This window comes from Notolepis coatsorum (assembly GCF_963971535.1).
Source record: "Notolepis coatsorum genome assembly, contig: SCAFFOLD_461, whole genome shotgun sequence".
In the NCBI taxonomy this organism is placed as follows: Eukaryota; Metazoa; Chordata; class Actinopteri; order Aulopiformes; family Paralepididae; genus Notolepis; species Notolepis coatsorum.
The window spans coordinates 1-72089 of NW_028174081.1; the positions used below are offsets into that span (position 1 = coordinate 1).

Here is a 72089-nt window from a genome sequence, read left to right on the forward strand (position 1 = left end):
TATACATCACGCAAACCCACGATAATGTTGCCGTCTCTCTCTGCCAAATTTCTCAGTTCTTCGCTTGATATAATTAATACAAATGTCCAATATAACGGAATTCGTTAGCTCATAAAAATGTGATTATAACAGACTGCTGTTTATTAAGGTCGGGCAGACTGCCCACCGACACCTCAAGTCGGCAGCAGCACGAAGTCTCGAGGGACTTATTTTATTTGGAATATATTAATGACTGTATATACGCAAAAGTAGCCTAGTTTTAAGTTAAAATATTATAAATGCCTTGATGATGTCATTCTTTATATAGTCCTATCAATTGTTTTTAAGCTCAATAAACTCTGACCGGAATTTATCCCATTTGTCCGGTAGATTGAAATCTACCGGACACTCAGACCTGCAAAAAAAAATTCTAACGGAAACCCTGTGGCGCACATGTCACATGACCAGAAACGTGCGTGGCCAATCAGAGAGACCTTCCCTTCCTGCGTAAGCTGTCAACTACTAGACAGCTGCATAGAAGCAGCTCGAGATGCGTTGTTGTTACAGAGCTGGTCCACGCTGCTATTATGAAATTACCCAAAAAGTATGTAAGCTTTTTTTTTTTCTTTATCTGAGAGAATGTCCGCGAATGTCCTCCTCATGCAGGAGAAAGTTGGGGGGTGCGCGCGGCGCGAGTCTATAGAGAGAGAGGAAGAGAGAGACTGCGTCTAGAGAGGAGAGAGAGAGAGGGAGGAAGAGAGAGACTGTCCGCGTGCGGCGCCAGTCTAGAGAGGAGTACGCTACTTTGCTTCCTGGATTAGGTACTATAGTTCGATTGAAACGAACCGAGTCCCAACTTTTCAAGAGGACCATGGTTCGGTTGTTTGGTCCTCATTATAGTTCGGTTTGCGTTCACACCTGTACAAACCAAACGGACTATCGATCTAAAGGGACCATGGTCCACTTAAAGGGACCATGGTCCACTTAAAGTGGACCAAACAGAGTAGGTGTGAACGCGCCCTAAGAGCACACTCTGGTCTGCATGTTGTTCCCCCCACCTCTCATTGTCATGACGGAGTGAGACGTCTCGCTCCTTCCTCATCTGTTGGACATGATTCCCTGCAATAAGGTGAAATGGTATTGACCTACAGTATCTCAAGCCCGCCCTCTTTTATTGATCCTCCAATAATAACTGTTGCTTCCCTCAGACAAGGTAGTGATAGTTATGATTGGAGGATCATTAAAAGAGGCTTGGGATAGGTCTATCACTCAATCCATCTATCCATCCACTCACTTACAACAAGTCTTTCTATTCAAGTCTAGGGAAAGCATAGCTGCCAACAATGCTTACCGCCAGAGGGAGGTTGAGCTGTCCGCCAAACGCCTTCCTGTACAGGAAGTCCCGCCCCCCATGACAAACGTTAGTGTGTCGGACTTCTCTAGCATTTCAAACAGGAGCGTCCACAACCTTATCGACAAACTACAGAATGGCATGGAGGTTGGTTTGTTTTGTGATGATGCATATTTGAAATATCTGATTATTTTCCTTCAGTATTTTTATACTATATATTGGTATTTGAATATAATCTATAATATGTTTATGTTGCTGTTCCCATGTTGTATGTAGTTGCAGGAACAGATTAAGGACTTGCGTGTATCTGAGATCATCGATGTCTATGAGCAAAAGCTCTCTACATTAGCGGTGAGTGAGCAGTACTACTATATGTCTACTACGTGAGTGGTTACCGTTACAGCTAAAGGTGAGAGCATACTGAAAACGAAGGTTGACCATGCTAGTAAACTCCATGCCACTAGTTCAGCTAGCAAGCCGGTGGGGCACTTTTTTTCCCTGCAAATGTAATTTTGTTCTTAAGAACCTGCCAAAGATTGTTTCCACAGCTAGTATACTTTCGCCTTAAAGGTGTCAATGTTGGCAAGCATGTGATATAATTAAGTACAATGGAAAATTAGCTGAAATAGCCAACAAAAAGTAAGTAGTACCGGTACATTGTAATAAAAAAAAATATATTGTTTAACCTTGATACAAACTTTTGCTTTTGGACCTCTGCACAATGGCTTGCTACTGTATAACAAACTGTTAGTAGGTACATAGGGGCCCGCTAATGGGATTTCTTTCTCTCTCTCAGTGTAAAGAGGGTCGTTTGCAAGACCTTTTGGATGCCAAGGCCCTGGCTCTCTCTCAGGCAGACCGTCTCATCGCTCAGCACCGCTTCCAACGAGCACAGGCTGAGGCTGAGGTAACATACACTCACTTTATATCTATTAATTGGCCGATATTCAACGCCGTCTGGTTTTTGCCCTAATTCTGCATGTGACAAATTCTTGCATAAACTATCCTGACTGTAAAGAGGAGTCTTGCGTGGTTCCATCGAGCCCATTTTCATTCAAATATCTTGAGGTGAGAAGTCAAGGGACCCCTTTTGAAAATGTCCCATCAAATTTAAGATAGCTTAGCTTTGGAGCTAAAACTACCACCTTTGCCAGTAAGCTAGCATGGCTGGTACCCTTTTTGCATTCCTCAAGATCTCCAGTCTCATATGATGCCATAATATATCTTCACGGTAGCTTGTATTAAATGAACCCGCTCCTCCCAGGCTCGTAAGCTGGGCTCCCTGCTGAAGGAGGCGGAGCGTCGCCGCGAGGACCTGCAGGGCGAGCTGGGGGCCCAGGTGCTGGAGGTGGAGCGCTCCAAGGCCGACACGGAGGAGCTGCTCCAGCACAACAGCAGGCTGCAGCAGGACTCCCAGGAGCACCAGGCACTGAAGGGAGCCTACAACACACTGCTCAACAGGTCACACACACTGGCACCACACTGCTCAACAGGTCACACACACTGGCACCACACTGCTCTACAGGTCACACACACTGGCACCACACTGCTCAACAGGTCACACACACTGGCACCACACTGCTCTACAGGTCACACACACTGGCAGCAAGTAGGGGGAGGAGGCGCACAAGCAGACACACTAGGAATGGGACTTTTAAGTAATTTCGTTTTCAGGTGCTGACAGAAATGCATCAACACACTTCGCTCTTTCTCTCTCTTTCTAACAAAACACACACACACACACACACACACTACACCCCCCTCTCTCTCTGTCTCTCTTTCTATCCCACATACACATAGCCTTCACTCATATCTCTGTCATTCCCAGTCATGTCTATCTACACACACAACCCCCCCTCTCTTTCTATTACACACAAATGCACACACATAGCCTTCTATCTATGTTATTCCCTTTTAAGGCCTCTACATGCTACAGCAACTTCAAAGCAACTTCAACACAACATCAGCACGATTTCAGCGCGGTTGTTGTTTAGGGTCTTGTAGACTGTGTTGCGAGGATGCTGCGTACATGTCTCCAAAATCTAACCTAAACAACCGTTGCGTTGATATTGCGTAGCAGTGATTGGTTGGTTAGCGAATGGGGGCGGGGCTGTCATAGAATAATATTGGTCTCGCAGAGAATACCATCCGCCATTGTTGTAGCCAGCCAGCGTTGATGCTAAATAATTAGCGTCACATAGCTGGCCTTTTTCTGAAAACCCAAGCACATATTGTTCCATAGCATACGCCTTCAGTTGATCATGACAAATCCTCTCTTACCTTGACGATTAAAAAGCCTCCATAATTTAGTAAATAAAGCTGTAGCCAGCCAGCTAGCATTGGTGCTATTTAAAATGCTATCCACATTAGCTACATAGCTAACCAACTAAATACAATGGTATCCTGAGGTAACTTTAACGTTAAATACAACGTTTGCTAGTCGAAATGACTGGACACACACAGGGACAAGTTAAACATCAATCAATTAATTTATTCCAATAGGTAGTTTGAGCTGCATGTGAGCCGAGGTCCTCTCCATTGGAAACTAATGACGTTACGGTAACGTTAGCTCGAAAAGCACAGAAAGTTAAGCTGCTAGCAACAGACACTATAACACTTCCGGTCGGGGGATTTCAAAATAAAAGAGCGACGTCTAAAATCACCGGAAATACATTTATTTTGTACATTATCTAACGTTAACACGAACCTAAACTAACTTTGCGCGTCGATGTTGCAGAAGCATAAAGGCATAGTGTCTAAAACACTGTTGCTTTGTCGCAGTTGCTTTGAAGTTTCTGTAGCATGCAGAGGCCTTTAGTCTGTATCATATCTATAACTCATATTATGGATGTCAATACTTATTTGATCTACTATCATATATCTGTTTAACCCCTTAAGCCTGATCGTCCCGGTACCGGGCCAATATTTATTTCACGTCATAGATCAATACAGTCCGTATTAAGTAATGTTTAAGGCTGAGACCACTTATCAATTTTCTTGCATGTGTAAAAAAAATTGTAATACTTTTTTTTCTGACTCATTCAGTGCCAGCTATTAGTCTTGGCCTTGTAGCTAACGTGGCAGGGCCCTCATTTATCAATGGTGCGTACGCAGAGATATGTGCGTAACCCGTGCGTACGATAATTTCTACGATAATATCTACGCTCAGCTCAGACCGTGCGTACCTGGTGCCCAGCAGTAGAATATGGAGACTGCAGACGGACGGCATATGCTTTCATCAGTTTCATGTAGTGATGCACGATATATCGGCGGGCCGATATGGAATTTTTTTACACATCGGTATCGGTCCGATATCATGGGCCGATATATGGGCCGATATAAAAAAATTATATATATTTTTACATCTTTTGGCCTTAAATAGTTTCAAAATATGTCATTTCTGAAAATAAGTTACAAAAGTAAAAAAAAATTAAAAATGCGTTTTGGAAAATAGCTCTTTATTTGATTATCATAAAAAAGTGTTTTCTATACAGAGATATCGACATCGGTAAATATCGGTATCGGCCAGAACAGCAATATTAATATCGGTTATCAGTATCAGCCACAATTTTTCACATCGGTGCATCACTAGTTTCATGCATTCGTTTCAACGCGGAAATAAGCTAGTTAGTTTGACTGACGTGTTCTGTATGACCCCCCGTAATTCATTATAGTTAATTGTAATATAGCGACAGTAGTGTAATTATGGTCAAAACCCTATAAATAGCATTTGGAATAATAGGTCTTTCTGAATGAATGAATGCAGCATGGTTTATATATAGCGTTATCGGAATATACGGGGTGTACTGACTGCGCTCCGCGTAACTCAACTCAAATTATTTTGCGCATAGATTGCAGAAATACGGGAATGTTTTGATTTATATTTAAAAGGGTTTGCCATTGTTAAACGAAATAAGTGGAATTTCGAAGTTGTACGCAGAATACAAGTCATATGAACACCCACGATATAGTGTTCTTCCCCCTTCCTACTGTATAAGAAAGAAGTAAAAACGCATTGCAACGAGAACAGAGGTTATTTGTTGAGTTTGTGTATTACAAAACCCTTGCAATAAATGTGTCTTAAATGAATGAAAAGCATACATGCTCTGGATATACAGGTAGCATATATCGTGTGGGTGATATGACTTGTATTCTGCTTACATAACTTCGAAATTCCACTTATTTCGTTTTACAATGTCAAAGCTTTTAAAATATAAATCAAAACGTTCCCGTATTTCTGCAATCTATGCGCAAAATAATAACGAGTTGAGTTCTAACAAAGAACGTATTACATATTGGGTAGGCTGATAGAGTAAACTGTAAATAAAATAAAAAAACCTGATATTTATTGATAATTTTGTCCCGATTTATCGATTCTTCCAAATGGCATATCGTCTCAGCCTTAGTAATGTTGCGTTTCCTTTTCAAATGTAGCCAAGAGTAAAGACCCTAACCCTATCAAAACAGCAGTCAAAGTGTATATTTTCAGCACTACGTTTGTTTACCAATGGTTTTAAATGTTATGGACATAGACATTTCATAAAACTACACTACCCAGCACACAGCAGCCGCTGTCAAAGCTGCAGCCGTCTGACATGAAAGGAAAATATTGATGTGATTTCCATGATTATATCTCACAGGTCGAACAAACCTGAACGCTATTTCCATAAAATACAACGTATATTGTTTCTTTACCTTTCTGTGAACGTCTAGAAAATAAAAACATGTCACAATCCGGTCAAAAATGGTGGAGCTATGGACTTATACAAAAGTAGCTCTACTTACAGTAGATTTCATTCACTGTCTTTGCTGCCCTGTAACGGGCGCCTGGTAATACTAAATCCAGATTCAACTCTGCCATTGAAAAGAGGAGATTTGGCCCGATCCATAGATGTATGACTTGACCATAATAAGGTAATATATATTAGGCCTGATATTCTATATTCATATTTCAAATAGCATGTGTCCGGAATGCACAATTCAGTACTGTATCTACAAAAAAAAGTCAATGGCATGGTGTTATTCACCGTCAAAGATGAAAACAAATTGTAACAGGCACATTCCCTGAGGTCCATAGATGTTCCTAGATACCAAGGACATGCAAATAGTCATAGACATAGTCTTATATTTCTCTACTTGACCCTTAACCCCAATAAAGGAATATCTTATCTTATTTTAACCCTTGCCCTAAATCTAACCGTAATCCATAACTCTGAAATGGCTTGTACTCAAAGTGAGGACTGAACAGAATCTTTTTGGTCCTCACAAGGATAGAAGAACACGGACTTCCATGAGCATGTAAATAGACGCCCTTGCCTTGGCCTCTAGACCTGGGGAGTGTAGCCACCCATTGAAGATCAAAAAAGTATTGCAGCCAGACTATATTGTAGTGTAGGTTCATGATTTTTGATGGAGGTATAGATTATAAAATGTTTATACTGTTGCAACCAATAAAGGTAAATGTATTTAACTTAATCTTTGAGAATAGAATAAAATAAAATGGAAGTACTTTATTAATCCTGAGGGAAATTCAGCACCACAGATCGCTCACAATAAACATTTAAACAATAAACAAAATAAGAATACACAGTCAAAGATATACATTCTAAAATATCCAGTCCAAAAATATCCAGTAAACGATACAATAAAATGTACAGGAAGATATACAAGGATTTATACAGTTTGGTGCAAAAAAAAAACAGAAAACTGCAGTGCAAAAGAATCGCATTGATGAATATATTTCAAGTATTTCAATTATTTCTATTAAAAGTTTGCTTCTGATATAGTTAAATATAGAAATAGAAAATGTATATGTTTTATATATCGTAATCTTTACTTGTTTCCATGGTAACTACTACAGTACCCATATCCTTCTGCAATCTTCGACCAATCACAAGAGAGAAACTACTTTGACGTTAGTGTCATTCTTGTTACAAATCAAAGGTATATGATATGTATATATATACCATCACAAAATCATCAAGGGGGGGGTCGTTTTAACTCAAAACTATGATCGCGTTTGCCGAGCATGTTTTTCGTCCGGTGAAACACAGAACTGTGATCGTTAGAAAGACGCGTTTCAGATTCGGTAAAATAGACATAGAATATACCTTACCTTAGCCAGAAAGTATTCCAAGAAGAATAATTCCAAGTGATCGCAACGCCATTGCGGTTACCACTGCCAGTGTATATGTCTATACATGTTTCGATGGTCAAATACGCTTAGGCGACGGAATTTCTAGGCGATCAATGTGAATCAATGTCCCAACAGGAGGAGTGGCCACTGGCCAAGCAGAAAATGAAAGTTAGTGTGATTTAACCCAAGCCATCGCAGTTCAGACACGGACGATACCGCCACCTGGTGATAGTCGATCGGCAATGCAGTTCTAATGTGTGGGGATGGTCGAAAATGATGCAGATCGCTCTGGGCAAGTCTGTAGAGCGGGGATCAAAGTAAAAAGATCAAACGATCCAAAAACGACTTTTTATGTTTTTGGCACTCAACCGTCGGTGCCCAATAATGACTTTTTACGTTTATGGCACAGCATGTGTTAAGTTCCAATAGTCTATTTTATGATTTGACTATATTGGTTTTCCTCAAATGTAAAAACGCAGATCTCATTTAACTCTACTCAACTCTGCTCCCGTCAAATATCAGACAGATTGAATAAGTGGAACCATATAAACCCGCTACTTTGAGAAACTCTTATGACCACGGGGGGCAACCCTAACCCTAACCCTAACCTATGCTTGTTGTCTTGTGTTCAGGTTCAACGAGAGCGAGCGGCTGCTGATGGAACTGCAGTCGGCTCATATCTCCCTCACCAAACACAACGACGCGCTGAAGAAGAACCACGAGGCACTGAGACTGCAGCACGACAAGTACTGTACCAACAAAACACTTACAATGAAAGTCTGAATCAAACAAACAAAACGTCATCTCTGTGCCCTGTTTTAATGATCCTTTTTGCCAACCTCTCTTGTAACCCCCCCCCCTCAATTATCCTCTCTCTCTCTCTCTCTCTCTCTCTCTCTCTCTCTCTCTCTCTCTCTCTCTCTCTCTCTCTCTCTCTCTCTCTCTCTCTCTCTCTCTCTCTCTCCTCTCTCCTCTCTCCTCTCTCCTCTCTCTCTCAGAGTGGTGTCAGTGGTTGAAGAGAGGGAGGGGCAGATCAAATCCCTCCAATCAGAGCTGCACAAGAGGAATAGCGACATCACAGGTCGGTCCGACGCTGACATTAGCTAGTGTGTTAACATCACTGCTGTTCCTTTTTATAGTGAATTAATCGCTAGGATCTTAGTCAGTCAAGATTTCTTCTCTTCTTTAATGATTTTTTATCAAGTTTGATTGATCTAACTCTAGGTCCAAGGGATCATTTAGCATTTTCTTTATTCATTTTTCAGGAGACTACAATTTAACATTTTATTTTATAGACTATTTGCTTAGTCAGTGAAAACCTATGACTATTACTCTGTAGTTGGGGGACAGCGCTAGTTGTATTTTCAAATGGAGTTAGGTTTCAACATACTGTCTGAAGTTAGTCATTAAACTGCAGTGCAAAATGTTCTGGTGGGGTAGGGTTGATAGTATTATTGTCTTTTTACTGGTGGCGTAGGTAGGGTTGATAGTATTATTGTCTTTTTACTGGTGGGGTAGGGTTGATAGTATTGTTGTCTTTTTACTGGTGGGGTAGGGTTGATAGTATTGTTGTCTTTTTACTGGTGGGGTAGTGTTGATAGTAATGTTGTCTTTACTGGTGGGGTAGGATTGATAGTATTGTTGTCTTTTTACTGGTGGGGTAGTGTTGATAGTAATGTTGTCTTTACTGGTGGGGTAGGATTGATACTATTGTTGTCTTTTTACTGGTGGGGTAGGATTGATTGATACTATTGTTGTCTTTTTACTGGTGGGGTAGGATTGATAGTAATGTTGTCTTTTTACTGGTGGGGTAGGGTTTATAGTATTGTTGTCTTTTTACTGGTGGGGTAGGGTTTATAGTATTGTCTTTTTACTGGTGGGGTAGGTAGGGTTGATAGTATTATTGTCTTTTTACTGGTGGTGTAGGGTTGATACTATTGTTGTCTGTTTACTGGTGGGGTAGGTATAGGGTTGATAGTAAGTTTAAGTTTAAGTTTATTTGGATCCCCATTAGCCACAGCAGTGCTGGGGCTATTCTAGTAATGTTGTCTTTTTACTGGTGGGGTAGGGTTTATAGTATTGTTGTCTTTTTACTGGTGGGGTAGTGTTGCTAGTAATTAGTGATGCACGATATATCGGCCGCCGATATAATATCGGCCGATATGGCCGTTTTTTTACACATCGGTATCGGTCCGATATCAAGATAGGGCCGATATTATAATTTTTTTTTTTTTTTTTTTTTTTTTAATCTTTTTTTTCTTCTTTTTACATGTTTTGGCCTTAAATAGTTTCAAAATATCAGTCATTTCTGAAAATAAGTTACAAAAGTAAAGAAAATTATGCGTTTTGGAAAATAGCTCTTTATTTGATTATCATAAAAAGTGTTTTCTATACAGAGATATCGACATCGGTAAATATCGGTATCGGCCAGAACAGCAATATTAATATCGGTATCGGCCACAATTTTCACATCGGTGCATCACTACTAGTAATGTTGTCTTTACTGGTGGGGTAGGATTGATTGATGCTATTGTTGTCTTTTTACTGGTGGGGTAGGATTGATAGTAATGTTGTCTTTTTACTGGTGGGGTAGGGTTTATAGTATTGTTGTCTTTTTACTGGTGGGGTAGGATTGATACTATTGTTGTCTTTTTACTGGTGGGGTAGTGTTGCTAGTAATGTTGTCTTTACTGGTGGGGTAGGATTGATTGATAGTATTGTTGTCTTTTTACTGGTGGGGTAGGGTTGATAGTATTGTTGTCTTTTTACTGGTGGGGTAGGATTGATAGTGTTGAAGGGCCAGGTGGTCGTCGTGGTCTCATTAAAGCCCCTGGGTGTCTCTCAGGTCTGCGTGGTGAACTGCGGGCTGCGGAGGAGATGGGGAAAGAGAGGGACGGAGAGAAGAGAGAGCTGGAGGAGACTGTAGACGCTCTGAGGAAGGAACTCCACAAGACCGAGCAAGCCAGAAAGGATGCTAGCATCAAGGTAACACACAAACACACTAGGAATGTGCACAACCTAACCTTTTCATGGTCGGTTGGTTAGTGGGTGGTCTGAATGGATATGTGCTGACATTCACAAATGCTAGAACAGATGACTGGTAAAAAAGAAAATTATTCTTGCCAGCATCTGGCACTCTTCCATGGAACTCATGCTCTTAATGCTAGGCTAATTTGACTAGCTAGGTCCGTCGTCCTCGCATGTTGCATAAACAGATTTTCCTTTTTACGAGTCAGCCTTGTGGACATGGTGCCACAGTAGGACAACTCTGGTTCACATATCCCACACTAGACAGGAGCTTCATAACATTTTCATTCAAAGTTTGCTGTGGGTAGTATTCCGACTCTAGACCTCACGTCTTCACTAGCATCCGTATTCTGTATGTATTCGATAATCTTGTCGATTTCTATCTTGGTCCTTAGTTCATTCATTATTTCATCAACATAATAGTCTGAAATTCTTTGGCGTAGACCCCAAGGTAGAAGAATACATTTATAGGGAATAAATATAACGGATGCTGAAGATTTCAACTTAAAGGTATCCAACACAGTTTTTCTTGTCAATGACTCTTTTGTTTATATTCACATTTCGACCCAAATAGACAAAAAATGTCTTCTATTGTTGTTCAATTATATATATATTAGTGCTGTCAATAGATTTAAAAAAATTAACTAATTAATCTCACAATTTTCTGTAATTAATCTAGATTATAAATAGTATTTTTCTACTTAAGACCGAAGCTTGTAACAGATATTTACTTGAGTACAATCATGGAATTAATGTAAAATCAACACAAAGAAAGTATATTTAGATTCAAAGACTATTTTAATAGCTTTCTTTGAATACAGTTTCTCTCCTGTGAAATACAAATGTTCAACAAAACCATCAACATTGACTCAGTTAGACCTCTTTCTTATATCCGCGGCGCTAAGATTGAAGATGTTTCACTCCATAGATTAATCTAGATTAATGTATTTTAATGCTTTAAATAATTTAAATTAATCTCAAGTTAAAGCATTAATTTTGACAGCCTTATATATATACAAATACATTCCCTACCTCATAGAAATGTCTCCATAATTGTTGTGTACTAACAGGATTTACCCCCCCCTCCGGACAGGCCTCATCTCTGGAGCTGCAGAAGGGCCAGGTGGAGACCAAACTGAGGCAGAAGGAAGAGGAGCTGAACAAGCATTCTTCTATGATCGCCATGATCCACAGCCTGAGCAGTGGCAAGTTGAAGAATGACGTCAACCTGTCACTCTGAGACACAAACAACTAATTCACAACTAATCGATTATAAAAATAGTTGGCAACTATTTTTATAATTGATTACCGGTAGTTGGGTCTCTGTTATGCTGCACCTCCATGGTCTGTTGTTGAAGTCATTTGATGTAAAGCAAAGCTTGTCAACACTTGTGTTTTATGTTTTTCTTAGTGCTGTCAGGCGATTAAAAGAATTAATCTAATTAATTACAGGATTTGTAATGAATTAATCTAATTAATCACATTTTAATCGCATAACCATTTTAGGCCTGATATTCTATATTCTATAATCATATTTCAAATTGCATGTGTCCGGATGGCAGAATTCAGTACTGTATCTACAAAACCTTCTGTTTAATCTTCCCTTTATTCATTTGCTTAGATTTTTCAGGTCTGGTCAATTTTAGCATGGTGTTATTCACAGTCAAAGATAATAAAAAAAAAAAAATTGAATTGATATTCTCATTTGGTTCATTACAATTTACTCAAGCCTAGTAACAGACACAGTATTTCTGACACTGGGAATACATTCCCTGAGATCCATAGATGTCCCTAGAATCAGATACCAAGAACATGCAAATGGGCAATTAAAAAAAAAAGGCAGTAAATGTTTATTCTACGTTATTATGGAATGAATGATATTTAAAAATAAATTATAATTTTTTTTAAATACATTTTGAGTTAATTTTCATAACGAGATAATTTGCTGTGTAATTAATTAATCAATCTAATTAACGCGATAAACTGACAGCCCTTTTTTCTTTATTATTATTTAAACTATTCAGCTCCTTTCAAACTGAAGACTTAAACAGGTTTTTATTTCAAATAAAACAAAACTATATTTTTTGCACTCTTGATGTATAGCATAGATTTACACTTGCATACATTTACAGTTATACAACGTTTTATAACCGCCAATTGTTTTTTTTGTTTTTATCCGATTAATCTTTTCAATAATCGTCGTTAGTTGCAGCCCTAATAGCAGACATCTCTATGGATGAAATCTGTTAACCTTGGCAAATCACACCAAAACTGTCTGGATGGATAGATGGCACTTTCTGTAATACATTTTAATGTAATACTGGTATTTTAATGTTAAATGGTCATAATACCATCTCTCTGACTGTATTTAATTTGTGTCTGTCCTCGTCTGTCTTCTTTTAACTTTTTTAGTTTGATTTAATAAACACATGATGAATCCTGTTGAGTTTGGCCATGTGTTTTCTTTGCGCATCAGCCAGGCAGTCTTGGCGAAACCATCCCAGGCAGCTCTAGGTTTTCTCTGTCCCCTTAACCCCCTGTGGTGCACCTCTCGGTCCAGCCCCTCTCCTGAGTCACGGGCGGAAGTAGTGGCTCGTGTGTCTATTTTCTGCCCCGACTGTTGCTTCACCTGTCGCTGCCAGTCCAGGCATGCCACAGGGGCCCGCGGCGGTGGGGGGGCGGGTCATGTGCGCAAGGACTCCGGACGGGAAGGAATACATCTCGCACTCCAGAACCAGTTTGGGTGGCCAAGGAAGCATGAACGTTCGATTCCTCGTACCGTGCACAGTGCTTCTACTGCTCCTGTCATCTGGTAAGTACATGATTCTTACTCTGCTCTTTCTTGTTTATCAAATTGCTGCTTATTCAGCACATAATGAATTTGTCGATCCATATCCCTATTTTGTATAAATCCGAATTTGAATAGAAGTTGTGATTGGTCATCAATGCTTCTGCTTTTCATGTTCCATTATTAAAATGCCTTGTATATATATATTAAAATGCCTTGTAATTAATAATTAATTAATAATTGAAACAAGTGGCTTCTTTGAACTAGAACAAGCCATTTGTTTAAGAGTTGTTAAGCCTATAGGCTTCATCTGTGATTATGGAGCCATTCTAAAGGCATTATAACCCCCTCCCCCCAAACAAAAACAGGGTTGGTTTGAGTTTACAAATAAACAATGCTGTTGTTTATACTGTGAATTGTAACTGTGAAACAGTTGCTGGGGAAGGGGGTGGGGGGCTTACTTTTATCAGCTGTAGTAACCTACTACACCCCCTCTCTCCCAGCAGCCTACTGTATAACCAGTGTATCATAGTGCTAGTGCATGTTCAGCATACTTTGTGTGTGTGTGTGTGTGTGTGTGTGTGTGTGTGTGTGTGTGTGTGTGTGTGTGTGTGTGTGTGTGTGTGTGTGTGTGTGTGTGTGTGTGTGTGTGTGTGTGTGTCAGAGTGCTGGGGCAGGAATGAAGAGGAGCGTCTGATCAACCACCTGTTTAAAGAACGAGGCTACAACAAGGAGCTTCGGCCTGTCCATAGACAAAGTGAGGCTGTACCGGTCAACATTGCTCTCACTCTCTCCAATCTCATCTCTCTGGTACGTGCTGTGTGTGAGAGAGAGAGAGAGAGATATTTAGTTATGCTTACCCTACACTAGGTCACGGCCCTCTGCCTATAGAGATCACTGAGAATCAGACTGGGGTATTAATAGCGCACACACACATGCGTGTTCCGTAGCCTACACATACCAGTGAAAATATTCATAACAAAACACAACGGGGAGAGAGAGACTGCATTTCTGTTGAGAGTGCATTGGCTTAGAGTGGCCTACATGCAGGCAGGGTTTGGAAAGTGGAGCCATCAAATGTCAAGCTGAGTTCTCTCACCAAAACAAGGTTTATATTCCAGTATTAACAGGTCTGAATATGATTTTAAACCTAATTTGAGTGTAAGAGCTCACACATAAATCCAGGCTACATCACAAATTTGAGGGTTCTCTGATTTCTAGCTTTAGGGGAGAGTGGTTCGTGTCCATAGATATTGAACTGTCCTGGGGAGCAGGATGAACATACAATAATACTGTATGTGGCTTCTAAAAATGAGTGTTGTTCCAATTGAGAGCCTGTTTATCCACAAACCTGTAGTGGGTGTAGAGCAACAAGTGATTAATCTGTCATCTCTAAATACTGAGGTCTAATTTGACATGGCAGATGGCTACAGGCGCAATCATTCAAATGCAAACATGTTGATGTCCTCTTAACTAATTCAGCTGCCTCCATTTTATTGGTTCCCTCCATCCCTAGAAAGAGGTTGATGAGACGCTGCTTACCAATGTATGGATGGAGCATGTGAGTACTATGGGAATCTCTATGAAGCTGTTCAGAGGAAGGACTTGTTCATACAGTATTTACAGAAATATTCTCCTAATGTGGCCAATTTAGTGTATGTGTGCATTTTATAGGGCTGGACTGACTTCAGACTGGCATGGAACGTGTCGGAGTTTGATGACATCCAAGAACTTCGCCTCCCATCCAAAATGGTGTGGCTGCCAGAGATTGTTCTGGAGAATAAGTGAGATACTGTCTAATCCCTGTTACACTGCATGTATTAGAGAGAGAGCCTCTCTCGCTCCCTCCCTCGCTCTCTCTGAAGTCACAGCTAGTTACAGATAGATGTGTAATAATCAGGGTCTTAAAAAGCCTTACATTTTATAATCAGAATTTTAGGCCTTAAAAAGGTCTTGAATATGATTTTGGTAGGTCTTAAAAATGTATTGGATTAGGAAGTTACGTCTATGTTGTGATAACTTCTTTCTATCGTGTTTAAATGTGTTTGGGGGAAATGTCCGGGCTGCAAAGTAAGCAGTAATAGCCTATCAGTTCCCCCCCAACAATTCGTATGGAATTACTTCTTCATAGTAATTTTCCTTCATACAATGCTACTGACGATACTAATATTAAGGAAAATTACTATGAAAGAAATAATTCCATGCGAATAGGTATTCAATTATATTCAAATCTTAAAAAGTCTTAAATCTTAATCTGCAGGAACCCTGTATGAGAGAGAGCCTCTTGCTCTCTTTCTTTCTCTCTCTCTCTCTCTCTCTCTCTCTCTCTCTCTCTCTCTCGCCCCCTCCCTCTCTCTGAAGCTAGTTACAGATGTGTAATAATACACATGTGTGGCCATGAGGTTTCATGGTCGTGTTTTAATTGAAATGTTAACATGATACATCACCTAAAAGTACTCAACCTCTACTGTCCTTAACTATAAATTAACATAACAATCCAACTCAACACCTTGAGACGATTAGTTGGGAAAACATTGTTCATCTGAAAACTTAAAATGGACTTGGTGCGTTTATAGTTCAAAAGGGTTGAATCGAATGAGAACAATGTTAGATGGAATCGCAATACCCATGGATTCTGTGCATATAGTAATTCCATCTGTATATCTAAATTGCTCTTGAGGCAGTTTTAGGTTTGCGTTGCCTAACATGAAGACTGCGTATGAAAGAAAGGGGCAGCCGTTCACACTTAATAAGGAAGAAACGGCACCAACACATAATTTTGTCATTCATTTGTTCAGTGTTTTAATGATGGAGAGTAAAGCCGTCGTCACTGACAATGGCTTCACGATAGAGAAAATGTGTGCATTATCTTCATAATGGACATGAAATAGACTGCTATGTATGCTCAGTGTAGCCTATAGATATTGAATAGGTTACATTCAAAAATTGTCCCTTTTTTGTTAATGTCAACAATGCTGCTGTCGAGACCAAAAGGTTTAGCTAGTTATCAACTGTCAAACCAGTGCAAGGGTTGTATCCGAATGTACTATTACATGTTTATCTCTGTATATAATATATATACCGTAATTCCTCTAATAGTAACCGGGTCTCAAATACAAGCCGGGTCTCTATTAATGGCCGGGTGCGCTCTTGAGCTAAGCAATTATAAGCCGGCCTCCTAATACAAGCCGGGTTACTAATATACTGAGCTGCATACTGAGCTAGTTACTTGATTTCACTTTGAAAACGTTGAAATGACCAGTGACCACCTGTAATTGCACTGTTTACTATTTCATACAGTACTTTAACAATAAATGAACCCAGTACATTTTACTGGGTTCAAACTGACACAAAATGTTTTATTCATTATGATCCGTTTGAAAATTTGAAATATAGGCCTCCCTCTTATACAGGCCTCCTCCTAATACAAGCCTGGTACCCGCTACAGTTGAAACAAATACAAGCCGGGGTTACTATTAGAGGAATTACGGTAATACAATAATACAATTCAAACTGTGCACAAGACTTTTCTAATATGTGTAGATTTCTGCTGGCTCTAGTAGATGTGCCAGTAAACCGTAAGACAACCTGTTCTTACTTCTTTTAGTGGAGGCTATACATTTATAATTACCCTTTTTCCAATGGCTGCTATGTGCAAAACAACAAAATGTAATTTATCTGTGTTATTGTGATAATGATGCAAACATTTTCCGAATAGACTTTAGATTTTGATTCTTGAATTTTCAAATGTATGAGCACAAATGATAGATTCTATATCAAATATGTATTTAAGTCGTAAACAATGTGAAATAAGCCTTAAACATTATGCTAATAGCAGTAGCCACACCACCAGTTAAACTGAGAGAAGAGAGACCTCAGGATGAGAATGAGTGAAGGAGTATCACCGATACGGTTTAGAATTTTGATACACTGTACTGAACATACATTATCCTTTTCCTTCTTCTAATTCTTCGATTCTGTAATTGAGATCATAATAATTCTTTGTTGTTGCCCCACAGTAACGATGCCCAGTTCCAGGTGGCTTACTACTGTAATGTGTTGGTATATCCTAACGGCTACATCTACTGGCTGCCTCCTGCCATCTTCCGCTCCTCCTGCTCCATAAATGTCAACTACTTCCCCTTCGACTGGCAGAACTGCACCCTCAAATTCACGTGAGAATTCCTCTGCTTGGACAAGGAGGCTCTTGGGGCGAGGGGGGGGTGTCTGCCTCACACTCCTATGCAGAGCTGTCTCTACACCTGTACGTCACAGCCTCTGAAATACCAACCAAATCGGGACATCCACGACCAAATTAGTTTGAAAGAAAATATTGAATTGGCTGTATGCGGAGTATCACTAATAATAACCAAATATTAATAAGATTACTAAGTATAGGTAGCACCGTTTAGTTTACTTCCTGTTTCGTCCAAATCTCTGTGTAGCAGTCTGTCTCTGTCTTTGACAATCAGTGTTGTTGGTGGTGGAAAGACAATGGCAACAATACATGCTGCAAAACACTCACTCACTCACTCAATCACAGTTGTCCCTAAACGGCCAAGCTGCAAAGTAAAATAAATAAATACAAATATTTATTTATAAAAAAATAAAGTGTACATCTTCGAAAATCGATGATCACAAAAATCGTTGTTTTCCTATTTTAGGTTATGGTGAGACGTGAGGTCTCCACTGAGGTTAAAGGAAAACTCCAACATTTTGGGAAATTAGCTTATTTAACATCTTCCCTGGAGTTAGACAAGAAGATACATACCTTTTTTGTCTCTGTGCATTTAGCTTTGGGAACAGTCGCTCCGTTAGCATAGCTTAGCTTCATCACTGGAAGTGAGGGAGGACAGTAGCCTGACGTTCCCTACAGGTTTGTTGATATTCTCATTCCTTCAAAGGCTCCGAACCGATTGAAGTTTCTGGATACCATGACTTAAAATCCTCTTACCTTGACGATTAAAAGCCTCCCCAATTTAGAAAACAGTAATCCAATGGCTGGTATTGATAATATACTACTAACTACTGGACGCTCGGAGCTAACCGGAGCTGACACAGAACAGGATGGTAAAGCAAATATAATGACTTCCTTTCTGGGGTTTTCAAAATAAAAGTGCAACGTTTATAGCAGCGGAAAACGTTTATTTTGTACATTATCTAACATTAACACGAACCTAAACTAACGTTACAACTAACCTAAAGTTAGTTTAGGTTTGTGTTAACGTTAGATAATGTACAAAATAAAAATGTTCCGCTGCTATAAACATCACACTTTTATTTTGAAAACCCCAGAAAGGAAGTCATTATATTTGCTTTACCATCCTGTTCTGTGTTAGCTCCGGTTAGCTCCGAGCGTGCAACAGTTAGTATTATATTATCAATACCAGCCATTGGATTACTGTTTTCTAAATTGGGGAGGTTTTTAATCGTCAAGGTAAGAGGATTTTAAGTCATGGTATCCATAAACTTCAATCGGTTCGGATCCTTTTAAGGAATGAGAATATCAACAAACCTGTAGGGAACGTCAGGCTACTGGCCTCCCTCACTTCCAGTGATGAAGCTAAGCTACGCTAACGGAGCGACTGTTCCCAAAGCTAAATGCACGCACAGAGACAAAAAAGGTATGTATCTTCTTGTCTAACTCCAGGGAAGATGTTAAATAAGCTAATTTCCCAAAATGTTGGAGTTTTCCTTTAAGGCTTAGGTTTGGAAAATGATGAGTTCTGGCATTGCAGCTTGGCCAACAAGTGACGACTGTGCCAGACGTGCCAAGACTATTTCAAACATGTGTCGGCATTCGATTCATGGGATATCTAACGAGAACAGATAACGGGTCATCCCGACGTGACTGTAAACGCCATGTCGCTCATGTTGCCTTCCAGCTCTCTGACCTACAATGCCAAGGAAATCACCATGCTACTGAAGGAGGACGTTGATAACATGGGCACTGATGATGAAGCTGATGACAGAAGCTATACGGTGGAGTGGATTCTTATTGACCCTGCTGGCTGGACAGGTGGATGGACAAACACACACACACACACACACACACACACACACACACACACACGCACACACATATGTATACAAACACACACACACTAGAAATGGCACCCAGAGATGCAGACCCGGCTGCAGAAACAAATTAGTGGGTGGGCATCAAATGTTCTCGGAGGGGGGGGGGCACAATGATTTTTCAACGTAAGAGGTTCCCTTTCAGCTGGGACAGCGGCGCTGTGGCTTGCTTGGCACTGCCCACGGTGCTGAACTAAACAGCAGAGAGGCAACTGAAAAATCTAATTTCTCTCTCTTAATAAGAACATTCACTTATACAAAAACAGACTGAACGGATATATATCTTTGGAGGGTCTCCATTTATTCATCACTGTACTGAATTAATCCAAACTGTCAAAATAAGATGCAAAAGACGACCAATAAATATTAAATTACAAAAAAGTATTCTAGTCTTGTAGGCCAGAAACCAGCACAGTCATAGATATTAGTAATGCTTGAGTGAAATGTCTCATGTTTTCTTTCTTAGCTGTCACAGCCACTTATGGCGCTTGTCCACTGCATGATACCTACTCAACTCGACTCTACTCTGCCTTTTCGGTTTTCCATTGCCGAAATTTGCGGATGGTACCTGGCACAGGCATGAGGAGTGAGATTGGTTAGGGTCAGAGTTATAGAATAGGAATATCATTGTAAGCCAATCGGAGGCAGAGTAGGGCGGGTCATTCCGTCATCATCCTAGCAACAGAGCCAGGGCGGGCACAGCGGACTCGGTGGGCGGGCCCGGACCCCCAATGCCCACCCATGCCGCTGGGACTGCAGAGATGTAACACTTGTGTAGGGCTGGGCGATATGGTCAAAATATGAGACATTTAATAATGGAATAAAGTTTTTCCAGTAAAAAATGTCAAGACAATTGTCATGGTGCTTTTTCATTCAAAATCCTTACCGCAAAATCTTTGTAATACTGCGGCAAGGAACATCTTTCAAACTAATTGAAAGGGTAATTCCGGTATATTTTAACCTGGACCCTATTTTCCCATCATTTGGGGTCTGAATCACTAATGGGGACAAGATTAGAATTGGTCCAGTATTGAGCGTGATCGCTTCAGCCAGCAGCTGCAATATGGGCTGCAATATCCTTCCTTGGGAGCATTTGTGCATGTCGAAGTACGTCCACTAAAAGTGCTTGTTTTTGCCACTGACAGGCTCAGACCGCTATGAAGGGTCTGAAGACTCTTCTATTTCTTACCCAAAACAGAAGTTTCATAATACCTTTGTTGGACACACAGAAGTTGTGGCTAGTTGTGCTACTAATGGATGAAAACACTGTCTGTACACTGAGTAGAAAAATACCAAGTAGACTTGCGGAGACTCATTATAGTGTTCATAGTAGATATCGGTAGGGATATGGCAAAATATCATGACTATTTTTGTGTCTTTAACTTGTAAATACAGTAGTCGTGGTGCTATTTCATCCATGGTCTATTTTCTTTTACTTCTATAATAGTGTTACAAGGAATTCATTTTTGATTAACTTACAAATATACAGTATAGTATATATATATTATTTTTTACCATGTGTATATATTATATTGTGCGTGGTGGTATTGTAGAAAATGCTCCTTTAATGCCCCTTTAAATTCACTCTTCCTCCTCCTGGTAGAGAACGGCGAGTGGGAGGTCATCCACCGGCCGGCGAAGAAGAACGTCTACAAGCACATTCCCATGGAGAGCAACAAGCACCAGGACATCACCTTCTACCTCGTCATCAAGCGCAAGCCTCTGTTCTACATCGTCAACATCATCATCCCCTGTGTCCTCATCTCCTTCCTGGCCTCGCTGGTCTACTACCTGCCTGCTGACAGTCAGTCATACTTTATACACCCTCAGTAATCCCAGACGAGAGACTCGCTCCACAGAGTCACCAGACTTGGGCATGATTGTGAAAGTAAACTAAATCAGTGGTGGTGGTGATGATGATGATGATGATGATGATAATTATCATCATAATAATATCAATTATAATAATATGATAATACTACTACTACTAATAATACGAATATTGTAATAATACTACTATTACTACTAATAATAATTACATGGCAATTATAATAATAATAATAATAATAATAATAATAATAATAATAATAATAATAATAATAATAATAATAATAATAATAATAATAATACGGTAATGATAATAATAATAATTATAAACAAGCTTATAGCTTCAGTGTAATTCGGGGTGAAATTGCATTTTGTTGCATTTTCCATTTGATTGGGTTAGCTTTCACACTGCACCGCGTTGTGCGTCCCAAACATTGCAAACAAATGTCACTCGTCTATTGGACACAATATCGGAGTAAAACTTGCTGACAATTACTTACATTGCCAATTGACAAACGAACCAAACGTTCTAAACAAAGCCATGTGATCATGCAGGTCGGCCTTTTTGAATCCCATACCTGCCAACATTATGCTGTGGAAACTTGCAGGAATATTTCTTTCATTGTGGTAGTTTTTTGTTCTCATTCCTTTTGGAGGCTGACTGCACACCGGCACTGAGGAGATGTACGGTTTACTTTGGGTTGCAAGGATGTACACGAATAATTAAATGTAGTGTACAGTATGAAGGCGATAAGGCAGTTTCTAATCTGGCAACACATCCGCCAAACAAAAATCTGATTTTATTCATGTCACTATAAAACTTTGGTAGAAGTTAGATATTATATATGTGGACAAGAAAAGCATGTGATCTCCACCTTGGCTTGGTGTACAAATGTTGTGAAATACTATGTTTTCCAATTTACTGTCAGTAGTTAATTATGCACCACTGTCTAGGCTACTATCTGAATCATTGAGGGGGACCAGACTTCAGTTATTTGTTCTGTACCAGAGTTCAAATGAGCTTTCACACTTTAGGTTTAATTTCAAACCTTTATTTAAACTCAAAAGGCAACTGAGGTTTCCCTCATTTACAGTCACGTCCAGCGTACATACAGAAATAAGCTAATCAAATCCTAACAATAAGACAACTACAGTGTAGGCGAGGCAAAAGTAAGGATAACAAATAAATTAAAACATGTACAACTTGATTGACAATGGTTGGAGATCAAGGGTTTTAAACTCTGCAACAGAGGGGAGAATCTCAAGTTTTAAGGATTGCTGGAGTTCATTCCATGAGCTAGAGGGGCATCATAGCAAAATGCAGATTTACCCTGTTCAGAGCAAACTTCGTCCACACACCACCTCACGCCACCCCAAACCAACCGCACTATCCGACCAAACAAACCAGGGTTCGGTTAAAGTTAAAGGGACCAAAAGAGCCCAGGTGTGAAAGCACCCTTAACACATTGGACGCCAGACCCGAGATAAGTCGGGTTAACTCGCCAGCGCTTGAGCGCCAAACCTGAGAAAAGTCGGGTTTGGTCGTTATTTCTTTTATTAGCTATTTCCATTCATAATCCATGGAGGGAGCCTGATATTATGGAATGGCATGGTTTCTAGTGACATGCACTAAACGCTGCTTAGCGGCGTTTCCTGGGATTACACAGAATTACTCTAAAACTATACTCATATTCACCATGGTATGAAACGGGAATGTATGGATGAAAGAATTATCTGTTTTTTGCATCTTGACTGGAAGAAACTCAATGACAATCGACTATATTATTAGATCCATAGCTATAATATTTAATATAGTTTTAGCACTGCAAACACCGGCATGTATCCCCATTCATTAAAGCGCTGGCACACACGGCCATACGGCCCACAGCGACCTCTGGTGCTGAATGTGTTAAAGGACCATAACGGTCTAAATATTCGTTTTAGCCAGTTTACTAATGTGTGTGTGTGTGTGTGTGTGTGTGTGTGTGTGTGTGTAGGTGGTGAGAAGATGACACTCTCTATCTCCGTGTTGCTGGCTCAGTCTGTGTTTCTTTTGCTGATCTCTCAAAGACTACCAGAGACCTCCATGTCTATACCGCTCATTGTCAAGTAGGTGATTGATTGACACACACACACACACACACACACACACACACACACTCACACACACACGCACACACGCGTACGTATACATATACAGTCAGGTAAATAAATATTTGGTCATTGACACAATTTTCACCATGTTGGCTCTGTACATCACCACAATGGACTTGAAATGAAACAATGAAAATGTGCTTTAAGTGCAGACTGTCAGCTTTAATTTGAGGGTATTTGTGCAGTGCACCCCCCTTTTTAAGGGACCAAAAGTAATTGGACAAACTAACAACCATAAATAATGGTCACTTTTAATACTTGGTTACAAATCCTTTGCAGTCAATGAAGTCTGGAACCCATAGATATCACCAGACGCTGGGTTTCGTCCCTGGTGCACTGCCAGGCCTCTACTGCAACTGTCATCCGTTCCTGCTTATTCCTGGGGGCATTTTCCCTTCAGTTTTGTGTTTTGTCTTCAGAAAGTGAAATGCATGCTCAATTGGGTTCAGGTCAGGTGATTGACTTGGCCATTGCATAACATTCCACTTCTTTGCCTTACAGTACTCTTTGGTTGCTTTCACGGTATGCTTCGGGTCATTGTCCATTTGTACTGTGAAGCGCTGTCCAATGAGTTCTGAAGCATTTGGCTGAATATGAGCAGATAATATTGCCCGAAACACTTCAGATTTCATCCTGCTGCTTTTGTCAGCAGTCACATCATCAATACATACAAGGGAACCAGTTATATTGGCAGCCATACATGCCCACTAGGGGTGTAACGGTACACGCATTCCTTTGGTACGCTGTGTACCGAACGAATACAACACTACTTTAACCACTAAAGGAACGCACATGCAGACACACACACATGCACCCTCTCTCTCTCAGTGTGTGAGGAGGAATTGGTGCTAGATTGAGAAGGTGCTGTCTCTCAGAGATCAAATGAATGAACGTTTATTTACGGCATATAGAACGGACATTCATACACAGCAACACGCCTCCGAACAAGGTGTGATAAACATGAAACGATATCTTTTCCTTGGCATGAAACGGGAAATAGTACTCAAACCATTAGGGACCTGCATGACGCTTCTTTCTCTATTCAATAAGGTTTTACCCTGAGGGATGATTTACAATGAAGTGATAAAAACTGAAAAGTAGGCTATACTTACATTCTTGACGCTAGAACTCCCAAAATAGCGGTAGCATAAAAAAAAGAAGGTATGCCAGCTGTAGTTTACATAGCTTGCATACAACTTTGTCTCGAGGTTTCACAAGTCGGTAAAAATCTGAAGTATTTCCAGCCAGGGTTTGAGATGCTCAAAGTGCAAATCACTGTCTTCGTGACCGAGTGTCGTGATTGTTGTTGTTGTTGTCCATTTGTTACTACTGGCACGGTCTTCATCATCTCAATGAAAGTGACGTTGTGTCTCCCCTATCCGCCATGCAGCACATTCAGGCCCACACCCACCGGGGGCTGTTTTTTCACAATCTAATATTATTTTTATTATTATTACAAGTCTATTATTAATTTGAATATAGAATATTTGTTGACAGCCCTACTTAACTCATTGACTGCCGGGGATTAGCCATGGCCCTGTGGTCACATTGCCACGCTTTAAAAGATAGGACTGAGTCACCTTGTTTGTAGAGCTATAACTATATTCTATATTATAGCTATGGATACAATACTATGGCCCATTTGACATCACCTATCTATCGTTCAATATGTGAGAACGAATAAATGTTTCCATCCATACGTTCCCGTGTTATACCGTGGTGAATATAAGTGTGGTTTTAGAGCGGTCTAGGGTAATTCATGAAATCCTGAGTTAAAGCCCTATACGTCGTTGCCATTTCTTGCCTGTATACGGTATTATCCCGAAATCAAAGGGGGGGGGGGGGGGGGGGGGGGGGGGGGGGCGTTTCTGATTATTTGATTGTCAGTAACGGCATTCGCATTGAACACTAAAAAAAAACAGCTGATCGGTGTAAAAGGAGTATTCCAAAAATAATATTCCAATTGTTTGATCGCCATCTGGTATATCCAATGTCCATTTGGCCCACGGCATAATCCACCACAACATATGGATCGGGGTTATTTGACGCGCTTTGATGGAACCGGCAGAGCGGCTGCCCCTGCCCGACAAGGAAACATGAAACCGATACGCCTACCTCCTGGAGAGTGTTCTTGATCTGGCCAACTGTTGTGAAGGGGGTTTTCTTCAACAGGCAAAGAATTCTTCTGTCATCCACCACAGTTGTTTTCCGTGGTCTTCCGGGTCTTTTTGTGTTGCTGAGCTCACCAGTGCGTTCTTTCTTTTTAAGAATGAACCAGACTGTTGATTTGGCCACACGTAATGTTTTGCTATCTCTCTGATGGGTTTGTTTTGATTGATTTGTCAGCCTAATGGTGGCTTGCTTCACTTTTTCCCCCTTCTTTTTTCCGTTTTCTCCCCTCCCAATGTTAGTCGTTATGCCAATTCCCAATCCCCTTCCTGGTCGTTGCACACTCTACCCCCTACCGTCGGTCTGGGAGGGCGGAGCAGCGTTTCCGTTAGAACATATTCGTGCCGGTCTGGGTGTCCTGCAAGATTTCTATCCCCGGACATATTCGAGAAATTCCGGTCAGCCTGGTTTTCCTTTTTACCCGCTGAATGCCACCATCGGCGCCAATGTTAACGTTAATATCGCCTAATCTATGTTTTAAATTATGGCTATGTGTCTAATCTGCCCATCGCATTATCAAAGACTATTTTCCAGTCAGTGCTGTCAAGGCTGTTTATCGCGTCGTTTCCGTTTCAGAGCAGTTAGAAAAGCCCCCGTTTTCAGATAAAAAAACAGCTCATTCTGGAGCATTCTATGAAAATCGTCTTTTAGTGGAATATTCCACAACGTTGATATTCGTCGGCCTTTTTATGAATCGTTTTCAAATAAACGCTAGATGATCAATATTATACGTGCACGCAAGCACATTACGGCCGCGCGCGGATAATCGCCCCGTTGATTTCCTCTCGGACTTTTACATTGAAACCGAAAGAAGACATTTCACAAAACAGCTTATAACTTCATCAAACTTACTCTGATTATCCTAACACTGATAACATAGAGTCCTTACCTGACATCAGATGGTATCCAACTGGTATATTCCAATTCCTGATCACCATACGAAAAAATCGATACGTGTATGGATCCAACGCGATACTGTAGAACTCCATGATCAGCGGGGATCTGAGGTTCCAGAATGAACTGTGTCACTGGTAACCCTGGCTGGATCAGTGAACTGGAAAATGTGGATATAATGTCGCACCTCAGCCAGGAGAATTAAACTTTCCACTCGGGCCTGAACGCTCGACATTTCTGTTTCTGTTTTCTTTCACCACGGCATCAGCGGTCTCTGTGACTTCAAGTTCAGAAGACTCATCTTCGTTGTCATTATTATTAGACCTGCTTGTGCTTGGTTTCATGAAATATTTGTTAAGCTTAGCTTGTTTGGCCATCTCTCTCTCTCTCGCTCGTATACCCGTTTGTCGTTATGGTGGCCAGACCCAGCCCACCACTTATTTTTCACCTGGCAGTGCGGACTCTCACTGAGAGAGTGTAATGTGTGGAAGGTCACACTACCTCTCTTAGATCCTTCCCTCGCTGTGCAGGCGCCCCGACCGAACTGTAGGAGTCGCTGTCCACAACGACCCAGACCCACCCACCGGCTTCCCTCCCGCTGACTCTGCCAATCGAGCCAGTATGATGGCCGGCCAAGCCGGAAGCAACGCTGACAGTTGGATTCGATACCAGTGTCTCTTGCGTTGGTGACGAGCGCCTTGTCCGCTGCGCCACCCAGCCGCCTGGCTTGCTTCACTGATAGTGACAGCTCTTTGGACCTCATATTGAGAGTTGACAGCAACAGATTCCAAATGCAAATACCACACTTGAAGTGAACTCTAGACCTTTTATCTGCTCCTTAACTCATTGGCTGCCACGCTGTTTCCGGGATATGGTTATGCGCTGCCACGCATTAAACCGACGTGTATTATACTAAATCCATTGGCATTTCGTCCCTACACACGCTACAATTAAAAATTCAAATGCATATGATCGGTATTATGTTCCATCATGAATGCATGAAAGGGGGGGGGTTGTTTCTGATTAATTGATTGTCAATAACGGCATTCGCTAGTACATCAACATACGCTGATCAGGACGATGGCTATGAAAACAAGGCACAATCAAGCTGAAATTGACGTTAGATTGCTCTTACCTGTGGCCGGTGGGATTCCAAAAAGAATATTCCAATTATTTGATTGCCATCTAGTAGATCGTATGTCCATTTGGCCCACGACATAACCCACCACAGCATAATGAATCGGGGGTCCCGAAAACGATTCAATGCGATCGGGTGAAGCCCTAGGTTCAGGTTACTAGAAAAGTCTGCCCGGACCAATATAATCGACGCACAGCCCAATACACTGAGTTTCAAAGGATGTGCAATACCGGCCGCATCCTACCAGGCGGCGGTATTGGACTTTTGCGATCTCAGACTAATTCCCTATGATAACACCAGGCTCCCTGGATAGATAATGAATGGAAATATCGAGAAGAGAATTAACGATCAAATAACTAGTATACTCGTTGTTGGCGTTCAACGATTGGCGGCCAATAGCGAGTTTAATCGTTGTTGGCAGTGAATGAGTTAACACACACATGGAGCAGCTGACCAGCCAATTGTCCAATTACTTTTGGTCCCTTAAAATGGAGGAGGCACATAGACATTTTCGTAATTCCTACACCCAAACCAGAAACCGTGGGTGGACAGTACTATCAGAGCAGCTCTGAACTCTCGCACCACTGCTTACAACCTGGGCAGAGAGTCAGGAAACATGGAGGAGTACAAGGCTACAGTCTATACTCTGCGCAAGGCTGTAAAACTTGCAAAACGGACATATGCTGATAAACTGGAGACACAAATGGCACAAAACGACACAAGAGGCTTATGGCGGGGACTGAGGACAATAACTGACTACAAAGTCAGCGCCCCCTCAATGGGGAGCGACGACGCCTCTCTCGCGGACAAACTCAACTCTTTCTACGCTCGGTTTGGTGTAGACAGTGGCGCAGCTAGCTCAACGGCTAGTGACGTCACTGGCGCGCTGGCTGTTGTGGAGGGGGGGGGGGGGGGCAACCGCGGGGGGGGGCGGGGGGGCTCTCTCGTTGTCGGAACACAGTGTGAGAAGAGCATTTATGCAGGTGAACACCAGAAAAGCTGCTGGCCCAGATGGTATAACAGGACGCATACTTAAGTCCTGTGCCAACCAGCTAGCCCCTGTGTTCACTGCCATATTTAATCAATCCCTGGCGGAGTCAGTGGTCCCTGCCTGCTTCAAAATGTCTACCATCATCCCTGTACCAAAGAAACCCTCCCCAGCATGTCTCAATGACTACAGACCGGTGGCACTCACCTCTGTGGCCATGAAATGTTTTGAGAGGCTGGTCAAGGATCACATTTGTGCCTCCCTCCCCAGTGATATGGACCCCATGCAATTTGCATACAGGCCAAACAGGTCCACTGACGATGCGGTCTCCCAAGTACTGCACAGCACCCTCTCTCACCTTGACCGCCAGAAGGGCGGCTATGTGAGACTGTTGTTCATTGACTATAGCTCAGTGTTCAACACCGGCATAGTCCCCACCAGACTGGTGGACAAGCTGATCGAGCTGGGTCTGAGCTCCACTCTGAGCGCCTGGATACTGGACTTTCTGAGCGAGAGGCCCCAGGCGGTCAGGGTGGGGGGTCAGACCTCCAACACTACCCCCCCTGAGCATCGGGTCCCCCCAGGGCTGTGTTCTGAGCCCCCTGCTGTACTCACTATACACACACGACTGTGTGGCCAAGTTCAGCTCCAACTCCATAGTGAAGTTTGCGGACGACACAGTGGTGGTGGGGCTGATCTCGGACAACGACGAGAAGGCCTACCGGGAGGAGGTTGAGGTACTGGAACGCTGGTGCCAGGACAACAGCCTGCTCCTGAACATTGGTAAAACCAAGGAGCTGATCGTGGATTATAGGAGAGGACAGCAGGAGACACACACACCACTGAGGATAAACGGGGCTACCGTGGACAGGGTGAGCAGCTTTAAGTACCTGGGGGTCCACATCTCAGAGGATCTGACATGGACAACACACATAGACTCAGTCGTAAAAAAAAGGCGAAGCAGCGCCTCTACCACCTGAGACAGTTAAGGAAGTTCAGAGTATCTGGGAAGATACTCCAGTCCTTCTACTCCGGAGCTGTAGAGAGCATCTTGACTGGAAACATCACTGCCTGGTATGGCAACAGCACGGCACAGGACAAGAAGGCCCTACAGAGAGTGGTGCGCTCAGCCGAGCGTACCACGGGTATTGCACTACCACCCCTGCAGGTTCTATACATCAAGAGGTGCAAATCCAGAGCCTGCAGAATAATGAAAGACCCACACCACCCCAACAACAGCCTGTTCATGCTGCTGAGGTCAGGCAGACGCCTGCGAACCCCAGCTACTAGGACAGAGAGGCTTCGGCTCAGCTTCTTCCCCCAGGCCATCAGAGCCTTGAACACTGAACTCTCCACACACAAGCACACATGAGCACACACACTGTACACGCTCACACACTAGCAGCCACTTTAACATGAGCAAGCACACACTCATGCTGCACACACCCACACTTATGGCCACTAAGGAAAGGTCACTTTAAAAATAGTATAGTATAACCTGAGAGTGTATAAAATAGCAATGTACAGAAAGACCCAGTGCCTCAAGTTTTTCAAGTTTCAAGTTTCTTTAATAGTTGTCATACAAGGGCGGTTAGGTGGTCGAGCGGAGATTGCGTTCGTCACCAGCCCCGGAGCTGTGAGCTTGGTTCGCCTGTTCGAATTCAGCTCACAGCTCCGGGGTTGTCACCAGCTTGGCTGGCCGTCTGCACTGATACAATTGGCTGTATCAGAGGGTGGGAGAAGCTGGCGGGGTGGGTCCGGGTCGTTGTAAACAGCGACTCCTACAGTTCGGTCGGGGCGCCTGCTAAGCGCGGATTGGACGTGAGGGGGATAGTGTGGTCCTCCCACACGCTACGCCCTCTCAATGAGAATCCGCGCTGCCAGGTGAAAAGAAGCGGTGATTGGCTGGACGTGTGTCGGAGGAAGCACGTGGTAGCCTCCACTCTCCCAAATGATCTGACTGTGGGGGGTAAAGCGCAGCGACCAGGAAGGGACTGGGAATTGGCATACGACTAACATTGGGATGGGAGAAAATCGGAGGAAAATGGAGGGGGAAAAAGACCAAAAAAAAAAAAAAAAAAAAATAGTTGTCATACAGAAGTACAGAATACTTTCATACAAAATGCTTCTTACTGTTACGCTCCAGAGACTGTGCTAGACAAGATAGTATCAAATAACATAGTATAGCATGTAAATTAGAAGTAGAAAATGAGGTCACAGTGTTCAGTATAGACATATGTACAATGTTCGATGCAGAATAGACGTAAAAAAACTGAGTTACCATATAATATACAATACTATGCAGTGTACTAATGTACAATACTATATAGTGCAAAGCAGAAATGGGATGAGGTACAATTTAGGTAAAATTTACAGTAAGGTGTACGAGTTGTAGTGCAATCCTTCATCAATAAATATAAAGTGTGGGGAGTGGGTGCTACAGTGTGTTTGTTTAAAGTGAGTGTGTGCTATAAAGTGTGGGGAGTGGGTGCTACAGTGTGTTTGTTTAAAGTGAGTGTGGATGTGTGTGCTATGTGCGTTTGATGGTTGTTGTTGTGTAGTGTTCATTGTTCGTTGAGCAGCCTGATGGCCTGGGGATAGAAGCTTCTTCTGAGTCTTTCTGTGCTCGCCTTGAGACTCCGGTATCGCTTGCCTGGCCGCAGCAGTTCAAAGAGGCAGTTGTTCGGGTGACTGGAGTCTTTAATGATTCTCTTAGCCTTGCCCCTGCACCGCTTGTTGTAAATGTTCTGGAGGGTGGGGAGCCCCCCTCCAATTGTGCGTTCGGCTGAACGTGTCACTCTTTGTAGTCTGCTTCGGTCTTGTGCAGTGCTATTCCCAAACCAGGAGGTGATGTTGCCAGTCAGGATGCTCTCTATTGTACATGAGTAGAAGTTCTTAAGGATCTTCTGACTGACTTGGAACTTCCTTAGGCGCCTGAGGAAGTAGAGGCGTTGTCGTGCCTTTTTCACAACACTGTCAATGTGTGTGGTCCATGTCAGGTCCTCGGATATGTAGGCTCCGAGGTACTTAAAGCTGTTGACTCTCTCAACCGGTGCCCCGTCGATGCTGAGGGGGCTGTAGTCCTTGACCCCCGACCTCCTGAAGTCCACAATCATCTCCTTTGTTTTGCTGACGTTCAGGGAGAGGCTGTTTTCCTGGCACCATCCTGCCAGGACCTTGACCTCTTCCAGGTAGGCCCTCTCGTCGTTGGCAGAGATCAGGCCCACCACCACTGTGTTGTCAGCAAATTTGATGATTGTGTTGCTACTCCGCTGAGCCACACAGTCGTGTGTGTACAGGGAGTAGAGGAGGGGACTCAGAACACAGCCCTGGGGGGGCCCTATGTTGAGGGTGATGGATGAGGAGGTGCAGTTGCCTGCTCTCACCACCTGGGGTCTGCCCGTCAGGAAGTCCAAGACCCACTGGCAGAGGTCATAGTTCAAGCCCAGGTCCCTGAGCTTGGCTATGAGTTTGGAGGGGACTATGGTATTGAATGCCGAGCTGTAGTCGATGAATAGCATTCTCACATAGTTCCCCTTCCTCTTGTCCAGGTGTGATGCTGCTGTGTGCAGCACATGGGCTATGGCGTCCTCCGTGGACCTGTTGGGGCGGTATGCAAATTGCAGGCGGTCCATGTTGATGGGGAGGGAGGAGCAGATGTAGCCCTTTACTAGCTTCTCAAAGCACTTCATGGCTATGGAGGTGAGAGCTACAGGGCGGTAGTCGTTGAGGCAAGCAGGCTTGGATTTTTTGGGTACAGGGATAATAGTGGACTTCTTCAGGCAGGTGGGGATGACAGCCTGTTCTAAGGACAGGTTAAATATGTCAGTGAATACCGGGGCCAGTTGGTCGGCACAGACTTTTAGGACGCGGCCGGGGATGCCGTCTGGTCCTGCTGCCTTCCTGATATTCACTTTTTTAAAGGTCCGCCTCACCTCATGCTCTGTTACCCTGAACACTGAGTCTCCATCAGCAGCAGACCCCCCCCCCCCATTGCCGTGGCTTGTGGGCTGGTGTTGTTATTACCAGCATCAAACCTCGCATAGAAGGTATTGAGGTCATTTGCTAAGGAGATGTCACTGTTCAGTTTGAGGGAGGTGCCTTTGTAGTCTGTCATCGTTTTGAGCCCCTGCCACATAGCTCTGGAGTCAGTCAGAGTTCAATTTTATCCCTGTAGCGCCGTTTGGCCTCTGTCACTGTCCTCCTTACGTTGTATCGCGCCACCTTGTGGTCATTCATGTTGCCTGCCACTAGGCCGTCGTTGTATGCTTTGGTGCGCGCTTTCAGAGCTTCACGGACTGATTTGTCTACCCAGGGTTTTTGATTTGGGTAAACTCTAATTGTGGTAGTGGGGATTGTTTCTTCCACCAAAGTACGAACATAGTCCAGCACTGTCTCCGTGTAGACATTAATGTTATCTGTGTCGCGGAACACGCTCCAGTCTGTGCACTCAAACGCAGCCTGGAGCGTCCGTAGCTAACAGTGTATGCACTACCACAGGACCTAGCATGTCCTCCATGCTCTATAAATAATGTACAAATACCGATATGCCCTACTATGTTACTGTTTATTGCACAATGTTGTTTTATTGGATTCTATTATATGTTGTTACTACTGTATTGCACATCGTTGCGGGCAAGACCACCCGCATTTCATTGTATACTTGTATGCTGTGACAAATAAAACTCTTGACTTGACTTGTTCACCTGATTTGAATGTAAATACCAAATACTAAAATTGAAGCTGAAAGTCTGCACTTAAAGCACATATTGATTGTTTAATTTCAAATCCATTGTGGTGGTGTACAGAGCCAAAATTATGTAAATTGTGTTGTCAAATATTTATGGACCTGTCTGTACATACTGTACATACACATTCACACACACAAATGTATGCATTGACTACTAATTCCCATTCCCTATATGAAAATTAACTGTAGTAAAACTCAGGCATTCCTGTATTTTTTGTAATGCTGTAATATTTCTGTGGTAAAGCCAAATGAATACTATAATAATTTGCCTTAAACTTCTATAATATTCCTCTATAGAAGTACTATGGTTAATCACAGTATCGTTGTGGTAAATCTACTGTGTGTATTAACAAACCACAGGAATATACTATGAACATTATCTATAATGTGTACAGAAAACAACAGCAACGCTGGAATACTATGGGTTTTACTGAGTAGACATGTTGGTTGTGTGTTTTCCCCGGGCTGTTGAGTGCGATGCTGCCATGTGATTGGTTGATTGGTTGCCTCGTCAGGTATCTGATGTTCATCATGGTGTTAGTCACGGTGGTGGTGTTGAACTGCGTGGTGGTCCTCAACCTGCACTACAGAACCCCCAGCACGCACGTCATGACCGAGTGGACCAGAGAGGTATTGTGCATGTGCACACACACACACACATATACCGCCATGTTTTCACGTTTATGGGGACATTCCATAGACTTACATACATTTCCTAATATGGGTGGGAATCACCAGAGGCCCCACAATACAATATCATCACGATACTGTCGGGAAATTGTGATATTGCGATGTATATATATATATATATATATATATATATATATATATATATATATATATATATATATATATATATATATATATATATATATATATATAAGATAAGGCTGATGCTAGATCAGATAAGGCTGATACTAGATCAGGTACAGCTATATATATATTGGTTGGCAAATAAATATATATATATATATATATATATATATATATATATATATATAGCTGTACCTGATCTAGTATCAGCCTTATCTGATCTAGCATCAGCCTTATCTTGTGTAGTATCAGCCTTATCTGATCTAGCATCAGCCTTATCTGATCTAGCATCAGCCTTATCTTGTGTAGTATCAGCCTTATCTGATCTAGCATCAGCCTTATCTTGTGTAGTATCAGCCTTATCTTGTGTAGTATCAGCCTTATCTGATCTAGCATCAGCCTTATCTGATCTAGTATCAGCCTTATCTGATCTAGCATCAGCCTTATCTGATCTAGCATCAGCCTTATCTTGTGTAGCATCAGCCTTATCGTGTCTAGCATCAGCCTTATCTTGTGTAGCATCAGCCTTATCTTGTGTAGTACTGTATCAGCCTTACTCTTGATTGATTGATTGATTGATTGATTGAACATTTCATTAACAGATTGCAGAATGGGTACAATACAGTACAGCTCAATACACACAATTGTTAATGGAATGCAGACCAGAGAAAGACTTTCGTCTTGTTTACATCAGGGTCCCCCATTTTCAATTCATCATAACATATATGACATACATGACATACAGATAGACAGTACTGTTACATCCAGACATTTATGACATACCAGATCTACAAATATACAGTACTGTTTAAGAGTACAACGCCTGTCATATAGACCCTAGCGTTGGAAACTCTGATTAATAGACAGTTTCTAAAAAGAGAGTATATACATTTGAGGGGGAAGAAACTGTACATTGGAGGAGGTTGGGTGGAGGGGGTTGAGTAGGTGGGGGGTGGGGACTGTACATTGGAGGGGGTTGGGTAGGTGGGGTTGGGTAGGTGGGGTGGGGGGGGGTGGGGGTGGGACTGTACATTGGAGGGGGTTGGGTTTGGTCATTTACAGGGGCCAGTTTTGAATTGCACCCTCCCGTAGGTGCTCTTTGAGAGTGGTTTTGAAGGTGGGTAGTGATTCACATTCCTTTACAGCTGTGGGTAGGGCGTTCCACATTGATGTGGCATAATTGCTAAACGTGTTTAGTCCCTTGTTTGAGCCGAATCTGGGTTTAACATCTGTGGAGCTCCCTCTGGTGTTGTGGTCGTGGTATTCACTGACCTTTGGGAAGTATTTTGACATGTACATGGGTACCTTAGTGGTGTAGTGTATCTTGTAGACCAGGCCCATTGCAAGTTGCTGTACTCTGTCTTCTACTCTAAGCCATCCTAGGTTGGCAAAGTGGGCAGGGGTGAGGTGGGTTTTTGGAGTGAGGTTAAGCAGTAGTCTGACCAGTTTGTTTTGTGATGTTTGTAATCTTGCTTTTAGTGCCTTTGAGGTGCTTTGGTACCATGAGGTGCAAGCATAGTCGTAGTAGAATGAGTGCTCCTGTTAGAGTCTTCAGGACAGGGTATGCTTGTTGTTTACCAGAGAGGAGATCCGGTACAAGAATCTTGTTCGTTGGTTGACTTTTTTTATTACATTGCTTGCTATTTTGTCACAGGAAAGATTTGCCTTTAGGATAGAACCAAGGTATGTAATTTCATCTTTCCTTGTGACAATATTGTCACCCACTGTAACAGAGAAGCCGTTGGTCTTGCTGAGTTTGTTATTTGATCCGAAGAGAATGGACTCTGTTTTGCCCATGTGTAATGATAGTTTGTTATCAGCGAGCCAGGTGCAGATTCTGCCGAGTTCAGAGCTGAGGATTTTTTCAACCTGCAACCTGTCCCTGTCAGAGACCAACAGTGCTGAGTCGTCCACGAACAGGAACATGTTGCAGTCACGACTCACAGGCTGATGACATGTAATTTGCAAAAATTAGGAACTGTAACGGTCCTAAAATGCTTCCTTGTGGAACACCGCAGCTCACTGGGAGGGGGGGGGGGATAGTGTACCGTTTACCTCCACCATCTGTTCTCTCCCCTCCAGGTAGGATTGCATCCAGCTCACTGATGTACTATCAAAACCAATAGCTTTTAGCTTGTCAATCAGAATGGAGTGATTGACAGTGTCGAAGGCCTTTTGGAGGTCCAGCATGACCATGACACAGTATTTGCCTGCGTCCACCTCTTGTTTGATGTGGTCGTTCAAATATAGAAGGCATGTGTCAGTGGAGTGGGATGTTCTGAAGCCACATTGGAATTCGTAAATTTCCGCAAGGTACTTTTCAACCGGTTCGTATACAAAAATGTCCATGACTTTCGAGATGGAGGTAAGAATAGAAACAGGGCGGTAGTTGCCTGGGTCCAATTTGCTGCCCTTTTTGTGCAGGGGTCACTCTCGCAATTTTGAAGTCCTTGGGGACGTGTCCCTGTTTTATGGAGACGTTTACTATGTGTGTGATGACTGGGGTGATGGCGGCTGCTGAGTCTCTGAGGAATTTGGAGGGGATATTGTCATGGCCAGTGGCCTTGGGCTTGGAGTTCACTGCTTTAGCTTTTTGTGGGTACAGAAAATCATATAATGATTGCTTAACCCGCATGCTATAACCCCTTTATTGGAGATCTTGGACTTGTCAGAGGTCAGAATGAGATCAATGGTAGTATGTGTTGAGTCACACACTCGTGTGGGTTGTGTGATTAGCTGGCTGAGGCTGTGCAGATCAGAAAACCTACTGAAGGATTTGGAGACGGGTGCTTCCTTATGTTGCATATCCGTGTTCTAATCCCCAATACGAAGTTTTTCTACATCCTCAGCTCCAGCTAAACACACATCCAGAGTATCATAAAAGTCACTTTGTGGGGAGCTCCCGTAGCTCACCGCATATCTCGGCGCTATTTCTGCGTCGGGGAAAACCGTGCTCGTCACGGATCTGGGGGACACGAGTTCGATTCCCGGACCCGCCGTCATTTCTCAGAATGTCTTCCCCTGCTCTACATCCCATTTCAACCTGTTTCTGTCGGTCATGCTTGACCAGAAAAGCGATAAACGCTAAAAAATAAAGTTAAAAAAAAGAAGAAAAAAAAAGCCACTTTGTTCTGGTGGTCTGTAAATTGTGCCGACTAGAACAGATTTAGCCCTTTCAAATAGAATTTCAACCCATACAGTTTCAATTTCCTCATGATTTAGGTCAGTACGGTTAATGAATGTGGAAGGTTTGAATCAGGACAGCCGGTGGAAATGTAATTCCTCATCCATGCCGGCGATGAAAAGGTGAAGTGTTGATTATCAGCATTCTGTCATATTTGGAGATTAAAAGATCATGTTGAGAACAGTGTTCTGTAGATTGTATATGTTGTGAAGGATCAGATTAAACCGAATATGTATATTTATTTATATATATATATTTAATTGTATTTGTATATCGTTTGATATCCCCTGTATATTCCTTGTACAATATGCATTGAATATCCCCGTTTCTACTAAACAGCCCATAATAGTTTCATTCTACCATTGGACGAGAACCTGGCGCCAGGTTGCCATACCCCTAGGTCCAAGTTCAATCGTGCCGCCTAACATGTCGAGGCAACCCCCGGTTCCGCGCAGTAATATGCCGGGCGAAATACGAATGGTACTATTTGTTCATAGCGCATATATATATGGCGCTCGTAAAGTAGAACTTTCCTTTTTAGTCCAGTTCTTTACCCTCCAACAGAGTGACAGACGCAAAAGCCTCCCCACGACGCACGTGCGGTGTAGTAAGGCCTACTTGGCCCAGAATAGGCATCGAGATATCGTGTAGATTAATAGTTGAATGGTCATAGTTTGGCACCATACCGTCGAGTTGGACGTATTCTATTAAGCTAATAATAGTCTATTTATGTATGGTGCATCGTTCGGTTAGAGTTCTACAGTTATCAGTACCCCCATCGTTCCTGACGTTATCTGGACGCTTAACCAGGCTGGTCAGACCCCTAGTGGTGATTGCATCCGAGGAGCTCCGGGCCAAGAGCGACTGGACCTGTATATTGGATTACTCTACCCTGACGACGACGAGCCTTCCACGGCTTGGATTATGCTTTGTGTGCTTTGATTATTCCATGGATAAAGGCCAACACTGCCGAGTGTTGGAATTACCCCCCGGAGAGGACTCCAGGTGAGGCGGCGCTCTACACGTGAGGTCGCACCACGTCTCTCCGTTGTGGACCGGCAGATACCGTTCCACAGAGGGTCCAGCTGTATTCGTCTGCGGCCCGAGGTTCTGTGGGCACCGTGTCCAAGACTTTAGATTCTCCCAAGACACCGTCGGCCAGATGGGTTACCGCCAGCGGCTTCTCTAACCCCCCCCTCCTACTGTCTTACAACCAGCGGGACCCCCCCCCCCCTTAGTGTATCCAGCTATAATCATTTAAGTACCTTCGCTATCGTTTCCTAAATATTCCAGGTTGTATACTTACTCCCTGCGCAACCAGAGATTGGACATTCAATGTTGATTTACCTACGAATACTCATTTGCCATAAAAGTGCATATTCAATATTTCAAATCATAAATGTAATTAAGTGATCGTTGTATACACCCTTTGCTGTATTAAACTTTCGATTTGGTACATTTGTGTTGGTTCGTTTCATCAGGTGGGAAAGTGTTCATCATACTTATATCTTGTACTGGGTGGCCAGAAGCTAAAGTACATGAGGTAGTGGTATTAAATATCATATCTAACAATACAGTCAGGGAATTGTACCCCTCAGTTACAATTGGTCCTTCGAGCCGGATGGTAACTAGTGTAATATTAATATAGTGTTATTAATATCGAAATGGCCTATGATGAACACTCCACGAAACGATCCTCCTAACCTAGAACGCCCGCGGCGCAGACGACAGACACCTTAGTACTTAGAGGCTTACACTGTCAGTCAACTACCTAGCCTTCGACAAACGGTAAACGTGGTAAAAGTAGAAAGTAAAATTATGTCTGACCTTAACGACCAGGTTTCCCCGACCACAGAGGCCCTAGTAGGTCCTAATGTAACTGACCAAGCCCACGGTGGGGACCAGGAGGGAATTGACATGCCTTTACCCCCCGCCACTACTCAAGAAGTAGTCCCCGACAAGCCCCGGGAGGAAGACAACCCTACAGAGAGAGAACTCTGCACGGAGGAAGAGGAGGAGAGCGCCGAGGAACTAGAGCTCCAGGACTCCCCAACGAGTACCCCCAGGAGCGGCTCACGCAGGAGCGGCTCACCTCCACTACCGCCTTCCCCCAACGAAGCGGAGAGGACACTACAACAGGCGTTCCTCGTCAGCCTGACAGCCTCCGCCGAGCGCGATCGGCTCCAAGCACAGATGCTTGGCGAGCGCGAACACCTCCAAGCGCAGCAACGGAGCGAAGAACAGCGCACATGTCTCGAGATGAGACGCTTCCAGATGGAAGATAATATGGCAAGAGACCGAGCCGACGCCCAGCGCGCCGCTGCCGGTGCCCAAAGAGACGCAGAGCGCGACAGACTACAAGCGCAACTAATAGAGCAGCTGATCAAAAGGACAACTCCCTCTCCCTCCGCCAGGGGCTCAAGGAACTCGTCGAGACAGCAGTCAAGAGCAGCGTCACCGCAAAGAGCAAGCGACCCTGAACTTGACCAACAGACCGAGTCTAGACCCCCCGCAGACCCCCTTCCCATACCGGTCCAAGCGAGACCCAGCTACAAGGAAGGAGCTGCCTACACTGCGGAGAAGCTAAATAAACGATTACAGGATCTGGAAGATTTGATAGAAGAAGAAGAGGGAGAAGAGGAGAACCAAGCCCGACGACAGCACAGTACTCCACCGGACCAGGAGGTCCCATACAGTCCAGGCTATACCCCCGCGGCGCTGCGCTACAGACCCCCGACTCTATTTACGGGTGAGCACGACGCACGACCAGCCCCGAGGAACAGTACCTGGACCAGCGGGCCATGGTACCCTGCCAGTACCAGCCCACAGCGAGGCGCAAGAGGGGACTCGCCCAGGAGGTCTCTCCCCCAACGCTCGCCGATGTATCAGCCATCCACGGCGTCATACAACGCCACGCCGTCATTCCCAGACTTCGCCTATGAGAGTCGAGCACAGTACACGGAGCTCCGGATGTGCTTAGAGACAATGATGGTGGATGTCGCTGATGAACGCCACAAGTATGCAATATTATTGAAGCACCTGAAAGTACCGCGAGCGCACAATATAGCGCTAGCCTATGCTACCTCCTCGACCCCATACACAGCGGCCCTTGCAGCGCTGGATCAAAGATATGGACGTATATGGGATTACGTAATCCAGGAGATAAGGCATATTGACCGCCTACCCCCAGCCACAGACAATCGCTCACTAGACGACCTGTCAATCAAAGTGCAGTCCCTGGTGGGGATGCTGGGAGCTCAACGGGAGAAGGGCATGCATGAGCTGTACGCCAACTCTAACGTTGAGAGGATTTTGGAGAAGCTGCCACCCGCAAGACAGGAGCGCTTTCGGCGGCAGAGGGACTACCGAGATCCCGACGGCCCCGAGCCATCCCTCCTTGATCTGGCCGACTTCCTGGCGAGAGAGGTCAGCAGCTTACGACTGGACACCTTCGGGCGGAGCACGCCAAGCTCCAGAGAGGGACCCAGGAGAATAAGTGATGGAAGAAGATCGGTGACTGTCATGCACCAATCAGAGTCAGTACCGAGCAGTAAGAGTCACAGCACCCCCTCGAGAAAGGAGAAGTGGAAGATAGCGTGTCCCTACTGTGAGAAAGAACACTGGCTGTCACAATGTGACTCATTCACAAAGATGAATGCAGAAGAAGTGAGCCAATGGATAAAGTCCAACCGGCGCTGTTATCGATGTGCGCGGCCCCACATGGCAGCCGAATGCCGCCTAAAGAAAAGGTGCAGCCGGTGCGATGGAGCCCATCTAGATATACTACACGATAGTAACGGAAGACGGCCTATACCTGCACCACGGAGCGGCACCAAGGCAAGTGTCATGTACATTGACCCCGCCAGCAGCAACGGAGCTCAAGTGCTCTTAAAGGTAGTCCGTGTGACATTGAGCTACCAGGATAAAGTCATGGACACTTACGCCGTCCTTGATGACGGGTCAGAGAAGACCCTTCTGCTCGCCTCCGCTGCGACCCAGCTGGGACTGCGGGGGAGCAAGAACGAAATGACGATTCGGACAATAAGAAGAGATTTAAAGACGATAAAGGGCGAGAATGTCTCCTTCACTATCGCAGCCAACGGGCAGCCAGAGCGACGGTACAAGATCACAAATGCTTTCACCAGCCAAGAAATAGGACTATCGCAGTACACCTACCCTGTCACCAAGTTGATGGATAAATATGTGCACCTGCGTCAATTACCTATCCCGCTCATAGACGGCGCTACCCCGACCCTGTTGATAGGCTCCGACCATGCAGAACTCATAGTCCCGATTGACCGGGTCCATACAGGCCCCCGAGGCTGTCCTGCAGCAGTCGAGACCCGCCTAGGATGGACATTGCAAGGCCCCCTCGCTAAATCTCTCAACCGAACAGCAGCCACTAGCTGCTTCCACTCCAGAACGACAGAAGAAGACACCACTCTCCTGCAGCATGTCGAGAGGCTATGGACCCTAGAGACAATGCCCTTTAAGAACGAAAAGAAAGACATTCGCTCTAAAGAAGACATTTACGCCATCAACCTACTCGAGCAGGGGACAAAGAGAGTCACAGTCGGCGGAGTGATGAGATACGCAACTCCACTCCTGAGGCGAGAGGGAATGCCCCCCTTTCACGCAAAGAAAGATGCCACGGAGCGTTATCTACTGAACACAGAGCGGCGCCTAGCCAAAGACCCCGCTCAACAGAGTGTGTACCGAGCTGAGATTGAGAAGCTAATCACAGCGGGACACGTAACAAAGATTGACATTAAAGAGGCCGATCAGACGACCGAATCATGGTACGTGCCGCATCACAAGGTCCATCACAATGGCAAGGATCGCATTGTGTTTAACTGCAGCTACCAGATCGGATCCCAAAATCTGAATAAAGAGCTCTTGCCCGGCCCCACACTCGGCCCCTCCCTACTAGGCGTGCTACTGCGCTTCCGCCAGGACAAGGTAGCTATAAGCGGGGATATCAAAGGGATGTTCTTGCAGGTGAGACTAGTAGAGGAGGACAAGCCTCTGCTACGGTTCCTATGGAGAGAGAAGATCGGAGATAAGAACCCATCCATCTACCAGTGGGAAGTACTCCCCTTCGGAACCACATGCAGCCCGTGCTGTGCTACCTTTGCACTACAGAAACACGTCACAGAGGACCCAGCAGCAGATGAAGAGGTCCAACACAGTGTGAAGAACAGTTTCTACGTGGACAACTGTCTACAAAGCGTCTCGACTCAAGAAGAAGCCGAGGCTCTCCTAATCAAGTTACGCGCCTCCCTAATCAAAGGAGGCTTTGATCTCAGGCAGTGGGCCAGCAGTGACCCGCACGTATTGCGCAGCCTCTCCTCCGCAGACAAGGCTGCCAGCAGCGAGACCTGGATGGCGACAATCCCAGGAGAAGCCCAAGAAATGACACTAGGATTAGTCTGGCGCTTCAAAACAGACTCGCTCCACTATAGACACAAACCCTTGGCTCCAGAGCAAGGAAGGTCGGCGGCGATACCGACCACCAGACGGAGTGTGTACAGAACACTCGCCAGACAATATGACCCGTTGGGATGTATTCTACCTTACACCACCAGGGCAAAGATGATTGTACGAGCACTATGGGACAAGGACCAGGGCTGGGACGACCCAATACCCGCACACCTTGCCTCAACATGGAGAGAGTGGGAGACGGAACTCCGCTCACTCCCAGGTGTCAATATACGCCGCAGCTACTTCCCATCCACAGTGAGGCCAGAGACATGCGAGATTGAGCTACACGTCTTCAGCGACGCCTCCGAAGTAGCCTACGGATCGGTTGCCTATTTGCGTGCCCAAGAGATGGGAGGAAAGATACACACTGCTTTCATACTGGCCCGCTCAAGAATAGCCCCACGTAAGCAACAATCTATCCCACGTCTAGAGCTCTGCGCAGCCCTCGCAGGAGCGCATCTAGCCACGTTAATCCAACGTGAACTCACCATTCCGGTGCATAGAACAATCTTGTGGTCAGATTCCACGACAGTACTCACATGGATTAAGTCTGATTCATGCAGATACAAAGTCTTCGTGGGAGTCAGAGTCACCGAGATTCAAGAATTAACAGAAGAAGCAAGCTGGAGGTATGTGGATACCAAACACAACCCAGCTGACGTCATCACCCGGGGAATGTCCCTGGATGACCTAACCCGTCGCAACATCTACAGTGACGGACCAGCATTCCTCCAGCTCCCGGAAGGAGATTGGCCTACGCCCACCCCGAGGGAAGCAAGTAACGAGGAGGCTGAGAACAAGAAGCCTATGTTCTGTGGACTGAGCACTGTCGCCTCCACAGACCCCAACATAGATGACTGCATTACCCTAGAGAGTGCGCAACAAAGAACATTCCTGCGGCACCACCCAGAGATTCAGTCCACCACTGACATGTCAGCAGCTGACTACGAAGAAGCAGAACTTCTTCTACTACAACGAGCCCAGAGAGACTCGTTCCCCGATGAGCTAGACTGTCTACAGGGAGGAAACCCCGTCCCATCAGACAGCAGACTGATTCACCTGGCACCAGAGAGTGACGCACATAATCTCATCAGAGTGGGTGGTCGCCTGCGGAGAGCCCCCGATCTACCAGATGACATTAAGTACCCGATCGTCTTGAACAGCCGACACAAGGTCACAGAGCTGATCATAAAGAAATACGACGAGGATGTACACCACGCAGGAGCAGAGAGAGTCTTCGCGGAGATCAGACGTCGTTATTGGATATTGCAAGGGAGAGAAGCAGTACGGCGCTTCCAGCGAACCTGTCTAGACTGCCGTAAGTGGCGCGCGCAGCCCAGCATACCACGGATGGCTGACCTACCCCCCTGTCGCCTCCGAATCGGCGACAAGCCATTCCACTCCACAGGCATGGACTGTTTTGGCCCGTTGTATATAAAGAGAGGAAGAGGCACCGAGAAGCGGTGGGGTATTGTATTCAAATGCATGACCACCAGAGCGATACATATCGAGCTCCTTCCGACCATGAGCACAGACTCATTCCTTATGGCCTTCCGGAGATTCATATCACGGAAAGGAAAACCGTCTACATTGTTGTCTGATCATGGGACCAACTTCAAAGGCGGAGAAAGAGAGCTGAGAGAGAGCTTCCAAGCTATGGGCCCAGAACTTAAGACCCACCTCGCTCCAGCACAGATTGACTTCCAGTTTAATCCCCCGAACGCACCCCACTTCGGTGGAACCTGGGAACGAGAAGTACGTTCTATAAAGACAGCCCTGTATGCCGTACTCGGAGCCCAGACTGTGGCAGAGGAAGTCCTAATGACAGTCCTCACGGAGATCGAGGGAGTATTGAACTCAAAGCCCCTCGGTTACGTCTCCAGTGATGTAGCAGATGTCGACCCAGTCACCCCCAACACACTCCTAATGGGGCGGCTGGACCCCGCGCTACCCCAGACAATGTACAGGCCCGAAGAAGCGAACGGCCGAAGAATGTGGAGGTACAGCCAAGTACTAGCTGACAAGTTTTGGAGCAGCTTCCTACTTCACTACCTACCGTCTCTACAGACCCGCCAGAAGTGGGTAAAAGAGAGAGACAATTTGACAGAAGGAACAGTCGTCATGATTATTGACCAGTCACTCCCCAGAGCTATGTGGCCGGCTGGCCGCGTAAGCAAAGTGATCACCGGTGCCGATGGCAAGGTCCGAGCAGCTGAAGTACTCGTCCAAGGGCGCACCTACACACGTCCCGTGGCGAGGCTCATAGAACTGCCCCGACTCCCAGATACTATCGATGATGACCATGACCCTATGACTTTGTGAGTTGACTGACCCTTACAGCGGACCTTGAGTGGTGGACAGTGCGGTTAATCTGTCTCTGCTTAGCTAATTAGGTGGGACTAATTAGGGGGCGGCTGTTGTGAAGGATCAGATTAAACCGAATATGTATATTTATTTATATTTAATTGTATTTGTATATCGTTTGATATCCCCTGTATATTCCTTGTACAATATGCATTGAATATCCCCGTTTCTACTAAACAGCCCATAATAGTTTCATTCTACCATTGGACGAGAACCTGGCGCCAGGTTGCCATACCCCTAGGTCCAAGTTCAATCGTGCCGCCTAACATGTCGAGGCAACCCCCGGTTCCGCGCAGTAATATGCCGGGCGAAATACGAATGGTACTATTTGTTCATAGCGCATATATATATGGCGCTCGTAAAGTAGAACTTTCCTTTTTAGTCCAGTTCTTTACCCTCCAACAGAGTGACAGACGCAAAAGCCTCCCCACGACGCACGTGCGGTGTAGTAAGGCCTACTTGGCCCAGAATAGGCATCGAGATATCGTGTAGATTAATAGTTGAATGGTCATAGTTTGGCACCATACCGTCGAGTTGGACGTATTCTATTAAGCTAATAATAGTCTATTTATGTATGGTGCATCGTTCGGTTAGAGTTCTACAGTTATCAGTACCCCCATCGTTCCTGACGTTATCTGGACGCTTAACCAGGCTGGTCAGACCCCTAGTGGTGATTGCATCCGAGGAGCTCCGGGCCAAGAGCGACTGGACCTGTATATTGGATTACTCTACCCTGACGACGACGAGCCTTCCACGGCTTGGATTATGCTTTGTGTGCTTTGATTATTCCATGGATAAAGGCCAACACTGCCGAGTGTTGGAATTACCCCCCGGAGAGGACTCCAGGTGAGGCGGCGCTCTACACGTGAGGTCGCACCACGTCTCTCCGTTGTGGACCGGCAGATACCGTTCCACAGAGGGTCCAGCTGTATTCGTCTGCGGCCCGAGGTTCTGTGGGCACCGTGTCCAAGACTTTGGATTCTCCCAAGACACCGTCGGCCAGATGGGATACCGCCAGCGGCTTCTCTAACCCCCCCCTCCTACTGTCTTACAACCAGCGGGACCCCCCCCCCCCCCTTAGTGTATCCAGCTATAATCATTTAAGTACCTTCGCTATCGTTTCCTAAATATTCCAGGTTGTATACTTACTCCCTGCGCAACCAGAGATTGGACATTCAATGTTGATTTACCTACGAATACTCATTTGCCATAAAAGTGCATATTCAATATTTCAAATCATAAATGTAATTAAGTGATCGTTGTATACACCCTTTGCTGTATTAAACTTTCGATTTGGTACATTTGTGTTGGTTCGTTTCATCAGGTGGGAAAGTGTTCATCATACTTATATCTTGTACTGGGTGGCCAGAAGCTAAAGTACATGAGGTAGTGGTATTAAATATCATATCTAACAATACAGTCAGGGAATTGTACCCCTCAGTTACAGTATAGATTGTGTGAAATCTGGTCATTCTAATAATTACTGAGTAATTGTCGTTGCAGTCTGAGCCAGGTGAGCTACCAACAGAAGATAAGCGTACTTAAAAACATTACCACCCATTTTCCAACATTATTCATATTCTAACTAGATTTACATACAAAACCTTGCTCACACTGATCACAATCTTCATACTTGCCGGCATTGTTGATTGTTGCTACTCTACTCCACTCTTGTATTGTTTCTTAAGTGGTAACATTCTGTTTTCTAGTTCTTCCTTGAACGGTTGCCACGCTTCCTGCTTATGTCCCGCCCTACTGAGTCAGAGCCAAGCTGGGCGGGGGCGTTACCACGGCGATCCAGCTCGGTGGGCTACATCGCTAAGGCAGAGGAGTACTACAGTGTCAAATCACGCAGCGAGCTGATGTTTGAGAAACAGTCCGAGAGGCACGGGCTGACTACACGAACTACGCCCGCCGCTGGTACTGAACTGTTCATAGATCTCTCTCTCTCTATCTCTATCTCTCTCATTCAACATACCCTTCTTGCAGTTTTGATTTGATAAGTGTGTATTTGTGTGTGCATGTGCAGCAATGAAGCCCCCAACAGACGGAGATGCAACGGACCAACTGTACGCTGAGATGAAGCCTGCTGTGGACGGGGCCAACTACATCATTAAACACATGCACGACAAGAACGATTACAACGAGGTGAGAGGGCCAACTACATCATTAAACACATGCACGACAAGAACGATTACAACGAGGTGAGAGGGCCAACTACATCATTAAACACATGCACGACAAGAACGATTACAACGAGGTGAGAGGGCCAACTACATCATTAAACATGCACGACAAGAGCGTTTACAACGAGGTGAGAGGGCCAACTACATCATTAAACACATGCACGACAAGAACGATTATAACGAGGTGAGAGGGCCAACTACATCATTAAACACATGCACGACAAGAACGATTACAACGAGGTGAGAGGGCCAACTACATCATTAAACACATGCACGACAAGAACGATTACAACGAGGTGAGAGGGCCAACTACATCATTAAACACATGCACGACAAGAGCGTTTACAATGAGGTGAGAGGCAGGGACAGAGAGAGGTAATGAAGTCATACATTTTTTTCCCCTTTTTTTTATTATCTTGAAACACAGAAACTATGGCTTTAGGCCACTATTATTTAACACGTTAATGATATTGTTTTCTCCTGCACAATAATAAAAATAATGTGATTCTCCACTGTTGGTTTTGATTGTGGCTTAACTAGTCAAAGGCTCTGCCAATGAAAGGGCATAACATCACAATTCAGCAACTTGGGTATCAAGATTTTCTCTGACTTTCTGCCATTGTTTATCTGAATTAAAGGAGACATGCGTTGCTATTCCTAGCACTATTTGGGCAACTTTACACAATTCCTGTTAGTCTATTGAAGACATCTGTAAGGTTTTTTTCAAAAAAAATTATTGTTTTATATTTCTAATCAAGTACTCAAAACCATCATTTTTCAGCTTCAAGATTTCAGGCTGTTATGGCCTGGCTCCGCCCATAAGCACTTTGAGTGACAGTCAGTCCACACAGTCTGCGACTGGTAGACAGAGAGAGATAGAGAGAGAGAGGGAGGGAGGGGGTGGGAGAGAGAGAGAGAGAGAGAGAGAGAGAGAGAGAGAGAGAGAGAAAGACAGGCCGTTATTGACAAGGCCCCCTCCCTCCCTCCCTCTCTCTTCCTTTCTCTCCCTCTCGGGTGTGCTGCGCGGCAGCTTGTGGGGGGGGGGCTCCCTTCCTCCCTCTCTCTTCCTTTTTTTCTTTCTTTCAATCTCCCGTTTGCGGGTGTGTGCCGCGCGGCAGGTCCCCCCCCCCCCCCCCCAAGTGCTCTCTATCTCTCTCTCTCTCTCTCCCTCCAGAGTGCATGCAGAGTATGAGGAAGTGGTTTCCACTCGCTGTGTACAGTCAGTCTAGGTAGAATGTGGGCGGGCATTAGCTACAACCACAGAGCCAATCACATCGCTGTCTGCTACCCAGAGCCTGAGTAACATCATTCAGGCCTTCAAATCAGGATGGCCTAATTTACTGGAGCAGGAAATTATCTGAGCTGAATCAGAGCAATCCGCCAATATGGTATTTAGACACTAAAACACATTGATACGAACTCCTATTACTATAATACAATGCTAGAGACTGAAAAATGACATGTATAATGCATGTCACCTTTAAATGACTGTGTGTGGAAATCACTGTGTTGTGTATTTTCACTAATGTTACTGTATTACTCTGAGTTAATAACAAGCGCACCCAATTGGATGCGGAAGTTTGACGTGCGGGAATTCTAGCAGAGTGTAACGAAAATATAACAGTACAGTCGTTTATTACCTACACCTACTAACTTTCAAACAACTTTCAAGTCTCATGGAGTATTTGCCACTCTTCAATATCAGTGGCAGTGTGAATCGTGTTTAGTAAGCTAAGCTGATATCAGCTAAAACACACCGTATTCACCTACAAACACAACATTTATTAAAGATGGGGCGAACTCTTAACTCATTCAGCGCCAATCACGAGAAAATCTGTTTCGTACATGTTGACTGGAAGCAACTCACTGACAATCGAGGGGTGTATTAGACCCATAGCTATAATATAAGATATATTTTAAGCACTCACAAATTTCACAGTCTCCCCATTGATTAAAGCGATGGCGTTCTAGCGCCCCCCTGGCGCCCGACCCCTGGCGCTGATTGAGTTAATGGGGAGAAGTCAAGATTATACTGGTATGATCCTTTAACCCTTTGTAGTGTATAGTGAAAAGGTTAACCTTCTGTAGTATAGTAGTGAAAGTGTTAACCCCTTGTAGTGTGTTAGTGAAAGGGTTAACCTTCTGTAGTGTGATAGTGAAAGGGTTAACCCTATGTAGTATGGTAGGGAAAGGGTTAACCTTATGTAGTGTGGTAGGGGAAGGGTTAACCTTATGTAGTGTGGTAGGGAAAGGGTTAACCTTATGTAGTCTGGTAGTGAAAGGTGTAGGTGTAATATCCAGACGTCTGTGAGTTTCGCACACCATTGAAGCCAGAGTAGGTGAATAACGGGAGTCTTGAACGCGAACGACAGGACCACGTGTATAGTTTACAATTTAATAAATAAAAGAAAAACATAACATGTCAAATCGCTCGTCGCACGGTCAAAAACTATGACGCTACTATCTACGCTGGTTCCATTCACAAAACTCTAGCTGCCTTTTACCCAGCTGATATAAGTAGTCACATGACATTTCCGGTCTATCAAAATAAAGAAATATTTGATCACATACTGTCTCATTGTATCTTTTTAAACAAACAAAGTCTTATCAAATCATGAAATCATGACAAATCTTTTTAAACTATAGACTATTAAGCTACCGGTATTATCAAATTAAAATATCAAAACATGAATATAAGACATATTAATTAACCAATTCCTAAATTGGCTCCTACAAAAAGATTAACCTTATGTAGTGTGTTAGTGAGAGGGTTAACCCTTTGTAGTGGTAGTGAAAGGGTTAAGAGGTCCACCATACACCATGCGAACGGACAGTCTGCAGTCCTTTGCCTTTCATACTCTAGGCGCACCAGCGATTTGATTCGTCGATCAGGGCGCATCCCTAGCCATACTTGGTATGACACTAGTACACTAAGCATGTGGACGCTAGGTAGGCACAGGACAGAACAATTTAGTGGTTGACCCTCACTGGCCGTTCACATGCTATTCCTTGGTTGGACACTTGTTTGTCTGATATAGTGAACACTATATGAATGCAGCCTTGTATCTTCCTTCCTAATTCTCTCTCTCGCTCCCCCCCCCCCCCCCCCCCCCCCCCCCACAGGAGAAGGATAACTGGAGTGGCATAGCCCGTACGGTGGACCGCCTGTGTCTGTTCGTGGTTACCCCGGTGATGACTATGGGCACCATTGTCATCTTCCTCATGGGCATCTACAACCATCCTCCAGCCTTGCCTTTCGAGGGAGATCCCTATAACTATAGTGATGACAACCTTCGCTACCTCCCTAATTAACACACAAACACACACAAACACACCAGACAACAATCCTAAACAGTCACCACCTGCCCTAACCTATCCCATTTCCAGCTCCTCCTTGTATGAATCTTGTGTGTTTTTGTTCGACGGTAATACATTCTTTTTAGATAGTTTTGTGCGTTTTCCTTTGTCTAATATAACTTGTGTACCTGACAAAGTATTGACTTGTTGTTAAATGTACTCTTTGTGTACTTTGAATAAATATTTACTCTTTGTGAAAAAAACAGTTTTTTATTTTACCTTTATTTTCATTTCGGTCTCTTTATGAAACAAAATTACATTTAGTGACAAAAAGGAAAATAAAAACATAATATAACTATTTAAAATCATCTAAACATAATTTAAAGGGGAACTCTTGTAAATTGCCTTTTCCAGTGTTTTCTAGCAATGTGGGGTTGTATCAACACTGTATAATATTATGTCGCAAATTCAATCTTTTGCGCAGTCCTCCAGTTCAGATGAGACAAGGTCCTCCCCCAGTGAACTAAGCCATTCTGAATTTAGCGTGTACCTGTGACGTGTAAGGATTCTGATCTGCATACCTCAGCTCCTTCTGTGGTTGTAGCCACCGCCCACAATCAACAATTCTCTCAACAACTGAGCGAGTGGAAATAATGCGAAAGCAGTTTCCCTGTCACTGACACTTCCTCAAACAGGTTGACGTGACGTGAGTGCTGATAGAGAGCGAGAGAGAGAACGAGCGAGTGAGAGAGCGAGGGAGAGACAGGCAGATAGAGAGAGGCTCTCATATGGTGCTCGAGACTTGAGTCGTCTCGGATCATTTACACACACTCCCGACTGCGTGTGTGTGTGGGGAAACACGTGCACTCTCGGAGCATCTCTCTATCTGTCTCTCCCTCTCTCTCTCTCTCTCTCGCCCGCTCGTTCTCTGCTCTCTCTCTATCAGCACTCGCGTCACGTCAACCTGTTGCAAAATATCATAGCGCATAGCAGCCCGTCTCTCTCTCTCTCTACTGGTTCAATTAATGTTTAAGTAGAAAAACGTTGAACTATAAAAATGAACTGGATAGTTGATGATAATAAACATTTTACTTCATTAGCTGAAGTATTCTAAAATCATTTAAGTCATTCTCCTTTTCTCTGTGTGTGTGTGCACACGTCTCATATCTGGTCTGACATCAGAGGAGTTTGATAGTATTTACTGAGGATTGCCAGATAGTGTTGATATTTAAACATAAAAAAGATTATAATACAAAATAAATATACATGATCAACATAAAACAAATTGTTGTAGGAACGGTTTGGGAGAGGGAGGTAAGGGGTTTTAGATTGTGTGTTGTGAAGTTTAGACTTCAGAGAGGGAGAGTAAAGTACAGAAAAAAAGGTACAGTACCGTTGGGTACCGGTATCGATTCCTTAAAAAAATATATATATATAATCGCAAATGTAATCGCAATCACAATATCTGTCAGAAAAATCGCAATTCGATTATTTCCCAAAATCGTCCAGCCTTAGCGCACACGCACACTCCCACGCGTATTCCGATCCGTGCAATAATATTCACTGGGGTATATATTGTCATTTGTCATCACCAATTCATTGTCCTGTGGGATTATGCCCCCCCGCGGCAAAATTAATTATTCTTCCTCTCTATTTCTCTATCTCTCTCTTTGTCTGCCAGTGCAGACTGTGGCGGACTGTCATACAGCGCATTGTGAGTATGGGCGGAGCCCAGCCAAAAACAGCTTGGAATCTTGAAGTGCAGAAAGTGGTGCTGTACAGTACTTGATTAGAAATACAAAAAAAAGTATTTCCAATTCTTCCCTCTCCTGTCTTGAACGTTGCTAGACTATGCCTCCCACTGGTCGGCTGTAGTGAGGATAGAAGCCTTGCATCACGTGTCCCCTCCGGTACACAAGGAGGCAGCCTGTCGCATCTTTTCACCGCAGCAGCTCGAACTCTCAGTGGCGAAAAGTAACGCGTGGGAGGCTCACGCTGCCCCCGATACTTCCTGTTTCCGCCGCACCGGCGTCACCCAACCGACCTGTAGGAGTCGCTGTCCACAACGTCCAATCCCCACCCACCGGCTTTCCCACCCTCTAACACTGCCAATTGGGTTAGTATGACGGCCGGCCAAGCCGGTAGCAACACCGAGAGCTGGGCTCGATACCAGCATCTCCTGCGTTAGTGGCGAGCGCCTTGCCCACTGTGCCACTCAGCCGCCCCAAAACAATGCATTTTTTTGAAAAAATATGTACAGATGTGTTCCATAGACTCACAGGAATTGTGTAAAATTGCCCAAATAGTGAAAGAAATAGTAAAATAGTTCCCCTTTAAATATATCTGCTAGAGGTGCAGCATTTTGGGAATCTAACGTTTCAATTCGATTCAGATTTTTTTAAATTAAATTAAAGATCTATTCAATACATGCATATATTTGAATCTAGATTGCTGTTCTGGGTTACTTTTCTCATTTGACTTAGTCAGTGTAATAGATCTCAAACACAACCAAAAAAAATGTATATATACTTTTGAAATTTGTGAATCCATTTGTTTTTATTTGATCGATTCATATGTGAATGGAATGCAATTCACATGACTGAACACACCACTCCAAGGATGTAATGGAAGGAAGTGAAATGTAAATGTAAGATGAGTGTCACTAGATGTGTTCCTTCCTAGAGTGGAATACTATGAAACCAGTGTTTGAGCAGCCCAAATAATGTCACTTGACACAGATGTAGGATAATTGACTGCAGAAGTAATATTCCACTAGTCGCAACCCTTGGTTGAAAACACCTTCAATTTGACATTTTGCAAATATGGCTCAGAGATAGGGTGACCAGATGTCACACGTTGACAGTCAAGATTTAAAGGGGCAGATCCTCTTTAAAAAAATATATAATAAAAAAAAAAAAAAAACATCTACCCCATTACCTGGAGTGCTATCTATCCATCCAGATATTTCTGGTGTGATTCGACCTAGTTTTGGAGATATCTGCTGTGCAAATGTCTACCGTCACTCCGATACAATAGAGTTTGTGGGAAAAATACATTTGAAAAACTCAGCAATGTCTCTTTCCAGAAATCATGACCTGGTTACTCAAGATATGCCACAGAACTTGTTGTGAGTGGTTTAATGAATTAACTATTTTCTACCGAACTGCACCCCAATTCACTTGCCCTAGTCCCTAAATCGAACACACCTACACTTTGCTCAGTGTCAGTTCAGTTGTACCTGTGTGTGTAACACTATGAGATTCCAGACTCGGATTGAAATGTAATTTCAATGTAGTTCATTCATTCAAACCTTTATTTATTCTCAAAGGACAATTAAGGTCACCCTTATTTTCAATGTCGTCAAGACTTAAAGACATTTCAATGCATACATTTCTTACAATATAATTGTTGTGAAGGATCAGATTAAACCAAATATATATATTTATTTATGGATATATATTGAATAGTATTTGTATATCGTTTGATATCCCTTGTATATTCCTTGTACATATACTCGGAATATTCCTTTATTCTACTACAGCCCATAATAGTTCATTCTCTTATTGGACAAAAGGACCAGGCGCCAGGGACCAGCCCCTGGCGTTCAAGTTCAAAGGTACCGACGAGACATGCCCTTACTAGCCCCGGCTCCGCGCAGGAATACGGCTACCGAAAGCAGAGTGGCACTATTTGTCCACCGTGCATATAAATATGGCGCAAGAAATGTAGAATTCCTCTTAGTCCTTTACCCTTCTACCCAACTAAGTAACAGAACGTGAAGCCTCACCCCACGATACCACGTGCGGTGTAGTATGGCCTGTTTGGCCTTAGAGTAGCATTGAGACCTCGCGCGAATTAATAGCTGAATTGCCAGAGTTTGGCACCGTATTTCTATTAAGTAATAATAGTCTATTATGTATGGTGCATCGTGCGGTTAGAGTTCTAAAGTGAGCAGCACCCCCATCGCTTCCTCGTGTTATCTAGAGTCTTAACCAGGTTGGGCAGACCACACGTGGTGCTTTCATCCGAGGAGTTCTAGGCGAGGACCGAGTGGACCTGTACATTGGATTACCTACCCGACGACTGCTGAGCCCTATGCGGCATGGAATATATATTTGCTTTGGTACTTTGATTTGTGGAGCGGATAATCGCCAGCACCAGTGAGTGTTGGATCTACCCCGAAAGGAGTCAAGGTGAGACGGCGCTCAGACCAGACTGAGGTCGCCTCGCTTCTTCTTCACTGTGGAGCTACAGCTACAGCCTACAAGAGAGCCAAGGTGTATTCATCTGTGGATCAAGATTCTACTGCACTGTCTTCTGTACGTGAAGTCTCCCTAGAAATCGTTGACCAGACGGGATACGGCCGACGGCTCTCCTACCCCCCCTACTGGCTTACAACCGGCAGGACCCCTACAGTATATCCAGCTATAATCATTAAGTGACCATAGATATAATTCCTTAAGAGCCAGGTTGTATACTTGCTTCCTGCGTAACCAGAGATTGGACATTCAGTGTTGATTTGCCTACGAGTACTCATTTGCCTTACAAGAGCATTCAAATCATAAATGTAATGGTGAATATTATATGTACCTTTTGCTATATATTAAATATTGGATTATTACCTTTGTGTGGACCTGGTTTCATGGTGGGAAAGTGTTCATCATATTTAGATATCGTGTACTGTATGGCCAGTAGTTAAAGTACATAAAGCGGTAGTGGTTTAATGATACCATACTTATCAATACAGTCAGGGAATTGTACCCCTCAGTTACAATTGGTCCTTCGAGCCGGAGGGTAATCAGTGTAATATTAATATAGTGGTATTAATATTGAAATGGCCTATGATGAACACTCCACGAAACGGTACTCCTAAAGTAGAACGCCCGCAGCGTAGACGACAGCCACCTCAGTACTTAGAGGATTACGCTGCCAGTATACTACCTAGCCTTCTACAAACGGTAAACGCGGTAAAAGTAGAAAGTAAAATTATGTCCGACCCTATCAACCAGGATACCCCGACCACAGAGGCCCTAGTGGGTTCTAATGTAACTGACCAAGCTCACGGTGGGGACCAGGAGGGAACTGACACGACTTTACCCCCCGCCAAGACCGAAGAAGTAGTCCCCCCAGAGCTCCGGGAGGGAGACAACCCTCCAGAGATGGAACTCTGCACGGAACAAGATGAGGAGAGCGCCGAGGAGATAGAGCTCCAGGACTCCCCGCAGGGGAACGCATCCCCAACGGGTACAGCCAGGAGCGGCTCACCTCTACAAGCGTCTTCCCCCAGCGAGGCGGAGAGGATGCTGTCACAGGCGTTCTTCGCCAGCCTGACAGCCTCTACCGAACGCGATCGACTTCAGGGTGAACGCGATCGACTTCAGGGTGAACGCGATCGACTCCAAGCACAGACGCTTAGCGAGCGCGAACAACTCCAAGCGCAGCAACGGAGCGAAGAAGAGCACATACGTCTGGAGCTGAGACGCCTTCAGACGGAAGAGAATATGGCAAGAGACCGGGCCGACGCCCAGCGCGCCGCTGCCGGTGCCCAAAGAGAAGCAGATCTCACCAAGCGCGAAGCCGAGCGCGACAGACTACAAGCGCAGCTAATGGAGCAGCTGATCACCAGGGCAACACCCCCTCCCTCCACAAGGGGTTCCAGGGCCTCGTCAAGACACACGTCAAGGGCACCCTCCCCTAACCGATTAAGCGACCCCGAGCCCGACCGCCAGAGAGAGTCTACACCCCCCTCCGAACTCCTTCCCCGACCGGTCCAAGTGAGACCCAGCTACAAGGAAGGAACAGCGGACACCGCGGAGAGGCTAAATAGACGACTACAGGATCTAGGAGACCTGGCAGAAGAAGAAGAGGGAGAAGAGGAGAGTCAAGCCCGACAACAGCACATTACTCCCCAGGACCAGGAGGTCCAGTACAGCCCAGGCTATACCCCCGCGGCTCTGCGCTACAGACCCCCGACTCGATTCACGGGTGAGCATGACGCACGACCAGTCCCGAGGAATAGCACCTGGACCAGCGGGCCATGGTACCCTGCCAGTACCAGCCCACCGAGAGGCGTAAGAAGAGACTCGCCCAGGAGGCCTCTCTTCCAACGCTCACCGATGTGCCAGCCATCCATGGCGTCATACATTGGCACACCGACGTTTCCAGACTTCACCCATGAGAACCGAGCACAGTACACGGAGCTACGGATGTGCTTAGAGACAATGATGGTGGATGTAGCTGATGAACGCCACAAGTATGCGATCCTATTGAAGCACCTGAAAGTGCCCAGAGCGCACAACATAGCGCTGGCCTATGCCACCTCTACTACCCCATACACCGCGGCTCTAGCAGCACTAGACCAAAGATATGGACGTATATGGGATTACGTAATACAAGAGATAAGGCATATTGACCGCCTACCCCCAGCAACAGACAATCGCTCACTAGACGACCTGTCTATCAAAGTACAATCCCTGGTAGGGATGCTGGGGGCGCAACGAGAAAAGGGTATGCACGAACTATACGCAAACTCGAACGTCGAGAGGATTTTAGAGAAGCTGCCGCCCGCCCGACAGGAGCGCTTCAGGCGGCAAAGAGACCACCGTGATCCTAACGGTCCCGAGCCATCCCTCCTAGACCTAGCCGACTTCCTGGCGAGAGAAGTCAGCAGCCTACGGCTGGATACGTTCGTGCGGAGCACACCAAGCTCCAGAGAGGGACCTAGGAGAGTAAACGATGGCCGAAGATCGGTGACTGTCATGCACCAATCAGAATCAGTACCGAGCAGCAAGAACCACAGTACCCCCTCGATGAAAGAGAAGTGGAAGATGGTGTGCCCGTACTGCGAGAAGGAACACTGGTTGTCACAATGTGACCAGTTCAAGAAGATGACCGCTGAAGAAGTGAGTCACTGGATAAAGTCCAACAGGCGCTGTTACCGATGTGCGCGCAGTCACATGGCAGCCGAGTGCCGCCTAAAGAAGAGGTGTAGTCGGTGTGACGGAGCCCATCTGGATGTCCTACACGACAGTAACAAAAGAAAGCCTGCACCATCCAGCAGCACAAAGGCAAGTGTTATGTACATTGACCCCGCTAGCAGCAGCGGCGCCCAGGTGCTCTTAAAGGTGGTCCGTGTAACACTGAGTTACCAAGATAAGATCATGGACACTTACGCCGTCCTTGATGACGGGTCAGAGAAGACCCTTCTCCTCGCGTCCGCTGCGGCCCAGCTGGGGCTGCGGGGAAGCGAGAACCAGATGACGATTCGGACAATAAGAAGAGATCTAAAGACGATAAAGGGCGAGAATGTATCCTTCACTATCGCAGCAAGCGGGCAGCCCGAGAGACGGTATAGGATTACTAATGCTTTCACCAGCCAAGAAATAGGACTCTCGCAGTACACCTACCCCATCGCCAAGCTGATGGATAAATATGTGCACCTGCGTCAACTCCCTATCCCGCTCATAGACGGTGCCACCCCGACCATGCAGACCTCATAGTCCCGATAGACCGGGTCCATACAGGACCCAGAGGTTGTCCTGCAGCAGTCGAGACCCGCCTAGGATGGACATTACAAGGCCCCCTCGCCAAGTCTCTTAACCGAACAGCAGCCACTAGCTGCCTCCACTCCAGAGCGACAGAAGGAGACACCACACTCCTGCAGCATGTCGAGAGGCTATGGACACTAGAGACAATGCCCTTTAAGAACGAAAAGAAAGACATTCGTTCTAAGGAAGATATCTACGCTATAGCCCTCCTCGAGCACGGGACAAAGAGAGTCAACGTCAACGGAGTGATGAGATACGCAACTCCACTCCTGAGGCGAGAGGGAATGCTCACCTTTCACGCCACAAAAGAGGCGACGGAGCGGTATCTATTGAACACAGAGCGGCGCCTAGCCAAAGACCCCGCTCAAGAGGCTGTGTACCGCGCTGAGATTAACAAACTAATCACAGCGGGACACATAAAGAAAATTGACTGGCGACGTCGTGCGCTGCTCCGCGCCTCCCTGATCAAAGACGGCTTTGATCTCCGCAGCGGGCCAGCAGCGACCCCCCAGTATTGTTTGCACTGCAAAAGCACGTCGCAGAGGACCCAGCAGCAGATGAAGAGGTCCAACAAAGTGTGACAAATTGTTTCTACGTGGACAACTGTTTACAAAGCGTCTCGACGCCAGAAGAAGCCGAGGCTCTCCTACTCAAGCTCCGCGCCTCCCTGATCAAAGGCGGCTTTGATCTCAGGCAGTGGGCCAGCAGCGACCCGCAAGTACTGCGCAGCCTCTCCCCCGAGGACAAGGCCGCGAGCAGCGACACCTGGATGGCGACCATCCCAGGAGAAGCCCAAGAAATGACACTAGGACTAGTCTGGCGCTTCAAAACAGACTCGCTCCATTATAGACACAAACCCCTGACCAAGGAGCAGGGAAGGTCGACGGCAATACCGACCACCAGACGGAGTGTATACAGAACACTCGCCAGACAATATGACCCGTTGGGATGTATTCTACCTTACACCACCAGGGCAAAGATGATTGTAAGAGCGCTATGGGACAAAGACCAGGGCTGGGACGATCCCATACCCGAACACCTTGCATCCACATGGAGAGAGTGGGAGACGGAACTCCGCTCACTCCCAGGTGTTAATATACGCCGCAGCTACTTCCCACCCACAGTGAGGCCAGAGACATGCAAGATCGACCTGCACGTATTCAGCGACGCCTCCGAAGTAGCCTACGGTTCGGTGGCTTACTTGCGTGCCCGAGAGGAGGGAGGAGAAATACATACTGCCTTCATCCTGGCTCGCTCAAGAATAGCCCCACGCAAGCAACAATCTATCCCGCGTCTAGAGCTCTGCGCAGCCCTAGCAGGAGCGCAGCTCGCCACGTTAATCCAACGTGAACTCACCATCCCGGTGCAAAGAACAATCTTGTGGTCAGACTCCACGACCGTACTCACATGGATCCGGTCTGATTCGTGCAGATACAAGGTCTTCGTGGGAGTCAGAGTCACCGAGATTCAAGAGTTAACAGAAGTAACCAGCTGGAGGTATGTGGACACCAAACACAACCCAGCTGACGTCATCACCCGGGGAATGTCCCTGGATGACCTCACTCGTCACAACCTCTACAGTGACGGGCCAGAGTTCCTCAAGCTCCCGGAAGAAGAGTGGCCTACACCCACCCCACGGGAGGCGAGTAAAGAGGAGGCAGAGAACAAGAAACCTATGTTCTGTGGGTTGACACACACACTCGTCCCCACAGACCCGGTTCTAGACGATTGCCTCACCCTAGAGAGTGCGCAGCTAAAGACATTTCTGTGGCACCACCCAGAGGTTCAGCCCACAACTGACATTTCAGCAGCTGACTACGAAGAAACAGAACTCCTTCTACTACAACGAGCCCAGAGAGACTCGTTCCCCGATGAGCTAACCTGTCTACAGGGAGCAAAGCCCGTCCCATCAGACAGCAGACTGCTCCACCTAGCCCCCGAGAGCGACGCCCATAATCTCATCAGAGTGGGTGGTCGTCGGCGGAGAGCCCCAGACCTACCGGATGACGTTAAGTACCCGATAGTCTTGAACAGCCGACATAAGGTCACAGAGCTGATCATAAAGAAATACGACGAGGATGTGCATCACGCCGGGGCAGAGAGAGTCTTCGCGGAGATCAGACGTCGTTATTGGATACTGCAAGGGAGAGAAGCAGTGCGGCGCTTCCAGCGAACCTGTCTAGACTGCCGTAAGTGGCGCGCGCAGCCCAGTATACCCCGGATGGCTGACCTACCTCCCTGTCGCCTCCGACTCGGCGACAAGCCTTTTCACTCCACCGGTATGGACTGTTTCGGCCCGCTGTATATAAAGAGAGGAAGAGGAACCGAGAAGCGGTGGGGTATTGTATTCAAATGCATGACCACCAGAGCGATACATATCGAACTCCTTCCAACCATGAGCACAGACTCATTCCTTATGGCCTTCCGAAGATTCACATCACGGAAAGGAAAACCGTCTACATTGTTGTCGGATCACGGGACAAACTTCAAAGGCGGAGAAAGAGAGCTGAGAGAGAGCTTCCAAGCTATGGGCCCAGAACTTAAGACCCACCTCGCTCCATCCCAGATTGACTTCCAGTTTAATCCCCCGAACGCACCTCACTTCGGTGGAACCTGGGAACGAGAAGTACGTTCCATAAAGACAGCCCTGTACGCCGTGCTTGGGGCCCAGACCGTGGCGGAAGAAGTCCTAATGACAGTCCTCACGGAGATTGAGGGAGTATTGAACTCAAAGCCCCTCGGTTACGTCTCAAGTGATGTAGCAGATGTCGACCCAGTCACCCCCAACACACTCTTGATGGGGCGGCTGGACCCCGCGCTACCACAGACAATGTACAGGCCTGAAGAAGCGAACGGCCGAAGAATGTGGAGGTACAGTCAAGTACTGGCTGACAAGTTTTGGAACAGCTTCCTACTCCACTACCTACCGTCTCTACAGACCCGCCAGAAGTGGGTAAAAGAGAGAGACAATTTGACAGAAGGAACAGTCATCATGATTATCGACCAGTCACTACCCAGAGCTATGTGGCCGGCTGGCCGCGTAAGCAAAGTGATCACCGGTGCCGATGGAAAGGTCCGAGCAGCTGAAGTGCTCGTCCAAGGACGGACTTACACCCGACCCGTGGCGAGGCTAATAGAACTGCCAAGGCTCCCCGATACTATCGATGACGACCATGACCCTATGACTTTGTGAGTTGACTGACCCTTACAGCGGACATTGAGTAGTGGACAGTGCGGTTAATCTGTCTCTGCTTAGCTAATTAGGTGGGACTAATTAGGGGGCGGCTGTTGTGAAGGATCAGATTAAACCAAATATATATATTTATTTATGGATATATATTGAATAGTATTTGTATATCGTTTGATATCCCTTGTATATTCCTTGTACATATACTCGGAATATTCCTTTATTCTACTACAGCCCATAATAGTTCATTCTCTTATTGGACAAAAGGACCAGGCGCCAGGGACCAGCCCCTGGCGTTCAAGTTCAAAGGTACCGACGAGACATGCCCTTACTAGCCCCGGCTCCGCGCAGGAATACGGCTACCGAAAGCAGAGTGGCACTATTTGTCCACCGTGCATATAAATATGGCGCAAGAAATGTAGAATTCCTCTTAGTCCTTTACCCTTCTACCCAACTAAGTAACAGAACGTGAAGCCTCACCCCACGATACCGCGTGCGGTGTAGTATGGCCTGTTTGGCCTTAGAGTAGCATTGAGACCTCGTGCGAATTAATAGCTGAATTGCCAGAGTTTGGCACCGTATTTCTATTAAGTAATAATAGTCTATTATGTATGGTGCATCGTGCGGTTAGAGTTCTAAAGTGAGTAGCACCCCCATCGCTTCCTCGTGTTATCTAGAGTCTTAACCAGGTTGGGCAGACCACACGTGGTGCTTTCATCCGAGGAGTTCTAGGCGAGGACCGAGTGGACCTGTACATTGGATTACCTACCCGACGACTGCTGAGCCCTATGCGGCATGGAATATATATTTGCTTTGGTACTTTGATTTGTGGAGCGGATAATCGCCAGCACCGGTGAGTGTTGGATCTACCCCGAAAGGAGTCAAGGTGAGACGGCGCTCAGACCAGACTGAGGTCGCCTCGCTTCTTCTTCACTGTGGAGCTACAGCTACAGCTACAGCCTACAAGAGAGCCAAGGTGTATTCATCTGTGGATCAAGATTCTACTGCACTGTCTTCTGTACGTGAAGTCTCCCTAGAAATCGTTGACCAGACGGGATACGGCCGACGGCTCTCCTACCCCCCCTACTGGCTTACAACCGGCAGGACCCCTACAGTATATCCAGCTATAATCATTAAGTGACCATAGATATAATTCCTTAAGAGCCAGGTTGTATACTTGCTTCCTGCGTAACCAGAGATTGGACATTCAGTGTTGATTTGCCTACGAGTACTCATTTGCCTTACAAGAGCATTCAAATCATAAATGTAATGGTGAATATTATATGTACCTTTTGCTATATATTAAATATTGGATTATTACCTTTGTGTGGACCTGGTTTCATGGTGGGAAAGTGTTCATCATATTTAGATATCGTGTACTGTATGGCCAGTAGTTAAAGTACATAAAGCGGTAGTGGTTTAATGATACCATACTTATCAATACAGTCAGGGAATTGTACCCCTCAGTTACAATAATAATAAATATGAATAACTATATATATATAGCACCTTTCACACATGGACCAGAGCCCAAAGTGCCTCACAGCAAATAGTATAAAATGAACATAGGCATAAAATCAGCATACAGTTGACAGAATAAAAACAATGCATAAATTGCAGACATAAGAATAGGTATAAAAGACAATAAAAGTAGTTCAACATGAATGTGCAGATATAAGAATAGGCATAAAATAAGTACAATAAGTACAGTGTTGCTCGAAGGCATGTGAACCCCCCCGGAACAGCCAGTCCCCCAAACACCCCACATATCAATCCCCACCATATCCCCATCCAAGACACACCCCCTGATGAAGCATGTCATGACCGAAGGAAAACACAAACAGCCTGCGTGCCACTCACACCGTCATGCACGGCGACGGGAATGCCACGCCTGTGGTGCATTTTTTATTTATTTTTTTACGTAGTTTGACGAACAGTATCTTTTTTTTACTGTAGTTAAAATAAAATGTACTTACTTTTCATACATTTGGCGTAGGTTGATGTAGCCAAGGATTCCACTTTGCTCATCTTTTCAACTTTAGCCATCATCACTATCATCATTGCAGGTACATTACGTTTTTTTCTTGGGGCAGCCCTCGACCCATTGTTGGGTCCCTGAATTGGCCCTCAGTCATTAAAACGTTGAGAACCCCTGCCTTAGAGCATCCACCACAAAACAACAGGCAGTTACAAAAAAATAGACTATCTTTATTAAATATTATCTTTAAAACTTGTATATTGGGCTCAGTCAGAAGGTCCCAATTGATTGCTGCACTAGGCAAAAAGCATGGAATCCCTATCTTGTGTACCAGGTGCACACCACTACAAAGAGGCTACCTGTATAGTTCAACACAGCTCATGTTTTGTTTGCCACTGCCTCCAGAAAGGTCTGCACACAACATCAGTGTCATGAGCCTCCAGAAATGTCTGCACACAACAGTCTCTGTGTTATGAGCCTTCAGAAAGGTCTGCACACAACATCAGTGTTATGAGCCTCCAGAATTGATTGATTGAAAAGTTTATTAACAGATTGCAGAATGGGTACAGTAAAGTACAGCTCAATACATACAATTGTTAAGGGGATGCAGACCAGAGAAAGACTTTCGTCTTGTTTACATCAGGGTCCCCCATTTTTTTCAACTCATCATAACATATATGACACACAACATACAGATAGACAGTACTGCTACATCTATACATTTATGACATACCAGATTTGCAAATACAGTACTGTTTGTGATACAAAAAGTGTCCAGAAGAGAGTGTATATACATTTGACGTAGAAACTACATTGGAGGAGGTTGGGTAGGTGGGGTTGGGTGGGGGACTGTACATTGGAGGTGGGGTGGGCTGGGTGGGGGACACTGTACATACATTGTACATTGGAATATTGACAAAGCCATACTTGGTCATTTACTATACAACTGGGTTAGGCCATTTGTAGGGGCCAGTTTCGAATTGCAGTCTCCCGTAGGTGTTCTTTGAAAGTGGGTAGTGATTCACATTCCTTTACAGCTTTGGGTAGGGCGTTCCACATTGATGTGGCATAATTGTGAAACGTGTTTAGTCCCTTGTTTGAGCCGAATCTGGGTTTGACATGATTTGTGGAGCTCCCTCTGGTGTTGTGATCGTGGTATTCACTGACCTTTAGGAAGTATTTTGACATGTACATGGGTACCTTGGTCGTGTAGTGTATCTTGTAGACCAGGCCCATTGCAAGTTTCTGTACTCTGTCGTCTCTAAGCCATCCTAGGTTGTCAAAGTGGGCAGGGGTGAGGTGGGTTCTAGGAGTCAGGTCAAGCAGTAGTCTGACTAGTTTGTTTTGAGATGTTTGTAATTTGGTTTTTAGTGCCTTTGAGGTGCTTTGGTACCATGAGGTGCAAGCATAGTCCTAGTACCCTTGAATGAGTGGTGCTCCTGCCAGAGTCTTCAGGGTATTCTTGTTTACCAGAGAGGAGATCCGGTACAAGAATCGAGTTCGTTGGTTGACTTTTTTTATTACATTGGATGCCATTTTGTCACAGGAAAGATTAGCCCACGTAGGTAATTTCATCTTTCCTTGTGACAATATTGTCACCCACTGTAACTGAGAAGCCGTCGGTCTTGCTGAGTTTGTTATTTGAACCGAAGAGAATGGACTCTGTTTTGCCCATGTGTAATGATAGTTTGTTATCGGCGAGCCATATGCAGATTTTGCCTAGTTCCGAGCTGAGGGTTTTTTCAACCTGTAACTTGTTCTTGTCAGAGACCAGCAGGGCTGAGTCGTCCGCAAACAGGAACAGGTTTGCAGGTTGCAGTCACAAGCTGACAACAGTAGCGGTCCTAGTATGCTTCCTTGTGGAACACCACAGCTCACTGGGAGGGGGGGGGGGGGGGGGGTAGGGTACCGTTTACCTCCACCATCTGTTCTCTCCCCTCCAGGTAGGATTGTATCCAGCTCACTGATAGACTATCAAAACCAATTGCTTTTAGCTTGTCAATCAGAATGGTGTGATTGACAGTGTCGAAGGCCATTTGTAGGTCCAGCATGACCATGCCGCAGTATTTGCCCGCGTCCACCTCTTGTTTGATGTGGTCGTTCAAATAGAGAAGGCATGTGTCAGTGGAGTGGGATGTTCTGTAGCCAGATTGGAATTCGTAGATTCGATTTTTTTCCGCAAGGTACTTTTCGACCTGTTCGTATACTATTTTTTCCATGACTTTCGAGATGGATGTAAGGATAGAAACAGGGCGGTAGTTGCCTGGGTCTAATTTGCTGCCCTTTTTGTGCAGGGGTGTTACTCTCGCAATTTTGAAGTCCTTGGGGACGTGTCCCTGTTTTATGGAGAGGTTTATTATGTGTGTGATGACTGGGGTGATGGTGGCTGCTGAGTCTCTGAGGAATTTGGAGGGGATGTTGTCATGGCCAGTGGCCTTGTTTGGTTGGAGGGTGCTCAGTTTTTTGAGTACCTCATCTGTAGTTACCATTTCCAGTTTGAAGTCATCTTTGTGGACCCCTAGGTTCTTGTAGTATGCTACTATGTGTTCTACCCCATAATGCCCTGAGTGGGAGGGTAGTTTGTTTACCAGTGTTGTGGCTATGTTTGTTAAGTAATTGGCTACATCCAGCTTGTCTGTGATGAACGTGTTGTCCGTCTTTATGTTTATGTTTGAGAACCTGGTTTTAAGTTTTTTACTGCAGCCTAGTTGATTATTGAGTAATTTCCAAAGTTCACATGGTTTATTTTTGTTTTCCTTAGTTTTGTCATTGATGAAATTTCAGAAAGGTCTGCACACAACAGTCTCTGTGTTATGAGCCTCCAGAAAGGTCTGCACACAACATCAGTGTCATGAGCCGGTGGTGTAGTGGTTAACACTGTCGCCTCACAGCAAGAAGGTCCAGGGTTCGATTCCCGCTTGGGGACCAGGTTTCCATGATGCCAGTTACCCAGGTGGGGTATCTCCCAGGCCTTTCTGTGTGGAGTTTGCATGTTCTCCCCGTGCTCGCAAGGGTCCCCCCCCCCCCCCCCCCCCCCCCGATAAGATAAACCCAATGGAAAAACATGCACAACAACAAGATCGCTAACGCTGTGGCGTCCTTGACGAAGACGGACAGGAGCACTTGGATTGGTCCCCTGGTGCGGCTCACGTTGCACCTGTCTGCTCCCGGCTGCCCTTGGGGGGGAAGGATGACGGGATGGGTTAATCGCAGAGACGAATCGCATACATGCATTGCATGCATGCCGATTAATGACCTCTGAGCAGGTCCTAAATTATTATATTAGCCTCCAGAAATGTCTACACACAACAGTCTCTGTGTTATGAGCCTCCAGAAAGGTCTGCACGCAACAGTCTCTGTGTTATGAGCCTCCAGAAAGGTCTGCACACAACATCAGTGTCATGAGCCTCCAGAAAGGTCTGCACACAACAGTCTCTGTGTCATGAGCCCCCAGAAAGGTCTGCACACAACATCAGTGTCATGAGCCTCCAGAAAGGTCTGCACACAACAGTCTCTGTGTCATGAGCCCCCAGAAAGGTCTGCACACAACAGTCTCTGTGTCATGAGCCTCCAGAAAGGTCTGCACACATCTGTGTCATGAGCCTCCAGAAAGGTCTGCACACAACATCTGTGTCATGAGCCTCCAGAAAGGTCTACACACAACAGTCTCTGTGTCATGAGCCCCCAGAAAGGTCTGCACACAACAAGTCTCTGTGTTAGGAGCCTCCAGAAAGGTCTGCACACAACAGTCTCTGTGTTAGGAGCCTCCACCTCCACTCAGGTGCTACAGCAGATGCATATAAAATCACTGAAGAACCCATGGGCTCTAATCTGGAACCATTTAATTAGATTTGGTATGAAACCAATAACTTTTCTTTGAATAGTATACCAGCGAAACGTTGAGGAGTTCAAGTGGTTCTTCAAATAGTAATGGGAATTCCTTCATACACCAGTAGAGGTCGCTCATGCTATGTTTCAGTCACCACTTGATGAGACATGGCAGATGAGATGACGGGTAACTGGACTGCTGCTGCTGACCCACAGAAGACGTTGGTTTTGATGAGGGATCAAATGGGTCAATGCCAACAAGACCTTGGGCCTCAGGCAGTTTCGGAATAGAGAAACCTTTGTTGACTAAGGACACAGCCCACCGGATCTCCTCTCTGGTAAACAAGAATACCCTGAAGACTCTTAACAGGAGCACTCATTCAAGGGTACTATGACTATGCTTGCACCTCATGGTACTAAAGCACCTCAAAAGCCCTAAAAGCAAGACTACAGGGGCACCAGGGTGGCGCACCACGTAGCTGCGCTGCAGTGCAACGCGGACGTCCCGGGTTCGACTCCCAGCGACCTTTCCCGCATGTCTTTCCCCCATGAATTCTCCCAACCTTCCTCTCTGTCGGGCCTGTCTGAAATAAAGCAGTAAAATGAACGGATTTTTTTTTTAAATTATTAAAAACAAGACTACAAACATCTCAAAACAAACTGGTCAGACTACTGCTTGACCTTACTCCTAGAACCCACCTCACCCCTGCCCACTTTGACAACCTAGGATGGCTTAGAGTAGACGACAGAGTACAGCAACTTGCAATGGGCCTGGTCTACAAGATACACTATACGACTAAGGTACCCATGTACAAGTTAGATTAAGACACAACGTGGAAATGAGCAGACGCACTGATCAGAGACTTTTGAGATCCCTCCTCACCCTCGCTGGGTGGGGGAAGGGAATATGCCACATCATGTTGGAGTATTCCTGCAACACACACAAAATTTATGAAAAGTGAGTCAACAATGAAAGATTTAGTTTTTTCCTTTGGTTGGTATTATGCCTAAGCAGTACACTGTAAAAAATAAATGTATTCTGGAAAGAGGTGACCCAGCAATTATCAAATCTCTTAACCTGGAATATACCTGTACACCCCTCTGTATTACTGCTGAATGATGTTTTTGAGTGTGCAGTACATCCACAGCTAAAGAGATTGGTTTTATCGGGTATCACAGTGGCTAAAAAGCTGATAGCATCACGATGGTTCCAACCGGAGAAAATGTGCCGAAAGGTCTGGATTATTACATATCTCGATGTGATCTATCAAGAAATATCTACAGCTAGAATTTTGGGTCTCAATAAATCCAAAATGACATTGTGGTTAGAAGTGGTGGAGAAAATAAAAGCTAGCATATAATGGTAATGTCTGGTTAGGAGCGAGGGAAAGTGGATGGATTATCCAATGGGGGGTCCGGGAGGGGGGGGGTACGAGCTGGAGCATATGTGTGTAGGTTTTTAGATAACAGGTATTAAGGGTATATCCTATATAAGACAATTAACTATGATTTCATTGGATGTGCACTATCAACTAATGCTTGTATATCTTATCGTGTGTTGTCATGTTTGTTTGTGTTTGTTTAAAAAAATAATACAAAAAAAAATAAAAAAATAACAGGAAATTCACTGTATTATTTTAGATTACTTTTGTTTTTCTACTTTAAGTGTAAATGCCATAAAAATACACTAAATTACCTTTTATCAAAATATTAACCATTAAATAAAGGTTGTAATCTGTAAATGTATTTGATTTTACTGTAATTTGACAGTAAGTATTTGGAAACCATTGATGCCAGATATTTACCGTTTTCTTGCATCTTTCTTTTTCTTACAGTGTATAGTGCTAGGAGAACGCAGGCAATAACAGCACTAACAACCAAAACAACACCGATGATGATTACACCAGTAGATTCCAGGTCATCTAAAAGGGAAAGAACAAGTTAGTGTCTAATATGTCTATCACTTAAATACTTAAGTGAAAAGAAATAAGCTTGGGGGGACTCATTATCTCTTAAAATATGTCAACATTTCTTACTGTAATTGACAGATAAATTCTACTTGTTTCATTATTATTCCTTTACACAAGTAGTATTATCATAAAACAAGAATACAAAATAAATAATAGTAGAGAGGACAGATAGGGGTGAGAGAGAGAGAGAGAGAGAGAGAGAGAGAGAGAGAGAGAGAGAGAGAGAGAGAGAGAGAGAATATCAGCCAGGTGCTCACTCATTATGAATTGAAAATGGGGGACCCTGGTGTAAACGAGACAAAAGTCTTTCTCTGGTCTGCATCCCCTTAACAATTGTGTGTATTGAGCCATACTGTATTGTACCCATTCTGCAATCTGTTAATAAAAATGTTCATTCAATCAATCAATCTGCACGGTGATTGATTGAATGAACATTTTATTAACAGATTGCAGAATTGGTACAATACAGTACGGCTCAATACACACAATTGTTAAGGGGATGCAGACCAGAGAAAGACTTTCGTCTTGTTTACATCAGGGTCCCCCATTTTCAATTCATAATGAATTGTAAGTAAGGGTGCAACTTGCTCCGCGCAATCCATTCTTTGTGGATCTAGCCCCAAGTCTTGGTGTCTTTATTATTATTATATTTTCTTTTGCACTGCACTATTTTACTCTGTCTATTGCTTTTTATTACAGGTTCGAAACTGTCGGGTACTAAACTGTGTGCACACAGTTTATGTTGGAGAACCAGCGGTCTTCCGCTCCTCCTCACTCGAGTGAGAGCAAAGCCGATGCGGCTCGCGTGAGCATATTCTCCCCGCTGGTGATCGCAGCACGGAGGGTCGCGGACCAGCCTGGCAGCATAGCTATAAAGACATATTCATAATCCAACATATGTATAAAGAAACAACATATTCCGATTGGAAGGACTCCTATCAGAGAGAGAGGTAGTATACGGCACCTGTCAGTTTATGCAAAACACGGCCCTTTTAGTTTAGTGAAGAGCACACCGCTGTATGTTGGAGAACCAGCGGTCTTCCGCTCCTCCTCACTCGAGTGAGAGCAAAGCCGTGCACAGTTCAGCCCTGTGTGAGACGCGAGGAGGAGATGGGAGAGAGAGAGGTAGTATACGGCACCTGTCAGTTTATGCAAAACACGCCCCTTTTAGTTTGATTGATTGATTTTAGTTTGATTGATTGACGCCCCTTTTTGGAGCATTCTGATTGGTCGAGAGGTTTAAGGGGGCGGGACTTAGGTGTATGGCATACCTTATAAGGGCATATAGCAAAGTTTGATGGAGTGTATCCACGCCCCCTTTTGAGATGATTTATGACCCCCTAGGGCTTCTCTGATTGGTCGAGGATGTAAGGAGGCGGGACATCCGGTTTTGAGGGAGGGACATCCGGTTTCGGAAGGGGTGGGCCGTCTGGTTACGGAAGGGGAGGAGTTTTCAGATTTTTTTTCAAAATAAAAGTTTTATTTTTCAAAAAAAAAAAAAAAAATCCTTCAGAATAAAATACATTATGTGTATTCCAAATGCTAAATGTAAAATACAATGTGTGTTTTCTTCAGAAAGTGCATTTATTTCAAATGTGTGTGTGTTTTCTTAATGCCAAAAGCCAAATGTAAAATACAATCTGTGTTTTCTTCAGAAAGTGCATTTATTTCAAATGTGTGTGTGTTTTCTTAATGCCAAAAGCCAAATGTTAAATACATTTAGTGTGTTTGTGAGTAGAAAGTGCATTTATTCCAAATGGTGAGTGTATCTTAAGAAAGTGTATTTTCTTCCAAGTGATGTTTGTATCTTAAGAAATACCCTCTCTCTGTCTGTTTGCTGTAGGTGTGTAGAAAGAATTCTCCCCTGCTATGTGTGTCTCCACACTGTAGGCTGTCTCCTCTCTCAAATGTCTCTCAGCAGATTGAAATGAAAAGCTGCAGGTTCTCTGAAAATTCTGATAGTGACAACCCCCGTAGATGTCATAGGAGGAGGGAGAATGACTAGGGCCAATGAGATGACTCAAAACCATATGCCAAAAGCAGATTTATGACTCTGCGACTTCCCGTTTCTGTAGAAAAAACGGCCCCCCAAGGTGGGTGTATGTGTCTGTGTGTGTTTTCTTAATGCCAAATGCCAAATGTAAAATACATTTTCTGTATTCCAAATTACAAATGTAATGTGTCTAATGTGTTTAAGCAAAAGTCTAAATAAATGTAAAATACAATGTCACAATCTTTAGATAATTGTGTTCAGAAAATTACAAATGTATGTATGTCTATATATTAGTTTCTTGGATAAAGACATAATCTTTATACACTTGTGTTTAAGCAAAAAGAAAATTACAAATGTTTCCCTTAATGTTCTTTGGGTGCCAAAGTGCACCATTTCATTAGCATGCAAGGGTCTAGGGTTTGAATATTTCGTTAATACGGGTGTTTTTATTTAAAATAGATTCTTTTAAAAAGGTTGCATTACAGTGTTTTATATTATTCACATTCATTATAAATGTTAAAGACATGATAGCTTAAAGAGTTGGGCTGAAAATATAAAGTACAGAAAAGATTGGTGTGACAGTGAGGTGTGTGTCTCTGTTCGGGGGGTGTGAACAGGGCCCATCTTAGGTGCTAAAACACAGCATGGGGGGGGTGTGAAGATTAGGGGACATGCAAACTCAACACACATTTACAGTCATCATTCAAATGGTTTATATCTTTGTAACATGTGCATGTACAAGTATTGTACAACATTATACTCATAGCATATTTTTAGCTCACACAATGTTCACCTGTTTTCACACATATTTTAAAAGATTTCCCCATAAACATGCATATGTCCTAATAAACTAACCTACACTTTGATGAATATTGTTACACCGCTGACAGAGATGTATTATAATTATAATTTGGATAAAAACGTCAACTAATTGACTAAATGTAAATGGTGTAATACCAACTAATTGACAGTTTGGGACACG

At 44.6% G+C, this 72089-nt stretch overlaps 2 protein-coding genes across 2 annotated transcripts; both read left to right on the forward strand.

The window, feature by feature from the left end:
• The first annotated feature begins 1337 nt into the window (after positions 1-1337).
• Positions 1338-12257, forward strand: LOC311247637 (protein CIP2A homolog L-like). The gene is made up of 8 exons (XM_084338656.1): positions 1338-1477; positions 1607-1681; positions 2127-2237; positions 2595-2791; positions 8099-8212; positions 8465-8547; positions 10312-10451; positions 11587-12257. The coding sequence occupies exons 1-8, from the start codon at positions 1391-1393 to the stop codon at positions 11731-11733; spliced, it is 954 nt and encodes a 317-aa protein (XP_084194782.1). The 5' UTR covers positions 1338-1390; the 3' UTR covers positions 11734-12257.
• Positions 12258-13233: 976 nt separating this feature from the next.
• Positions 13234-50787, forward strand: LOC311247638 (acetylcholine receptor subunit delta-like). The gene is made up of 12 exons (XM_084338657.1): positions 13234-13305; positions 13946-14091; positions 14798-14842; positions 14956-15065; positions 17301-17456; positions 19167-19300; positions 20963-21163; positions 23184-23295; positions 33795-33909; positions 46831-47041; positions 47151-47269; positions 50431-50787. Exons 1-12 carry the CDS (start codon positions 13251-13253, stop codon positions 50617-50619), a joined length of 1593 nt encoding a protein of 530 aa, XP_084194783.1. The 5' UTR covers positions 13234-13250; the 3' UTR covers positions 50620-50787.
• Positions 50788-72089: the final 21302 nt, after the last annotated feature.

Excerpts from the sequence above, each read along its gene's own strand:
- LOC311247637 (XM_084338656.1), top strand. The coding sequence starts at position 1,391 with ATGACAAACGTTAGTGTGTCGGACTTCTCTAGCATTTCAAACAGGAGC. Across the intron at positions 1,478-1,606 it reads AACTACAGAATGGCATGGAG|TTGCAGGAACAGATTAAGGA; the intron begins GTTGGTTTGTTT and ends TGTTGTATGTAG. Across the intron at positions 2,792-8,098 it reads TACAACACACTGCTCAACAG|GTTCAACGAGAGCGAGCGGC; the intron begins GTCACACACACT and ends TCTTGTGTTCAG.
- LOC311247638 (XM_084338657.1), top strand. The coding sequence starts at position 13,251 with ATGAACGTTCGATTCCTCGTACCGTGCACAGTGCTTCTACTGCTCCTG. Across the intron at positions 14,092-14,797 it reads TCTCCAATCTCATCTCTCTG|AAAGAGGTTGATGAGACGCT; the intron begins GTACGTGCTGTG and ends CTCCATCCCTAG. Across the intron at positions 15,066-17,300 it reads GAGATTGTTCTGGAGAATAA|TAACGATGCCCAGTTCCAGG; the intron begins GTGAGATACTGT and ends GTTGCCCCACAG.